Source organism: Propithecus coquereli, unplaced genomic scaffold (assembly GCF_000956105.1).
Source record: "Propithecus coquereli isolate 6110/MARCELLA unplaced genomic scaffold, Pcoq_1.0 Scaffold325, whole genome shotgun sequence".
In the NCBI taxonomy this organism is placed as follows: domain Eukaryota; kingdom Metazoa; phylum Chordata; class Mammalia; order Primates; family Indriidae; genus Propithecus; species Propithecus coquereli.
In genome coordinates, this window is record NW_012148897.1 from 1,431,965 (window position 1) to 1,503,958 (window position 71,994).

At 37.3% G+C, this 71,994-nt stretch overlaps 1 protein-coding gene across 1 annotated transcript; it reads left to right on the forward strand.

Moving 5' to 3' along the window:
- The first annotated feature begins 44,244 nt into the window (after nt 1-44,244).
- Nucleotides 44,245-53,239, forward strand: OTOL1 (otolin 1). Its single transcript, XM_012650432.1, has 4 exons — nt 44,245-44,608; nt 48,387-48,467; nt 51,262-51,333; nt 52,341-53,239. Exons 1-4 carry the CDS (start codon nt 44,245-44,247, stop codon nt 53,237-53,239), a joined length of 1,416 nt encoding a protein of 471 aa, XP_012505886.1.
- Nucleotides 53,240-71,994: the final 18,755 nt, after the last annotated feature.

The window sequence follows — 71,994 nt, forward strand, 5'->3', positions numbered from 1 at the left end:
TCTCTTTCTTCTAAAATTCGTCTTTTTTGCAGAGACCTTCTGACTGGCGGCTTGTCTCATCCGCCATCTTGGCTCCTCTAGGTTTCTCATTTCTGAGCAGTCATCAAGTTAATTTTCATTTCATGGGAGCAATTTTAATTTATTTCAACTTTTTTGGGAAGTTGCTGTTAATTTCTATGAGAAAGAAAAGAGAGAAAGTGTACCACTCAGCACTGACAAAGCAGAAAAGGATCTTATTGAAAGAATGTGGGATTGCTCCCAGAGTTTCCAGGAGGGCTGGTGAACAAGACTGGTGGAGCCAGCAGAACAAAACGGCAGGCTAGGCAGGCAGAGCCATGGCCAAGATGGCACCACAGGCCAACCCCAGGGAAGCACATTGCTGCCTTTACAGGGCGTGGGGCAACTTGGTGTTGCTACTGCCACCAAAGGCATTGAACACGGGACCTAGCTGCTGCTTCCCTTCCTCCACAGCCTGTAGTGGATTCTTTACTGTTTCTGCTTTTTTGTCCAAATTCACAATGTGAGGCTGCTGCATTTTATTAAATGTGTCAGCAGCCCTTCCCTTAACTGCCAGGGTGCTGGGGAATAAGCACCAGGGTCTCAGGGCTCCCGTGCTGGGAAGGAGGCCTGCATAGTGAATGGAGGATAATAGGGATAATGGGCCAGGAAGTCAAAAGAAAAATAGAAATTACGATCATCTAAAATATTGAAAGAAATGGTTTTTTTTTTTTTTATAAAAAGTGGTTTTTCTTCTATGTTGCCAATGCGAAAGCAATAAACATTCAAACATTTCTGAGCAGTTATCAAGTTAAAGTGATAATGTGAATTGTATATAAAAATGGACATGGGCAGTTATAGACTTACTTGTAGTGATTTATTAGTTTGCTAGGGTGTCATAGCAAAATACTACATATTGGGTGGATTAAACAACAGAAATTTAATGTCTGATAGTTCTGGATGTTAGAAGCCCAAAAGGTGTCAGTAGGCTTGATTTCTTCTGAGGGCCTCTCTCCTTGCCATATAGATGCCATCTTCTCCCTGTGCCGTCACGTGGTCTTTCCTCTGTGCATCTGTGGGTCCTAATCTCTTCCCGTAAGGATAGTGGTCATATTGCATTAGAGCCCACTCTAAATGACCTCATCTTAATTAATTACCTTTTTATAGGTACTATCTCCCAATATAGTCACATTATGGGGTACTGGGGGCTGGGACTTTGACATATGAATTTTAGGGGACACAATTAAGCCAATAACAATGAGTTTTATAAACTTCATTAGAAGTCGGTGTCTTCTCATCCTTTCCCCAATGCCAAATTTTCTTTCTCATTCTATGACATCAAAAGAATTTGAATGCATCAAACTCAAAGCTCAAAACGACCCTTAGACATTTTTAAATAAAAAAAAATGTTCAAACTCTCTCACAGAAAAACACAAATTTAAACCATGGTAAGATACCATTTATTACCAACAAGATTGACAAAACCCAAAAGTTTGAAAACATACTCTCTGTTAGTGAAATGCTAGGAAACAGGCTCTTTCTTACATTGCTAATGGAAATGCAAAATTGACCACTGTGGATGAAACTTTGGCAATATACAGAAAAATCAGTCATGCATAATACTTCTTCTATGAATCTATCCCAAAGTATATTGGCAAAAATATAAAATAACATATGCACAGGGCTCCTCATTGTAGCATTATTTGTATCCCAAATGTAGGAGGCAGAATTCTAAGATGGACCCAAGATTCTTGTCCCCTGGCGTATGCCATGTATAACCTCTTCTTTAGCCCAAGCAGAATCTGTGGATATGATGAGATATCACTCTCAGAATTAGGTGACATTATGTGATAAAAGTAAAGAAAATTTTCAGATGTAATTAAGGTCCCAATCAACTGTCCTGATGTAATGAAAAAGGAGATTATACTGGGTAGGCTTGACCTAATCAGTGAGCTCTTAAAAGAAAGATTCTCTTGATGGCCTTGGAGAAGTAAACTATCATTTTTGAGAGGGTCTCTGGATGGGGTCCTGTGGTAAGGACCTGAAGGGGGCCAAGAGTGGTAGGAGACCCAATTTACCGGAAATACTAAGGAGTTTTTCTGCATGAAAGCAAGTGATTCCAGACCTTAATTCAAATGCCCCTCCCCCAAAACAAATAGTACTGGTAAAGGTAATTATGTAACTATAAAAGATAGCAAAAATAGAATATTTCCTTTTATTTCTTCTCGTAACTCTGTTTTAAAAACAATTGTGTAAAATAACATATACATACAGGAGCTCTTTGAACAGCATGGGTTCGAATTGTGCAGGTCCACTTATATGCAGATGTCTCTCCATAAATATATTGGAAACTTTTTTGGAGATTGTGACAATTTGAAAAGACCGCAGATGAATCACATAGTCTAGAAATATCAAAAAAATTAAGAAAAAGGTATGTCATTCATGCATAAAATATATGTGGATACTAGTCTATTGTTTCATTTACTACCATAAAACATACACAAATCTATTATAAAAAGTTAATATTTATCAAAACTTATAGACACAAACATTTATAGACCATACATGATGCCATTTGAGAGAACTGTAAACAAATGTAAAGGTGCACTATTAAATCACAACTGCATAAAATTAACTGTAGTGTATACTGTACTATTGTAATAGTTTTGTAGCCACCTCCTGTTGTTACTGTGATGAGCTCGAGTGTTGTAAATATCTTCTTAAAATGCAGTGGGACACTAATCATCTCTGTGTGAGCAGTTCATTTCTCCAGTAAATTCCGTATTGCAGTAAAAAGTGATCTCTCATGGTTCTCACATATTTTTCATCTGTATAGTGCAATACTGTAGACTTTGAATAACACCATGGGACCCATACAAAGTGCCACTAGTGATACTAGAAGTGCTCCCAAGACACAGAGAAAAGTCATGATGTTATAAGAAAAAGTTGAATTACCTGATATCTACAGTAGATTGAGGTCTGCAGCTGCTGTTGCTCACCATTTCAGACAGACAATTAATCTTGTAAACAGATGACACAAACTTACTGTATTGATAAATACAGTACTATAAATATATTTTCTCTTCCTTATGATTTTCTCACTATTTTCTCTTGCTTTATATAGTAAGAATACAGTATATAATACATACAACATACAAAAATATGTGTTAATCTACCACTTATGTTATTAGTAAGGCTTCCAGTTAACAGTAGACTATTAGTAGTTGTTTTTGGGGAGTCACAAGTTATATGTGGATTTTTGACTCCGTACAGGGGGTTGGCACTCCTAACCCCTGTGTTGTTCAAGTGTCAACTGTAATTGAAGTTTCGTTGGTTCTATAACATATAGAAAGGCAATATATTTAACAAAAACAGCACAAACGTGGTGAGTGGGAGCAAAGCTGTATTGGAAAAAGAAAATGACACCAGATGGTAACTTGAATCTATAGGAACAAAGAAAGAGAATCAAATATGGTAAGTGAGGAGATTAATATAACAAACTTTATAGATATATACTTTAGATGTAATTCCTATAACAAAGCACAAAAAGGAAAAGAGGTCATAGAGTTATGTGGGAGTACTATTCTATATTTGTTCTATATTTTAATGGAATTAAGTTAGTATAAATCTGAAGTAGGTTATGATAAGTTAAGATGTATATGATAAACTCTAAAGCAACCACTGAGAAAATAACTTAAAAAACATCGTGAAAAATTATTAAATGAATTAAAATATTACACTAGAAAATACTTAATGCAAAAGAAAGCAGTGAAAGAGAAATAGAAGGAAAAAGCCATGAGACATAGATACACAACAAAAAGTAAAATAGCAAACATAAATCCAGCTGTGATCATGCATCACATAACAGTGTTTTAGTCAACAGTGAGCCACATATATGACAGTGGTCCCATGAGGTTATAAAGTCCCAGCCACTCAGGAGGCTGAGGTAGGATCAATTGAGGAGGATCAATTGAGTCCAGGAGTTCAAGTCCAGCCTGGGCAACATAAAGGGACCTTGTCTCTATAAAAATGTATAGAAGTTGACAGGCACTTAGATTGATTCTATATCTCTGCAATTGTGTATTGTGCTGCCATAAACATACAAGTACAGCTATCTTTTGAATAAAATGACTTCTTTTCCTTTGGTAGTGGGATTGATGGATAAAATGCTAGAGCTACTTTAGTTCTTTGAGAAATCTCCATACTGTTTTCCGTGGGGGTTGTACTAATTCACATTCCTACCAACAGACTATAAGTGTTCCTTTTTTACCACATCTGCAACAGCACCTATTGTTTTTTGAGTTTTTAATAATGGCCGTTCTAAGAGAGGTAAAGTGGTTTTAATTTGCATTTCCCTGATGATTAGTGATGTTGATCATTTTTTCATATGTTTGTTGGCCATTTGTTTCTCTTCTTTTGAAAAGTATTCATTCATGTCTTTTGTCCACTTTTTAATGTTTTTTTCTTGCTGATTTGTTTGAGTTTCTTGCATATTCTGGATATTAGTCCTTTGTTGGATGTATAGCTTGTGAATATTTTCTTCCATTCCATAGGTTGTCTATTTACTCTGCTGAATATTTCTTTTGCTGTGAAAAAACTTTTTAGTTTAACTAAATCCCATTTGTTTATTTTTCTCTTTGCTGTATTTGCTTTTGGGATCTTAGTTGAAAATCTTTACCTAGGACAATGTTGAGGATGGTTTTTCTTACGTTTTCTTCTAATACCTTTGTGGTTTCACTTCTTACATTTGAATGTTTAGTCCATCTTGAATTAATTTTTGTATATCGTGAGAGATAGGGATCCAGTTTCATTCTCCAGCATGGGGCTATCCAATTTTTCAAGCACTATTTATTGAATAGGGTATTCTTTCCCTAGTGTATGTTTTTGTCTGCTTAAGATCACATCATTGTCCGAAATAATTTGACTTTCTTTTTTTACAATTTGGATGCCTTTTATTTCTTTCTCTTGACTGATTGCTTTGGCTAGTATTTCCAGTACTATGTTGAATAGAAGTCATGACAGTGGGCATCCTTGTCTAGTTCCAGTTCTTAGGGGGAATACCTTCAACTTTTACTCATTCCATATTATGTTGGCTGTGGGTTTGTTATATATGGCCTTTATTATTTTGAGGTACATTCTTTCTATGCTTAGTTTGTTGAGGATTTTTATCATGAAGGAATTTTGAATTTTTTGAATTCTTTTTTTTACATCTATTGAGCTGATTATATGGTTTTTATTTCGAATTTTGTTTATGTGGTGAATAACATTTATTGATTTGTGACTGTTGAGCCATCCTTGCATTCCTGGGATGAAACCCACTTGATCATGGTGAATTATCTTTTTGATGTGCTTTGGTTTCAGTTTGCTAATATTTTGTTGAGGACTTTTGTACCTATGTTCATCAAAGATACTGTTTTGTAGTTTTCTTTTCATATGTGTCCTTTCCTGGCTTTGGCATCAGGATGGTACTGGCTTGGTAGAACGAATTATGGAAGATTCTCTCCTTTTCAATCTTTTCAATGGTTCAGTAGGATTGGTAGATCTGGTAGAATTTGCCTGTGAATCCATCTGATCCTTGTCTGTTTTATTACTGATTCAATCTCACTACTTATTATTGGTCCATTCAGGATTTCTATTTCTTCAGGATTCAAGCTTGGAGGGTTGTATGTTTCCAGGAATTTTTCCATTTCCTCTAGGTTTTCTAGTTTGTGTGCATAGAGGTGTTCATAGTAGTCTCAGATGATGGTTTGTATTTCTGTGGTATCAGTTATAATTTCTCCTTTTTCATTTCTGATTGAGCCAATTTGAGTCCTCTCTCTTCTTTCCATGGTTAGTCTAGCTCATGGTCTATTGATTTTGCTTATTTTCTCAAAGAACCAACTCTTCATTTCATTGATCTTTTATTTACTTTTTATTTTTGGTTTCAATTTCATTTAATTCTGCTCTGATCTTTGAAATTTCTTGTCTTATGCTGGCATTGCATTTGGTTTGTTTGTTTTTCTAGTTCCATGAGGTGCGACATTAGGTTGTTAATTTGTGATCTTCCTGTCTTTTTGATGTAGGCATTTAGTGCTATGAACTTTCCGCTTAGCATTGCTTTTTCTGTATCCCTGAGATTTTTGATAGTTTGTGCCATTATTAACATTTATTTTGAAAAATAGTCACTCTGTCAGTGGGGAGTATCTGCTTCCAAGTGCCCTGGCTTGATAGTCCCCTATGGGATCCTCACTGGCCCTGAACAGAAACAGCCACTACTACCACAGTGGCAGTGGGCAGGGGAGGGAAGGATGAAGAGTAGTCCCAAAATGGGAGGGATCTGGTGCTTTGGTCCTCTCTGTCCTAAGGGCTCTGTGCCATGCTGCACTCTCAGCTGGAAATGGCCTGCCCTGAATGCCCAGGCTCCAGGAGACCCACAGTTCCCCTGGTACCCACCAGTCCCCTAAGGCTGCTGTAGTCTATGTGGGTTCTGGGGGATGCTGGCTGTGGGCCCAGCAATGTAGAGACTCAAGGGCTGAGATTCCCTGGTTGTGAGAGCTGTAAAAATGCTGCTTATCTGTGAATGGACGGAAATGTGCTACACCCTCAGTGCAAAACCCAGGCTTAGTGAGCAGATTATTATTGGGAGTGTACCCCCTGAAAGCACAGAACTGGCTATCCTGTGGCACACCCACACCAAAAGCTCATGCTTGGGAGCAGAGAGAGATAGTTATGTCTACAGCACTGACTGGGTGAAGAAGGGGAGGTCTCCATGTCCATGTTCCTTCCTTGGCTCTGGTGCTGCTTCTACTCTCTTACCCTACAGAGTCCACTCTGCACCTGTAAGTCCACTGGGAGGAGTGCAGACAACTTTAGATCACAAGCCAGGGGTTCTCAGGTGCAAGGCAGTGTGTATTCTGCTTTCCCTGACCTAAAACACCTCTCTGCTCCCTTGGGGCAGCCTGCCTTACAGGTCAGAACTCCAGGAACACTGCTGCTGTCCTGTGTCTCTCTGCCACTTTGTGCTTGTCACAGTCCAAGCAGGTGCTGGGGAGTGTTTATGTGGGATCCAGTGACAAGGAGACCAAAGGGCTGTGAATTTGTAGGCAGGATAGAGGCATCCGGCAGGTGCATAAGCAATATGGCAACCGATGCCTCAGCTCAGGTCTGTGGTGGGTGAAAGTGACCCTGTTAGGGTTTTTAGCCTAGTGCTCTGTTCTTAAGAATTACTCAGTTTGCTGATGGCAGCAGTACTTGGACATGTGGGTAGAAGGTAGAAGAATAATAGAAAAAAAATCAAGAAAAGAAAAAATTAGTTCTTTGAAAAGGGCAACAAAGTTGATAAAATTTTAACTAGATTGATGAAGAAAAACAGAGATGAATCAAATTACTAAAATCAGACATAAAAGAGGGGGCATTACTCCTGACTTTACAGACATAAAAAGAATTGTAAGGGAATACTATGAACAACTGTATACAACACATAAGATAACTTAGATGAAATGGAGAAATTCTTAGATGAAATTACTGAAACTGACACAAGAGAAAATAGAAAATCTGTATAGATCTTTAACAAATGAAGACATCAAATTAGTAACGAAAAAACTATTCACAAAGAAAAGGGCAGACCCGGATGTCTTCACTGGTAAAGTCTATGAAACATTTAGAGATGAATTAATACTAATTTTTCAGAAATGTCTCAGAAAGTAGAAGCAGAAGGAATACTTATCAACTCATTCTATGAGATTAATATTACATCGATACCAAAAACCAGGCAGAAATATCACAAGAAAACTATATCCCAGTATTTCTTATGAATATAGATGTAAAAATCATCAACAAATTACTGGGTCATTAAATATGAACTGTCAGATTTTGAATCAAAAGTGTAGTTTATTGTATCTCAAACAAGAAGCAGTACAATCAATCAAAGTATGAGCCTGAACCATTGACACAGTTTTGCCATCTTAATTAATGGTAGCTTGTTTATGCCAGCAGCAATGAAGCCTGGAGAATGAGTGGTAATGAAATCACAAAAGGCATTCTCCACAGCTTGTTAAGAATTGAATATTTTTCCTTGCAAAAAGTGGTCCAAACCCTGGAAGAAGTGGTAGTCAGCTGGTGCAACGTCTGGTGAATATGGTGGATGACAGAGTTTCCAAGTCCGGCCTCTGTAGTTGGAGCAGTGTTGTTTGTGCGACATGTGGAGCATTGTCTTGCAAGAGGCATGGCCTATCTCTGTTGACCAATCTAGGCTGCTTAATTGGAGGCATTCTCATGATTTTGTCCAATTGGTTGCAGTAGACATTTGCTATAATTGATTAACCAGGTCTCGTGAAGCTGTAGTGGATAATACCAGTGCTAGACAACCAGACAGACATTATTAACTTTTTTTGATGAATATTTGGTTTTAGACTGTGTTTTGCTACTTCATCTTTATCCAACCATTGTGCCAAATGCTTGCGATTGTCAAAAGTATCCATTTTTCATCACATGTAACAATACAGTATAGAAATGGCCTGTGTTTTATGTCATGACAGCAAAGAAAAGCAAGGAATTTCTCTTCTGATGCTCATTTAATTCATACGGAACCCATCTATCCAGCTTCTTTACCTTGCTGATTTGTTTCAAATGGTTCAATATTGTTGGAATAGTAATGTCAAACCTTGTTGCTAATTCACGCACAGGTTGAGATAGATTCTCTTCCACTGTAGCTTTCAGTTCACCATTATCCACCTTGGTCTCAGGTCACCCACGTGGCTCATTTTCAAAATTAAAATCACCAGAATGGAACTTCTGAAACCATTGATGTACTGTGCGTTCATTAGCCACTTCCTTCCCAAACACTTAGTTGATATTTCAAGCTGTCTGCTCTGCATTTGTTACATGATGGAATTCATATTTGAAAATAACATGAATTTTTGACTTATCCATGGTTTCACAAAAATTGCTCTAAAAATTTTGAAAGATAATCATGAGCCAAGGCATGCATTTGAAAGACTGAGGATGTACCTTCACAATAAAAATAAAACAAGAAGTATCAAAGTGAAATGTCAGAGATGTCAAACTTAGTACTGAAGAAAATCGGACATTTCATACTTAATAACCTAATACTAGCAAACTGACTACATCAACATATAAAAAGGATTACATGCCATGACCAATTATCTCAGGATTTATCTCAGGAATGCCAGATGGGTTTAATATCAAAAATCAATTACATAATGCACCATATTCACAGAATAAAAAACAAAACTATACAATTGTCTCAATAGATGCAGAAAAAGCATTTGACAAAATCCAACACCCCTTCATGATAATAATACTTAACAAACTAGGGATAAGAGGTGACTTCTTTAAGTCCTTGATGAGGGACCTCTGAAAAACCCACAGATAAAGAAAAAAGGTAAAAGATTGAATGCCTTCCTCCTAAGATGAAGAAGAATACATTATTGTCTACTCTTGCCTCTTCTATTCAACACTGTACTGCAAGTTCTAGCCAGGAAAATTAGGCAAGAAAAAGAAAAACCAAAGCTACCCAGATTGTGAAAGAATAAGTCAAAAAATCTCTATTCACAGATGATATGATCTTGTATATAGAAAATACTAATGAATCCACTAAAAAACTATTAGACCTAATTAATGAGTTCAGCAAAGTTGCAGAACATAAGATCAATATAAAAAATCAGTTGTATTTTATACAATGGCAATGATAAAATCAAAAATGAAATTAAGAAAACAATTCCATTTATAATAGTACCAAAAAGAATACTTAGGAATAAATTTAACAAAAAAGTGAAAACTTATACTCTGAAAACTGTAAAACATTGTGAAAGAAATGAAAGAAGAGATAAATAAGTGGGAAAACATTCACATTCATGGATTGAAAGATAATATTATCAAAATTGCAGTATTTTTCAATTGGTTTATACTTTTTTTTAAATTTTTTTATTTCAGCATATTACAGGGGTACAAATGTTTGGGTTATGCATATTGCCCTTCCCCACCTGAGTCAGAGCTTCAAGCGTGTCCATCCCCCAGATGGTGCACACTGCACCCATTAGGTGTGTATATACTCATCCCCTCCTCTGGTTTATACTTTAAAATTGGCAAGCTGATACTAAAATCCATGTATTAATATAAATGCAAAGGATCCAGTATGGACAAACCAATCTTGAAAAAGAAAAAAAAGTCATAGAACTTATCCTTCCTGATTTCAAAAGTTACTACAAAGCTACAATAACCAAGACAATGTGGTACTGTAATTAGATATATAGATCAGTGGAATAGAATCAAGAGTCCAGAAATAAGCCCTTATATTTATAGACAATTGATTATTGACAAGGGTTCCAAGACAATTGGGGGAAAGAATCATTTAACAAATATGATGGGGAAACTGGATATATACACAAAAAAGACAAAATTTGGACCCCTGTGTCACACTATCTACAAAAATTAATTCAAAATGGAGAAGAGATCTACACTTTAAGAGTTAAAATTTTAAAAGTCCTAGAAGAAAACATAGGCATAAGTCTGTGACATTGGCCTAGGTAATGGTTTTTCAGACATAATGCCCAAACCACAAGCAACCAAATAAAAAATATAATTAGATTACATGAAAATTAGAAACATGTTTTCTTCAAAGGACACAATCAAGGAAATGAAAGACAACCAACAGCATGAGAGAAAATATTTGCAAATCAAATATCTGACAAGGACTTATCCAGAATGCATAATGAATTCTTATAACTCAATAATAAAAAAGCCCAATTAAAAATGGGAAAAGGATCTAAGTAGATGTTTCTTCAAAGAAGATATAAAAATGGCCCATAAACACATTAAAAAAACGGCCAACATCATTAGTCATCAGAAAAATGCAAATCAAAACTGCAATGAGATAATACCTTACACAAAATATAATCAAAGATTATAGAAATTGGAACCCTCATACACTGCTGGTATATGTATGGAGTGTAAAATGGTGCAGCCCTTCTGGAAAACAGTCTAGTAGTTCCTCAAAAGATTAAAATAGAACTAGAATATGACCCAGCAATTCTCTTCCTAGTTACATACTCAAGAGAATTGAAAACATGCCCATATAAAAACTTGTACAAGATTGTTCATAACACCATTATTAATAATAGTCCCAAATTGGAATCAATTGAAATGTTCATCAACTGATAAATGGACAAAGAAAATGTGGCATATTTATACATTAGAATATTATTCAGCCATTAAAAGGAAGGAAGTACTGATATGTGCTACTATAGGAATGAACCATGAAAACATCATGTTAAGGGAAAGAAGGAAGACCCAAAAAATCACATATTGAACGTTTCCATTTATATGAAATGCCCATCATAGAAAAATCTATAGAATCAGAAAGTAGATTAGTGGTTGTGTGAGAGAAATGTGGAGTTGCTTTTGATAGTTATGGGATTTTCCTTTGGGGTGACAAAAATGTTCTAAAATATATTATGGTGAGGGTCACACACTTCTGTGAATATACTAAAAACAATTGAATTGTGTGCTTTAAATGGATGAATTATATGGTATGTGACTCATATCTTAATGAAGCTGTTATAAAAAACAAGTTTAATGAGGTCATGACGAAGGTGCATAGGAGCCAACTAGAAAGAAGCTCCCAGTGGATGAGACAATGTGATCATCAAAAGGAAAGACTGCATTGAATTGAAACACAGCACATGTATAAAGATCAGTAGGTTTGTAATGATATCAAATCAAAGTAAACAAAATATCTCACCATTCACCACTGGAGGTTGCCAGAGCACCGATCATTTCTCAGAGAAACTAAAAAAGGAAAAGAATCAAGCTCATTCTGCCTTACCTGTATGAGTTGTATGTTTATGTAATCAAATAGTTGATGAAGGAAAATTCTTTATAGAGGAATTACACCTAACAGATGCAGGAAGAATGGTGGAATTAGAAATTCACTATTTTGCAACTTCTAACGAAATAATGCTTCTAGGCAACAGTCATATATAAAATATAAAAGCATGAGGTAACGTGTTGGTGGGGAAATTTTATAATGAAGGGGTCAGGCTGATACAACCTGAGCTGTCTGATTTCATCTTTTTAAATTTTTATTTTTTTTAAAATAATAGCTTTAATGTGAAATAATTCACATACAATAAAATTCCCCCTTTAAAGTGTACAATTCAGGGGCTTTTAGTATAGTCACAGAGTTGAGTAACCATTATTCTGTCAAAAGACAAAATTACAAAAAAATTAGTGGAGAGACCTTAATTGGCTTTCAGTTGTGATTCTAGAGTCAGGCAACAGCTAATTCTATGAAATAGAGTTAGTGTTCTGATGAACTGAGCAAAGGATATTGGCTTTATAGACAAAAAAGGACCAAAGAAAGCAGAAACAGATAACAAATAGCAGATGGGTCATTTTCAAGTTACTTTCCCTGTACAGGTTAAAGCAGAGAGGACTTCCTTACCATGCTGGCTAAAACTGGCCTGTTTGGGGATTTGGCTATTATCTCTCTCTTGATTTCTTAGACGGTCAGATAAACAAATTAGTTTTGGTTTGGTGATGTGGAACTTCAGCTGGAGTAACTCTATTTTGGTTTGGTCTGTTGGGTCTAGTGCAGGAGCTCCATCCAAACCAATGGCTTCTTATAAATTTTATTTAACAACTACCTAATTCTAGAATATTTTTCATCCCTCCATAAACAGACCCCATACTTATTAGCAGTAATCCTCTATTCCTCCCTCTCACGAGTCTTTGGCAACTACTAATCAACTTCATCACTCTGTGAATTTGCTTATTGTGAATATTTCATGTGAATGGAATAATAAAATGTGGGTTCTTTTCACTCACCATCATGTTTTAATAGTCATTAGTGTTGTAGTATGTATCAATGCTCCATTCCTTTTAATGGTTAAATAACATCCCACTGTATGGATGTAACATGTTTTGTTTATCTAATCATTGGCTGATGACATTTGAGTTGTTTCAATTTCTGGTTACTGTGAATAGGCTGCTAAGAGCATTTATGCACATGTTTTTGTGTGGATATGTGTTTTCAATTCTGACGGTTATATACCAAGGAGTGGAATTGCTGGGTCATACAGTAGCTTATATTTAACTCTTTTAGATAATTTCATCTTTATATCACTAAAAGTGGCGTTAACCCTAAAAAGGAGGAATCAACAGGTCAGAAGCAAATACGGTTAATCATGAATGGAGGTTGCAACCTGTGCAGGCAGCAGCCAGAGACTTTACCACCAGAGTGATACAAGAGGGTTTACATTTATAGGAACTTATTTAGATTACATAAATTGTTTGTCAGATTATTTCTTAACTTGATTAAACAAAGAAGTCTTTAATCATTAGTGGAACAGTGCATTTGCTTCAGTTAGTCAGGAAAAGCTATACACAGTACGTCCTTAAAGATTGGGACTAGTTTCCTTGTATTGTATAATATATTGTTGAGAGCACAGATGTTTGTTAAGGAATTTTTTTTACAGTTCCTTTGTGGGTTTCAAAGTTCATCATCAGTTCAAAGTGGAGTCAGTAGCCCAAGATGGGGTCACTAATGTCAAGCCTGGAACATTGCTAAGCTCACAGTGGGAAAATCAAGTATTGATTGCATAATATGATGCAAAAAATCACACAGCATACATATAAATTATTCTGGCCTGTACAATTGAACCAAATGTAATCAAGCATCTAGATCAGGAATCCACAAACTTCTTTTTGTAAAGGGCCAGGCAGTAAATATTTTAGCCTTTCTGACCCATGCAATTTCCATTGCAACTGCTCAACTCTGCTGTTGTAGCACAAAAGGAGCTATAGACAATGTGTAAATAAATGGCTTGGCTTTGCCCCAATAAAGCTTTATTTACAACACATGAATATTGGCCCATGGGCCATAATGTGCCAATGAGTTTGAGATCTCATAATCATTTCATAGGAAACCTGGGGGATATAGAAATACATTAAATCATCCAAACCCAGGGAGTGAGACAAATGACTTGGTTTTTCCAAAAAAAGGTCAATGGCATGAAAAAGGCTTACATTCTGCTTCTTCCATAAACACTCTTTTTTTGATCTCATACTACACATTTCTTGATTGGGAAATAGAGAGGAAACCTAAGTGTACTGGGAAAAGCAAACGGGCTTACAATTATCTTTCAGTGGCCTTACTGTGCTGCCCCTACTCATAGTGGCAAAAGGATCCCTCTGTTTGGACCAGTTATAGTTCATCCCCCTGGCTATAGTAATCTGTCTAAGATGTGAACATTTGATCTAAGGCAGACCAATCAGAATTTTTCTCTTAGATTTTTTTTTTTTTAAGTGAAGCAGGAAGAGAAAAGCTATCTTTTCTCTCTGGTTGTTGAGAGTATGTTAGAATATACAAGCTCTGAAACTCATCAGTTTCAGGTTTGAGTGGCCACTGATTTTGAAAGAATAAAGCTAACCTGAAAAGAAAAGGAGAAAGAGGTGTGTGTGTGTGTGTGTGTGTGTGTGTGTGTGTGTGTGTGAGAGAGAGAGAGAGAGAGAGAGAGAGAGAGAGATTGAGAAACAGATAGAGGCAGAGACACACAGAGAGAAAGGCAGAGACAGAGACACAGAGAATGGGAAGAGAGGGGAAAGGGAGGGATGTTATTTGCAGCCAGAGTTCTGTTTAATTTTTCCCTCCCAGGTAATTTTTGAGAGGATTAGACACAATATGTATAAAATTCCTGGCATAGTAGACTTTTAATAAATGGCATCATTTTGTACTAAATCATAAATTGTAACTATACCTCATCTATTATTTAATTGTCTTAGGTTTATATGCCTTGACTGCCAGCTCCATGAAGGCAGGAAACTTCCTTGCTTTCAAGAATGTTCAACAAGCTAAATTAAGTTCTATGAAAAAGATACTCTTTGTTGTTAAATAAGAATATGTATTATTTGATTAGCACCAAAATGATTTTTAATATGTTCCAATGAAGGTAGAGTTGTTTTCTGTGAATTTATTTCAAGTTACAAGTGGCATTTTAATGAAGGACTCTTTTCAAGAGTATTATTATTTTTTTATTAAGTGGAAGAAGTATGGTTAGTCAGCTAAATTCTAAAGAAAGTTTTTCTTAGAAGTTCATGGATGAAATGTTAGCTCATGTAATTTAGGTTCTAATGGTGAATATTTATGGGGCATTTTTAGCTTAATTGCTGGAAAGCAATATAAGCACAAGTTTTAAAATATGGGAAGACTTAAAATTATAGTGAACATGTCATTTGGAATAATTAGCATTCTAAACAAAGTCTGAAAGAAATCATTAGAGGTATTCGAAGCAATTAGCTGATGGTTCTTAAAAGCCCCATACAAGTTGAATTTATTTACTTTATACACTTAAAGGCTTTAAATATATAATACTGAAATTGTTGCTCTAGTTTTTAAATAAGTAACTGAAACTCTTTTATTCTTTTCTGAAAACCAAATTGCTTAGAACCCTAAACATACCTATTACTGCTCTGAATATAATGCTTACTTACTTACCAAATTTGATGTTGGACTCACATTTAAAAATTTCTAAGCAAATATGAGTACACCCTAGTTATCATAGCTAGGTGAGGTATACCCTATAGCTTCCTCTTTATAGTTAATGCTTGCTTTTTATGTTCTTTAAAATTTTCTTGTGCATCAATTTACCTTTTTAAAAATCATTTTTTATTTTTAATTGACACATAATGACTGTGCATATTTCTGGGGTGCATTATGATGTTTTGATATGAGTATACATTGTGTAATCATCATTCTGTAATTAGCATATTCATCACCTCAAACATTTATCATTTCTTTTTGGTGGAACATTCAAAATCCTCTGTTCTAGCTATTTTAAAATATATTAATACAATACCTTTTTGTTAACTATGGTCACCCTACTGTGCAATAGAACACCAGAACGTATTCTTCCATTCTAATTGTAACTTTGTACCCCTTAGCCAATCTTTCCCTATCCTTCCCAATCTGCCAACGCTCATTTTCTCATTCTCAGGGAATATTACAATGAAATAAAAATTTGTCATCTAAATAATAGATATTTTCTAATTTATATTTACACATAAAATTTATTTTTAAAAATGCCATTCTAAGGATATATTTTTTCTTGTGATTCATGTATTTATGAGCATACTTCAATTTATATGTTGTAGGAAGACAAGTAAATTGTGATGCTTGTGCTTGAGTTTAAATCAATTAAATTAATTTTATGTAAATAAATATTTAAAAAATTATATTTTGACTTTCATTTCTATTCATGATATATTAACAGGGACAAGATTTATCTTAAATGACTAAATAACGAGACAAAGTATGTAAGACAATGATTTTCTGATAGTGGAAAACAGGCAGTACAGGAATGATTTCTGAGAAAACAAAACAAATAAGGTGAGCTCTACAATTGTTCTGGTTACAAGATAAAGAGAGTTTCTAGGTTTTAACACAGGGAAGGGGAGCCCAAACAGAATGTAGCAGTCTCCCTTAGTTGAGGAGGCATCACGCATAGTTCACAAAGCCCAACATATTTATAACAGAAGGGGCAGAGTACTGGGGAGGAGAGAGCTGCACAGTGAGGAGTTCTGAAAATCTGGCTCTCAAACGCTTATCCAGAAAGGATCAGCCAAAACAGTACATAGAGCTCACACAGTGCGAGAAATAGTCTGTGTTTCTACCAATCAGGGTGGAAAGACCTCTTAACTCCCAGGATATCAAGTATAGAATTGAATTAGCCCTAGACCCTAGGGAAGGATAAACTATGGCATGCAGATAAAATATGACCCATTTTTTTGGTACATGCCATAAACTAAGAATAGTTTTTACATTTTAAGAGGATTGTTGCTGGGAATTCATGACGCTCCCAGCAAAACAGGTCTCAGGCAGGATCATCGCAAGAGATTTGGAAATAATAGAGACAGAGACAAAGTGTAGTTTAAAGTGATGGGGAAGCCAGGGGTCCTCCAGCATTCCTGTGAGCCAGGATGCCCAGAGTGAAGTCCCACATCAGTATTTATTAGTACAGCAAGCAGTTGTCCTTGGTCATAGAATTATGTGTACAGATCATTCATTTAGGTTTCAAGGCTCCCGAGAGATTTCAAGGGACCTTTACCTAATTCTATCTACAAGAGTAAATGGTTACAAATTTTTTCCAAGATAAACATTTTAAGCCCTAAGTTAAGAATAGACCTAGCTGAGCATACAAGTTAAAGATAAAAATGCATAAAGCAGGAACACTGAGCCTTCATACTAATCTAATCTATTTCTCTATGTACCGAGACATGTGGTCAGGAGTGAAACAGGGATAGCCTTGAAGTTTATGATAGTTCCAGCTGCAAGTTGTCTGCTGGGCTGACATCTTTCCATCAGTCCCTTAGCCATGGGCCCCATGCCGAGCTCTGCCTTGCACAAGCTCCTGGCCTGTAGGCCTTGAGACCTGGTGCCGCCTTGCAGTCGCCCCTGATCAGTAGAATGCCCCCCTTGTTGCTAAGCAGCTTCTGGTCTGTGACCTAACGTGCCCACAGATTCTTTCAAGGCAAAGCCCTGCAAGACTCCTGAAAGTTTCCATGTCTCTTAGCTCTATTTCCCAACAGATTATTGAAAATAAATTAGACTGCGTACATGACAGATTATGTGTAGCCCACAAAACCTAACTGTTAACTATGTGGTCCTTTACAAAAAATGTCTACTGAGCCCTATGCTAGACTAATTGCTAAGCCCTTCCCTAAATTAAAGCCTGTTCTAAACCTGCCTAATAAATCTTAAAAGCAAATTTCAAAAGTATGAAACTGTTTCCAAGTAAATTAACCACATCCTAGAGCAAAGCCTAAAAATATTTAAAGGAAAAAAAATCTAGTATACATATTCAAGAAACTTAACTGCATCTCTGAGCAATGTCCAAAATTACTTAAAAGAATATAAAGTGTCCAGTATCCAACACCATAAAAATTAGACTGTTTTGCATCTAATAAATTATCAGACACCACAAGAGGCAGTAAAATGAGGAGAAAAATCAACTATTAGAAAAAGAAATTACGTTGATGATAGAATTAGCAGAAAAGGACATTAAATCAGGTATACTAAATATACTACCTATGTTGAAGAAGGTAGAGAAAAGTATGAGCACAATGAAGAAAGAAATAGAAGATATAAATAAGACCTAAACTGAACTTCTAGATATGAAAAAAATACAATGTATGAGACAAAGAATACACCAAATGGAATTAACAAGAGATTAGGCACTATAGAAAGATATGTAGTGAACTTGAGGACATAGTAATCAAAGCTATACTAATTGAAGCACTGAGAAATAAAAAACTGAAAAAGATGTGCAGAGCACCAGGGAACTGGGTTTCAAGCCGTCTCACTTGTCATAGGAGTCACATACATGTCATAGGAGTTACAGAGAGAGAGGAGAGAGATGGGAGGAAGGGAAGAAAAAAACGTGAAAAAATAATAGCTGAAATATTACCAAATTTGATAAAAACTGAGAACCCCATAGATTTAAGAAGATCAACAAACTCCAATCAGAAGACACATGAAAGAAAAAAAAAAACTTCGAACACAAAGCAGATGGAATCAAATTGCTTAAAACCAGGAATAAAGAGAAAATAAATAAGTAAAAGAAAAAAGACATATTACACATAGAGACACAAAGATGACAAAGAAAGAATATGAACCAGAAAATAGTTGGGAACATATATAAAGTACTGGAAGAAAAAAAAAACCAATATTCTAGAAATCTATGCCCAGTTAAAATATGTTTACAAAATGAAGGTGAAAAAAGTATTTCTTACACATACAAAAGCTGATAGAATTTATCACCAGCACAGCAGCATTACAGGAAATGTCATAGAAATCCTTAAACAAAAAGGAAAATGATGGCAGATAAAAATTTAAATTCTACTCAAAGGAATGAAGAGAACCAGAAATAATAAATATGTAGATAAATATAAAATAGTTATTTTCTTATTTTAAAATCTTTTTAAAGAGTAACTATTTAAAACAAAATAATAACAATGTATTGTATGGTTTATAACATATGTAGAAATAAACTGTATAACAACAGTAGCACAAGTCCTGAATTGGGGAAAGTGGAAATAGCGTTACAGGTTCTTATACTATGTATAAAGTAGTATAATATTAGTTGAAGGTAGAATATAATAAGTTAAATATGTATATTGTAATCCTAGAGCAAGGACCAGCAAACTTACAGATATTAAAAGAACATATATTATGAATATATGATGAATAGCTTTAGGGTAACTAATTCAGCAATTTAAATGAACAGAAAATTCTTTGGTAGATACTAAGCTCTATAGCTCAAGAAGAATAGGCGACTTCAGACCTAGATCTATTACATAAATTGAATTTATAGTTAAAAATCTTACCACAAAGAAAATTCTAGACCCAGATGATTTTATGGTGAATTCTACCACATATTTGAAAAACAGATAGTACAAATTCTATGCAATTTTTTTCCCAGAAATATAGAACATTCTACAACTAATTTTATGAGACCAGCATAATCTTAATACGAAAACCAAAGATATTGCAATATTTAAATAGACACCTTACCAAAGGAGATATACAGATAGATGGTCAATAAGCCTGTGAAAAGATGCTCAATATCATTAGTCATTAGAAAAGGCAAAAAACTATGATGATACATCACTACATACCCATTAGATGGTTAAAATCACAATGTAAACTGTATTAAGTATTGACAAGGATGTGGAGCAACTGGAATGCTCATACTCTCTACTCATGAAAATGTAATATGGTACAATTACTTTGGAAAATATGTTTGTAGTTTATTAAAAAGTTAAGCATGGATACCTACCATATGACTAAACCAACCTAATATTATTTGTTACCTAAGAGAAATAATAATATATGTCCACATAAAGTCTTATATATGAATATTTATAATAGATTTTTTATAGCTCCAAACTGCAGCCAATGCTAATGTCCATCAATAGGTGAATGAATAAATAAATTGTGGTATATACATGTAGTAGTATACTATTCAGCAAAAAAAGTAAAGGAGTATTGATATAGACATCATCATGAATAAATTTCAAAAGATATGCTAGTGAAAGAAACCAGACAAGAAAATAGTACATTATGAACTATTTCATTTAAGTATAATTCTAGAAAATGGAAATGTTTCTATACTGACATAATGCAAATCAGTGGTTTCTTGGTAATGGGGGTAGAGGGGGGAAAGGGTTGCAAATGGACACACTGAAACTTTTGGGGAATGTTCATTATTTCGATTGTGGTGATAGTTTTACAGATATATCTACATGTTAAAATTGCTTAAATAGTGCACTTATATATTTGCAGTCTACTGCATGTCAGTTATATTTCAATAAGCTGTATAAAAAAAGAAAATAATAAACAATAAGAACAAAAAACCCCAAAGAATTTATATTCTCTTGGGTAAGGTACTTTTTAAAATTTGGTATTACAAGCATTATTTAATTATTTATTACATGTGAATTTGCATAATAGTTTATTTCATCTTGAAAATTTTGTTACACGAATATATGTTAAAAATATTTAGAGTTACCAGTAATTTCTAATTTATTATAAAACACACCATAATTAAATATACATTATACCAACTTCTGGGTAGCAAAATGGATTAGTTCAAATCAGAAAATAATACAATGGAAAAATCTTTAGCTTAACATCTTTTAATATCCTTAAATATTGTCTAATTTTACAACAGAGAATTTTTGCATTTTTGAGTTCCAGCCTAATTAGTTTCTCCCTTCATCCCTTCGTGAAAGGAGAGAATTGAAAGCCCCAGGCAGGCTGGCTATGGACAGAGAAGCCAGTCTACTTTATGCAAAGGAAACCAGGACCCCATGGCTTTAGTACTCTGACTCTTTAGCTAAACCCCAATTATGGAGGTAAAAGACCAATACAGATAATAGGAGATAACCAGCATCAGAAATGGACACAATAACCACTATTGGTAAAAAATAAAATAAAAAGATAAACCAACTATGGCAATAGAAAAAATAGCTAACACTTGTCTTTCTACAGTTTATAAAATTTCTTCACATACATTATCTGCTTTAACGGATGCCTGTTATGGCTCCTGGAACAAAGTAGGTATTCAGTAAAAGCTTGCTGAATGAAGGAAGTAGACTTCTTACCAATGTCCAGCACATTATAGGCACTCCATGGTTGGAGACAATTCTCCATTTGTCTCTCACATATCTGCACATCTTGTGCAGCGGAATTGACTGCCTTTGTTATGAGCTATCTTTTCAAGGATCTTTGTGCAGTAAACAGCATTGAAAGATACAGTATGTCCCTCTAGAGGAATGAGCAGACTTGGTTACTATTCAGTATAATAAAGATGTCTTTTTTAGGAGCAAAGGTCAGACAAGTTTACGTGCTATTATAAAAGATTTGGGATTCTTGTGCTGGGGATTCCTCTCCTGCAGTACACTATACTGCATGAGCAGTTATCATTTGGCCATCTTGATATCACCTTATAGTAACTGAGACTTGGGGAACTAGCACAAATGTTGATGCTTTGGTATTGCTATTGCTCTGAGCAATAAACTGTTCTTTGTCTCTGACCCAGGAGTCTCATTTTTCCTACCAGGATCCATGAAACTGTGGGAGGCTAATGTGTTAGTTTGCAAGTAGGTTAAAATCTCAGACCCTTCACAGTTCTTGATTCTCTATACATGCTTTTTGCACTAAACTGCGTAATCTTAGGAAAGCTTAAAAGAATCATAATAAGTAACCAAATATTGGATAAAGAAAACAAATAAATAAACAAAATCTAACTAAAAACACAACTTTCTTACATTGCAGAACAAAGCTACCTTTGCAGAAACCACCTTGCAGTAGGGAAGACTAAGATAAGTGAAAGAGCCTAACTGATGGTAAGGTAGAAGGCCAAAACAATTATAGGTGTCAGAAGAAAATACAGAAATTAGAAGGCAATAAAATCCAAACATGGGGTAAGTTAATCTTAAAGAGTAGCAGTGATTCAGGAAGCTTACAAAGAAGTATTATGCCATTATGTGGGCATTGATTCTTTCCCAATCTCTGGAAAAAATCACAAAATACAACTGAGAGTGGTTGTTTCTGAGAAGGAGAACAGAACGGGAGAGAGATCTACTTTGTATATTCTGAATTTTATACTACTGGAAAGTAGTATTTATTAAAAATAAATATATACAATTTAATAACAAAACATTTAAATGATTTTTAAAGTAAAAAAAAAACACTAGCTGCCTTTTAGACTAAAAAATAACTACTTACATAGCAGGAATACTACTTTTTAAAAGATTTACTGAGGACAGTGTTCTTTTCAGGATTGCTGGCAGTTTGGTTTTATGGAGGTAAAGATGTCTTTACCTTAGGAACTGACTACATTTGTTAAGAAAATTCTTTAGAATAGGCTCTTTCATTCTAGGTATGTAAGATAAGTAAATGACCACCCATTGCTCTTGGATAAAAGTATGAAGTTACCTTTAATCAGAATGCATGCATTGTGTTCTATTTAGTAATGTCAATTAGATGTATACATTTTACTTCTAAAAGAGGGGACTGAATGAAAAAGTTTTCCTAAAAGATATTCAATCAGGACTGCTAGTATCCTTTACATGGGTTTGTTTAATGTCAAATAATTAAGAATTTGAGATGGTCTTGTCAGTATAGCACTTGCTTTTAGTTGTGCTTTTTGAGAAGTCGAAATAGTATAGTTTGGCCAGGCTTGCAGCAATTCATAGGGGAGGCAGGTCCTGGGCACAGAGTGTGCCTTATGTTTGAGCTTCTCTGACCCAGCACAGAGAGAACTGCAATAGCATATTTGTCTGGATGGCTCCCACTGCCATTGGCAGAAACCACAGGGATTGTTGGACTGTCTGAGGACATTTCAGATGGTAATAACCAGGAATTAACTCTTTACATTAAGTAAACTATGCTGGAGGTTCTGAGGAGTACCTCAGAAGGAGAGCCATGCGAGAAAGATGGAGCCTTTTAGCAATTGTGGAAAGAGGCCTGGAATTATGCTACTAATGAAAAGACATTTTTTGGTATCCCAAAATATTCAAATTGAACATTATGATTATTTATTTAAACATGTTTAGATTTGTTTAAACATGCTCATCCTGTAGTAATTTAACCATTTAAGATATCGATAAAGTATGGACCCCAGCTAGAGTCTAAGCGGGATTTGAACATGACTAGAATGAAAATGTAGGTTGGGCCTACAAGATGCCTATTTGCAGGAGGCTAGAGGAATCTTACAGGGGGAAGAATGGGCCAGTTTTGGTGAAAACATCCAGTGAAAAAAACTTAGTTATCAATCAGGATGGCATACTCAGAATAGAGTGTGGTTCCTATTGGACTCATCTTCGAGTTCCATGTCATTCAGAAAAGTTGAGGAAAAGCTTAAGAAAAGCTGTTTCAGGGAAAGCTTTGTAAAACACTGAGGCTACCCTAGGAGTGCTTTGGAATCCTGCTAACAAAGGCAAACGCTAAGGAGAGACTGTCTCCTTCCCACTATGCCATAGACCTTTCCATAGATTAAGTCTCTGAGGAGGTCAGACAGTTCTGCTGTAGGCATCACCAACATGATGGATTGCACGCAGAGTCTTCTTGCTCAAGTTAATTACTTCCAGATAGAAGTTTCACTTGGGTATACTTTATTGGTAGAGCTTAAGTCACTTGCTTGAGTCCTAGCTTCAAGGGAGGCTGAGTTTCCTGGGTTGTACCCTGAGAATGGAGGACCCTTAAGTGCAGAAATTGGCCAAAGAAAAAGAGAAAAGCTTGTCACTCAGGAAACCTACAAATGTCTACAATAACATGTACCTCTGAAGTTAAGCTACAAAGAGTTTGAAGCTCCTATTTTAATATGGAAATATAAATAGTTTTGAAAATGTGTTAGTTATATCTACATGTTACTTTAGATGCAGGTAATTACCTGGAACAGGGGTCTTAAATCTAAATGGGATCCAGATATTTCTAAGGTTATTATTTTGTAGGGAAGAAAAAATAATTTTCTCTCTACCTTCCATAGTCCCTAGTTGATACAGATCCCTGTCTTGAAAAACAGATTAACAAGAGAAAAACAAAAACAAAAAAGTTTAATAATAGGTTTTCTTAGTCTGTTTGGGTTGATATAACAAAAATGCCTTAGATTGGTAATTTATAAACAACAGAAATTTATTTCTCATAGTTCTGGAGGCTGGAAAGTCCAAGATCAAGGTGCCAATGGATTTGGTGTCTGGTGAGGGCCTATTTCCCCTGGGTGGCACCTTTCTTGTCTGTTCACTTGGTGGAAAGGGCAAATGCTGTGTCCCCACATGGCGGAAGGAGGAAACATTCTCCTTTCAGTCTCTTTTATAAGGGTATTATTGCCATTCATGAGGTCCCACTTCTTAATATCAGCATAATGGGGGCTTAGGTTTCAGTAAGAATTTTGGAGGGACACAAACATTCAGACCATAGCACATGCATACCTGCTATATACAGGAGAGAGAATTCAGATAAATTAGTGAATCTCTAAAGTAGATCTCAATCGGGTAGTTAAACTTCAGGCTTAAATACCATCATTGTCTGAAATAAAGAAAGAAGTGTGGAGAAATGCCTAGTTAAGATGAGATGGCCTGGAAATAAACAAAGCTAAGGTTTGTTATGCAGGTTTAAGTCAATGTCTTCTCCAGTGATTAGTCACCATTTTCCTGGTACAGAGAAGGAGACATCCTTACAAATGGAGGTTTTCTTATTAGATGTAAATTTCTCTTATAAAAGGGCAACTGTTCAGAGCTATTCCTGTGTCTGCAGTTTCTCAAAATAATCCTTATGTCAGACAGTCATATATTGGGGTGGCATATTCTGGTCTACTACAGTGATACTTTGGGGTGGTGTGTCCTGTGCCCCATTATGTAGAAAATAGTGTGTTAGCATTAAGCAAAGGGAAGCTGAGAGGCTAAAAACTAAGAACCATCGTGGGAGAGGAATTCACTCTTAGGATGTAAGTTGCCACCTAGAAAGGGTAATTCTAATATAACATGTCCATGTTATTTAGATTTATCCCCCAGTCTGGCCCTTCTTGGACACATGTTTGAGTTCTGTGTGGAGCAAGAGAGAGAAACAGAAAATATTTTTTACTTTGTTAAAAGAAAAACTTTAGACAAATTAAATTTAACGGTTTAATTGAGCAAAGAATGATTTGCAAATTAAGCAGCTCTCAGAACAAGAATAGGTTTGGAGCAACTCCATGTTGCCACATGGTTGGATAACATTTATGGACAGAAAAAGGAAAAGTGATGTACAGAAAATGGAAGTGAGGAACAGAAACAGCTGGATTGGTTACAGCTGGGCCTTGTCTGTATTTGAATCCAGTTTGAATAGCTGCCTGTGGTTGACTGAAGTTTGGATGCTGTGATTGGCTGAGACTTGGCTACTTGTCACAGGAGTAGGTTATAGTCCGTTTACACATCAAGTTGGGTTACAGTTCATTATGTGTGGAGGAACCCAAAGGCCAAAATTAAAGTATGTGAGGTGGCAGCTTCAGGCTAAACTTAATTTAGCAATTTAAATCTCTCTACGACATCACAAGAATAAGCAGTTTACATTCAAGCTCCTTCAAGAGTGTCTAACACAAGGGAAAACAGTATCTCCCCAGCTTTACAATGCACCACCATCTTCCACTGCTGGAGGAGCAGAGATGGCATCCAAGAGAAACTCTGGGAGAGATGGGGCACAGAGGCTATGTGGGGCCCATGGGGCCATCTGCCATGACACTCACCTGGAATCCTAGATGTGGTTGGGGGAGGGTCTTAGGACATAGATGTAAAGGCAAGTATAATTTAAGTAATTACTCTTAAGGTGACCTAGAACCTGGAAAAAAATCAGTTTATACATATATATATATATATTTTTAATCCACCATTATATTATTGGGGTTATTTTGCTGCTAAATAGGACTATTTTCATATGTACAGAGTCATTACTCTGATTTAATTCAAATAACTGAAAAAGGTTTTCATTTTAATTGGCACCTTACCATGTATTCAAAACAAACAGATACCAATGTATATTAGTGTTGGATGCATATTAGCAAATATTAATTGGCTTTACAGAGGGAAAGTGTAAATCTGTCAGACCTTAAGAAAATGTATGATATAAAAGAAACTATTTTTAGTGTTTAAATTGAATTGCTGATATACTGCAATATTTCAAAGGCCCCTGGTGGGAGATTTGCCTATATTCCGGAACTCTACTTTATTGAAAAAACCCTCAATGTTATAAAACTTGAAAATTTTCAGGAAGCAAAAAGCATTTTCAAATATAAGTTGTTCAAGGAACATTAGGTCTCTTATTGCTTGAATCAATGGGAAAAAAGCTAAATGGTTTTAAAAAAAGGTTTGAAGCAACTAAAAAGATAATCTTTCTTTTCTTCTGGCAGTCAACTTGAATGATAAACAAGTATAGTGAAATGTATAGTTGTTAAATTTTGACTTTATTTACACATTAAAAGGAAGGAAGCTCTCTGCCATTTAAATTTTCCACTGTAAGGCTTATAATTTTACAAGAGCTGAAAACAAATGAATATTTTTGCAATAAGATTTTCAATAAGAAGGAAGATGAAACAAAACTTCATAGCAATTAAAATCTTATAAAGTATAAAATTAATTTCAAACTGCTTGGAACTTTCAGAACTCCATTTTACCAATGGAACTTTAATTTTTAAATAGGTAAGTTTAAGAAAAAATTATATTCTTAAAAACAAAAGGCTCTGAAATACAAAAATTCCTCTTTTGTGTTTGATAAAAGTAGTCAGGGTCAAGTGTGTAGAACTGTTACATGAGATACACATCTGGGGAGTAGAGGTTAGTGAGAGATAAAGTGAGCTAAAGTAGAGAGGCTTTTTGAACTGAAGCCTAACAGGACCGATTTACTTGGAAAGAAAGAAAGCTGACAAACTCCTTCGGTGCAGGGTCAGGGGGTCAGGAATATAATCTGCTTGGTGATGTAGTTGTGTTATAAAAGGAGCTTTATTCTCGGCCTTCATTGTTTTCCTCTTAATAAACTAGTTTGAGTCCAAATGCTAGCCTGAAGAGGAACATAAAACATTTTATGGAGTCATTTTGGAAATATATATGTGTGTGTGTGTGTGTGTGTGTGTGTGTGTGTGTGTGTGTATAAAATTTAATAAATGGAATGACTTCTTCGAATGATCATTGTGATCGCCATTGAAGTAAAGGTAGTATTTAGAGACTGTATTAGCGCAAAATTGCCAATTTTCAGGTTCGGATGCCCCGTCATAGGAAGAGTGCGGTTTATCACAAAGTGAGTCAGAAGTCAGAGGCACAGATCAGAATTGAATTTTATCCCAGATTTCCTGGTGGGCATCTGATTACTGGGATGGTGAATCAGGACAGCTGCCTTCGGCCCCATGTTCTCTGGGAACTTGAGTGTCTGGAACCCTGGTGGTATTCAAAGAAGTAAGATCACTTACCTCACTAAACATGTCCCATCACTAAATCAAATGAATAAGAATGTTTACATACCTTTATGCCTCTGTCAGATTGTGCCATTTAACACAATTTCTTCAGTGAGGCTTCCTTTGATTTTTTAAAAACTGAATTAAAAAAAAAAACAAAAAACTCTTGTGTTTTATATAAATGTTCTCTTCCTCTTCCTCTAATGTTTGTCCCCATTCATCCTTTTGATTTTTAAGAAATGTTTTCCCTGACATAGATTGTATTATTTGTCAACAATTTTTCCTTTTCTCCCCACACTTGCTATGTTTCACTGTGGGTATAATATAATTCCAAGACCTATGGATGTTGGGCTTGGCCATGTGTCTGGCTTTGGCTAATGGAATATAGGAAATAATGACTATACTAATTTTAATCTAAAACATGGTATGTTTTTCTTATTCTCTCGTACTCTGCCATCTTCTATAAGTTGCACACACACTGGGTAGCTGCTGGTCCCAGTATGAGAGACATAAAACAAAAATAAACTTGACATACAGCTTGAAGTAGAGCTACCTAGCCAACTTGTAAACTTGTGAGTGAGAAATAAATGAATACTTTTTGTTGTAAGCCAGTAAGTTTTAGGAATATTTGTTATACAGCAATATCAGAGCATAATCTGACTAATACACTCCCCAATTTTTATATTTCCAAATCTGAAATCTATAGAAAAGTGAAAGAAAAGTAGAATGAATACCTGTATGCCCTCCACTTAAATTAAACCATTGTTAACATTATACCATTTTTTTTTTCTCTCTCTCTTTCTCTAATTTTTTTGAGGGACATTGAAAATAAGTTGTAGGTATCTGATGTTTCACTCATAAATATTTTAGCTTATAGGTCTAAGAATAAGAACTGTCTTAGTTCCAGATTCTATAACAAAAATACCATAAAGTTGGTGGCTTAAACAACAGAAATTTATTTCTTACTGTTCTGGGGGTTGGGAAGTCACACATCAAGGTGGTGGCCAATTTCTCCTCACATAGTGGAGAAAGACAGAGCATATCTCTTGTGTCTTTTCTTATACGGGCTCTAATCCCATTCAAAAGGGACCTTATTACCCACAAAGATCCCATTCTAACACCATCACATTGGGAATTAGGATTTTAACATATGAATTTTGGGGGGACACAAACACTTGGTCCACAGCAAGAATATTCTCCCATTTCCATTTAGTTCCTCTAAATTTGAACTATCTTATGAATGATAAAAAATTTCTTTTAATTTTACTTTAGAAGAAATGCATAAAAATCACCCAAAGTACTCTACTATTATGGAAGAGGTAATAATAATGTAGGAGTATGGTGCATAAGGAGCAACCACAAACAGTTCATAGTGAGTTGAAATGTCCAACAACTTCTTAGAAAACATTATTTTCAATTTTATTAAATGTAAGTAAAGATAATGATTTATAAGTGCGGCTACATATATTTTATCAGCATTCCTGAGGGCTCAGGCAGTGAGGTGTTTTAAGCTATCTAAGTTTAGTGGTACATAAATCCATCCAGTGCCAGCACGCTAGGGAGTGTGAAGAATTATAGGCTGGCATGAATTCCTAATGTGACTCAGCGTAATGTGTGATGCCTGCTGAACACTTTCAGATGAATTGATGAAGATCTCCATGGGCCACACTCCTTTAAACTTCATGCTCAAGGTTGTTTCTTGTACTTCAGCAATAAAGACCTTCATAAATACTCAGAAGGGAGGAAGGATAAGAATTACAGATGTGTGGTTTAGAGATGTAAAGTAGTATAAAGCAGGCTTATGAGCTGGGCTTTGCATCAGACAGACCTGCGTTTGAATGCTGGTCTGTCCTCCCATGGCTTGTTGTCTTGGGCAAATTTTTGAACTTCTCTGTGCTCAGTTTTCTTATCCTAAAATGATATAATAGTACCTACCTCATAAGGTTTCATTTACTAGTAAATTTTTAATTAAGTACAATTATTAATGTATTCATATTTACAGCTTCCTCTGTAACCCTTCTGGTCTACAATAGACATAGACTCTTGCTCATTTAGCTTCTCTTCCTTTCCCCTTCTCTAAGGACAAAGGCTGTTCTGGGAGATTTTGTAATAACAGAGGAAAAATATAAAAAAAGGAAAGCCAGAGTGTCAGAGCAGCAAGCCAGCCACACTCCTGCAGGGGGCAGCATGCGTTAGGGGGATGGAACTCAGCAGGAGCATGCCCAGGAAGAGAGCTGTGAGGGAAGGAGGGAGGACGATCACATGGCTGGGACATGGGGGTTAAAGAGACTCTTCTGGGGGCACAGCTTACTTGGGAGTGGAGCACTATGTCCATGGGCTCTTGTGTATCTCAGTAGCCATAAGTCTGGATTGGAATCCAAGTTTAATTGTAACTCAGCTCTGTTTCTGGACTATGAAAATTTTAGTTCAAGAGGAAATACGTGCAAAGCTCTTAATGCAGTGTCTTGCACATGGAAGTGGTTGGTAAATGGGCATTTTAGTACATTTTTAGAGATAGTAGGCACCTAGAGTCACCTTGTCCAGTGGTTCTCCAACTGTAACTGTGAAAACACCTAAGATGCTTGTATTAGAAGTAGCTTCTGGCTCCCACATGCATGGATTTTGGTTCAGAAGGTCTGAGGTGGGACCAAGGAAGCTGCCTTTTTCTTCATTCTTATTTCCTTCTTACTTTATTTTTAATGAACACTTGTATAATTCTGATTCTGGTAGTCTACATATGGTCTACAGCTTGAGCCTAGACTCAGACAATTTCATCTGGTAGTTCCCCTTTCTGGAGCTATTCTAAAGTAACTCTCTTTGGTGTGCAAAATGAAGAATATAGTTATAGTTATTGCAACATTTTTTGAGGTTAAAATTTGGAAAGAGTCTAAATTGCTCTCAATTGGTGGATAGCTAACAGAAGTGTAGTGTATTTGTATAACGGAATGCTATGCAACAATTAAAGAGACTAAGGGAGATCTACATGTTTGGATGTGGGAAAACTCCAAGACATGTTGTTTAGTGAAAGCAAGTTACAGAATAAGGTGTACAACGTGTAACAATTTATTAAACACAGAGTGAACAATAGCACCTATTTTTATAGGTAGGTAGATAGAAGTATGTAGACATATGATATAAATCCTTAAAAAGGTTTGAAAGTATTCATATGTGATAACAATGCAGCAGGAGCAGGAGACAGCAATTGGAGTGTTGTTCTCTATAATATTTTATGTGTTTACAGGGAGAATGTATTTATATACTACCTGTGTAATTAAAACTCTATGCAAAAAAGACCTAGCCAAACTTCTCCACTTGAAAGATAAGGAAACTGGCATTTGTCTGCCATGGATCTCAGACAGTGTGGTAAACTCAAAGGTAGACCTCCTGGGCATGATTTCTTGTCCCGGAGCAGAAGTTTTCTTTATGCTCAGCTGAGCGAATCAGGCCTTTTAGATGAGGATGCAGTAGCCATATCCTCAGTGTCAGGAGAAGGCAGTAACTGCCAAGAATAAGCCAGCTGGGCCTGGGCAGGATATGATAGGTAGTGGCTTGATTAAACTTGAACTTGTTAGTGTCCAGCAGTGATCAGATCCCCAGAAACACTACAGTGAATAGGAGACAGCTAGCTTCTAGAATGCTCATTAATTTACAATGAGAAATTTACATGGGTTGCTATAGTTATATCGACATGACCACAGCATCCTCTCCAAGTGGACAGCTACAGAGAAAGCCAAATGATAACTAGAAACTCACTTCTTTGTATTATGATTTACCACGAACAATCACTATACCAAATTATTTGAAGTCGTGGTCAGCACATTCTTTCAGAAGGCAGAATCAGAAAGCACTTGGTGAGTGTGGAATGAGGAGAGGATTTACATTAATCAAGTATTTTATGGCATCTGGTTAAACTATCAGCTACATCCAGCTCATAGTGGGGATCAGCTTACTAATGGGACTGAAATATTTAAGTCTCATTGGCTCAGACTCCTTGGGACTGTCTGGATGGGTGGTAATTCTGTTTGTGCCTTACACCCTCCTTTTTCTATGTTTTGATGGCTGACCAGCCCTCTTCTATAGGCTGCATATTAGATATGTTAATGTGTTCAATCAGATCACCATATTGCTGGTCTGGAATTTAATTTGGTTTTCTTTGTATCTTTGCTCTGATTCATTTCGTGTTGCTCTTACAGTCCAATGCCTGTTGCCATCTCAGGATCTCCACAGCTGGGATGCCTTTCCCCCTCTGATTTCCTCTGCCTTGCTCGTTCCTTTGTCATTCATTAATAGACTGCAGCAGTTTAAAGGTAAGCTTGTTAAAAAGGCCTTCTTTGAGCACCCAGTCTATAAAAGCTGCTGTCATTCCCTATTACTTCACTTTATTTTAGTTTGTGCATAATGTTTATTGGCTTCTTTTACTGTTTATGTGTTCATGTTTTAATTTTTGGTTGTATTTCCCATTAGGATATAAACTCCATGAAAGTAGGGTCCTTGTCAATCTTTTCCCTGGTCTATGCTCAGCACCTAGAACAGAGTCTGGCACTTGGCATGTTCTCATGAATGCTGTTGAATGAATGAATGAATGAATGATCTATCAAGAGGCCAGTAGCACTTTTATAATTTATAAGTTCTTGGGAACATCTCATTGTAGCCCCCCAATAATAACAAAGATATCTCCTTAGAAATGAACCTGGCCAAGAATCTATAAGTTTTGGTCAATTCTCAGTGGGCAGCAGGCTCATTCAGTAATGGGGAGGTTGGGGTGGGGTGTCCAGAAATGTCTTCTACATGGCTGTTCTCCTGCAGTGCGCTCTCCCTCAACAATAGAAGCAGATGCCTCTGAATACCCAAATGCTGTCCAAATAACAGATTATAGTGGGCATACTTTAGAAAACTATAGTATTTACTAAACAGGAAAATTGTTTGACATTATGGTGCCATGACCTTAAAGTATTAGGATGAAAGATAGTCCTGTAAACCAAGGGGAGTGGTAGACAAAGTCAGGCCAGTGAAAAGCTAAGACTTCAACATTCCCAAGGCATTTGCGTTTCATCAGATTTCAGAGCTTTTCTTTAGAGTCTGAAAAAGTTACCACTCCCCTCATCACAGGGCACTCACCTCTCATTGGGTAGGGGAAAATCTTGAAAGAAATCAAACAGACCCCTGTCTAATGGTAAATGAGATTGAATTTTCCAATGTATCATCCAGGAGAGGGATTGCCGATAAGGAAACAGCCATAAGGTAGGAGATGATTACAAACATTGATTTATTTTATCTTCCATCAGGTTTTTTTGCAATAAGATCCCAGGCTGAAAAAGGTCCTGTTGATATAATTTGCCTCAAGGAAGTAAGAATATGAATAGAAATGATAAAAGTATGCAATTGATAAAAGGCAGTCTTTTCTCCCTGGTATTAAATCTATTTTTTGTATTGATTTTTAAAATGTGGAAATTTATGGCATGGAATATAGAATCATTCTTAATTTTACAGTTACTAAATTTGTGAATATCTGTAAGATGAATAGAATAAATAAATTCTACAGGGAGATCGTAACATATTGGCATTACTGAGGTAAAACTACATATTTTTGGTACCATGCAATAATTAATACCTTCCAGAGATGATGTGCAATAAAGCTCTTAAAAATAAGGTTTTTGTTTAGATTATAATAGTGTTGTATATCTTCAGTTAAGAGGACATAGATAGTTGCATAAAAATATAGTTTCTCTCATAACAATTATCTGGTAAGGAGAAAAGATATTTTGCTTTTAAAAATATGTTATGCCTATGGTATTTTACAGAACAATTATTAATAACAATAAAAATTTAAAATGCATTTAGCTTTCTGTGATAGAATTAGTGGAACATTACATTTCTATATCTATTGGTCATTTTATTTTCATTCCCTCCTGTAAAAGATTTATAATTCATGAATAAAAATTAACTGCTGGCTTAAACTTGACTTGAGGGTTTTTAGAACAGAAACTAATGTTTATATATTATGTTCTTTCTAACAGTATTCAGAGCAAATCTTTATGGTCATCTATTTAGATGCTAAATGCTATTTGCATTTTGAAATTTCATAAAGAGTGCTATCATTTATTTTCCATTTTGAAGAAATCAGTTTTTCTAATAATATATCTGCACTAAAGGAAAAAAAAGAAAATGCTATGCTTCTATGAGATGAAGGCAGGCAAGCCATTAAATAGAAGAATCTCATCTAAAGATCTTTCTAAGAAACAATTTTCCTTCTGGAATTCACATTTTATCCATTCCTATTCTCTTCTTCTTAAATCCATTGGCAGAAATCCAAAATAAAATGAAGAGATATATTTTTGAATCTTTAAAAAAAATAACTAGAGATATACAAAGTTTTACTTAATGAGGCCAAAGGTAGGAGAAAAGATATTCAATTCAAACATGACATTCTTTATCTCATTTCCTCTATTGTTGAATAAAGACTAGACACTTGGCTGCTTTTTTCAATTTCTGGGATTCATGAGATATTAAGCAAGAGTCCATATTAGAAAAGAAACTTTATTTTCATTTATGTGATACCTACTGTAGTAATATGACATTCACTATAATTTAGTCTTACTGGTAGCTTAAAAGATTTGAAATCTAAGTGCTTTGCATAATCTCCTTCCAAGTGTTTTAATTGACATTCTGCCATAATGAACCCCACAGACCATTACCTGGCTAATTGCTTGAGTTACAGTGCTTATACAATGCCATTCTTTGTCCTTGGTCTTTTGGGGTATTAAATAGCAAGGCTGTCCTGAAAGAGGAAGTTACTGCTGTTTTTCATGTGATGCATTAACCTCTTGGTAGCTTTTTCAGGGACAGGCTCCCTTCTGTTCTTCTCTGGGCTGATACCAAACCAGATGCTTATCAGAGATATCTGTTATTCTGGGATTCTCAACTCTCTCTAGGAGAGCCCTTGACCTCTAAGGGTCTTCTAGAGCCACTGCCACAGGCAGAGCTTTCCATGAGCCGACTCTGAAGTCCTGGGATAGGTCCTGGACCAATTGACAAAATGAGGATGGAACAATATTTAATTCTCCACGGCTGACTCTGATTAGCCAGAATTCATTGGGGAAAGAATTTTAATATTTTTGAACTAGAAAAGAGTTTAGAGCCGGCTCATCTAGTCCAAACTTACTTTAATATAGGACATTGAGCCCTAATGGTGAAGGGACTTACCCCAGGTTTATGCAGCAGTTAGTGATCCAGGCTCAGGGCGCCCTTTTACGAACTGAGATCCCTGATGAAGTCTTGGAGCCTGATGTCAAATTAAGGAGCCAGAGCCAAGCAGGAAAGGGCTAAGATCAGCATGCCAGCACACCCCAGAAAACTGCTGTGTGGCCTATATCCTCTCATGTTTTCTGCCTATTTTTGATGATGATATGGGTCAGTGATAATGACTTTATGAGTGGCGAGGAGTAATTAGGAGTTTTTCAAGGTCTTTTTGAGAACTAGAGACAGATTAAGAACCAACTCTGGTACTTATTGGCCTAGATTGGCAACTTCTGATTAAAATGTAGCAGGGCCTGCTCTTATCTTGATCCATGAAGCTAAATAGCTCTGAAACTAGTTCAGATTCCAATGGACAGGAGACCGGTATCTTTTGGGAGATACGTAATGTCTCTTGACATCCCCAAACATCTGATTTTCCTGATGTTTGTTTATAAGATATTTCTGAGCCAGGGAATAGGTTTAGAACTCTCTGGATTGAAAAAAGAAGGATCTTAAAACATTGCAGAAATGAAAGACGAATGGAAGTTTGGTAACTGAAAATATTTTTATAATAAAGCATTTATTTCATGCCATATCTTTAGTAACCTATGAGCATACAAGTAGGCTGAAAAAAGGATTAACACAGGCTTCCAACACCAAGAAGCCAGGCTATCAACAGAAGGAAAGCTGATAGTCATGAACATTACATATCTATCACCTCATCTGAAAACATCTATTATTTCAAAGACAAATTCTTTTTCTTTAAAGCTCATCCATTTGTTAGAGTCTGTATCCTGAAGCTTCCTCAGAATCTCCCCTTTAGGGAACCTCTGGCTAATTTCTGGATGGACTGGAGGGAGCAGAAGTGAGCTCACTCCTATTTGTTTTCCATAATAATTCCCTACTGAGGAACACCCCACCATAGTCATTCCGCTTGGTCTCCAAAAAGGTGAAGAGGTTTGCTCCGTTTGGTTATACTTATTTTAATGGCTGAGCAAATACTTCATATCAAAGAAGTAGAAAAGTCTCCGTAAAATCTCTCCTTCGTGGAGAAAGTTTCTAACATGTAACTCAGTTTGACACCATCATGGATTTTTGTTAACCTGCCAACACTTGACAAAAATGTATTATGGACATATATGTAAGTTTCAAATTTAGGTTTGCAGTTCAACTTTGCTAGAGTATTAACTGCTACCAGGACCAACTAATAAACAAATAAGTGAACAAATCAATGTGTTTGGACCCCATTGCTTTCTCTTTTTTTAAATTAATGGACTTTACTTTTAAGAGCAGTTTTAGATTTACTGAAAAGTAGAAATAATAGAGAGTTCCCATATACTCCTCTCCCTTGCTCTTCGCACTCCGCTCCCCATTGCTTTTTTATTTTCAGTGGAATATATCAGCCTGCAACATTTACTTTAGGTTCATTATCCAGTTGCATACCCATAGATTCATACTGTCCCTTTTCTCCACCTCCTTTAGTTCTCTCTATTCCTAAAACAAAAAAAATCCACTACAGCAGACATTCTCAGAATCACTGTGAGGGAAATAAAAAAGATAAAACTAAGTAATAATAATTTTGATTTTGCCTTTGCCTAATTCTATTCTTAAAGGTTTTATTTTTTGTTTTTAATTTGGAGATGTGGAGCCAGAGCTTATTTTTGTGTCTAAATTTAATCTCTAATTTCACCTGTTTACTCATCCATGCAGGTGACTTCACTTTTCCATCAAACAGTCTCCTGACTTATTGCTCAGTCCTGCCCTAGCTTGATTGCTCTCCTAAGTGCAGTTTCTTCTCTGTAACCAACGCTATGCCATGGGTCTCGACTGGCACTTCCTGTCCTACAGCTTTGATTTAAGGCAGGTTTGGACGAGAAGAGGAGGAACTGAAAAAGTTGTGGTGTCCATAGAGGGGAAAAAAGGGTATCTACATTTGCAGCTGGACTCTTTTTATGGTGTTATATTCTGAGCCAAAGACAATCCCTTTCCATCTGACAGAAAAATGCTGAGAATGTTTTTATTTTACTGCATACTTGTTAAATAGAAGAAGCATTTAACTTGGTAGAATGCAATGTTTTATTCAATATGCTTAATAAAATTGTAATGGATTCACTTATTTAGACATTCTGGAAGAAATAGCTTCCTATTGGACAATAGACATTTATATGCTTTTGCTGCATCTATCAACACAAAGGGATGAGCACAGTCTATCAGATCTGATTACAATCAGCTGGAGCAGCTCTTAAAACATTAAGTGGGAAATAGAAATCTGTAGTTACAGTGGGAAATAGGAATGTATAGTTACAAAGTTTCTCCTTCTTCCTTTTGATGTGGTACATATATATTTGATGTGAATGAACTCAAGATTTGAGCTCTAGAGGGCCTACCTGTCTGAGTTTACTAGAAGAAACTGGGCAGGGGGAAATGGCTTAGAAATTCTCCCTAATTCATCCCTATGGTTGCATAGCATTGAGGGTGCAACATCAGGTACCTTAAAAAGGAAAAGAGGATTATTTAATGGGTGTAGCTCTCAGAAGGAAGGGGATGGAAGTAGTGGCAACAACTGCCCCAATTCCCCCATTTTCCTGCTCCTGACGTCCTTGTGGAATATGTTCTTGTCTGAACAGTCTTCCCTTGCCGCTCTTCATAAAATATTCCTATTTATTTCCCCCATAGCACTTATTACAGTTTGCAATCTTTATCTGTTTACTATCTGATATTCATTACTCTCATTGAATGCGAGCTCTCTGAAAGCAGATATCTTGTTCTATAACTCCTTTATATGATATGGTGTCTGACACAGAGTAGGTTTTAATAAACATTTGTTGACTGGATAAAAGGAAGAAAGAAAGAGAAGCATGGGTATGAGAAGAAACATAGCATGAAATGTTGCTTTAAATGAAATGTTGTGAGAAGTTAAAAATAGCTATTCAAATAGTAAAGGAATGCTTTCATCTTACAATTCTACGGAACTATACAGGGTCAGAGGGGAATAATGCTCTACATAAGGGCAAAAAGTTCATTGCTGTTGCAGCCCATGCAACATATGCATACATATCCATTTGCCTAAAATGGTTTCAAAGTCTTTAGTTTTTATATTAGCATTAGCATTCAAGAATACAACTTGAATACAATACTGGTATGTATGATATGTTTGAAGGCTCAGAAATTGTGGGAATGCTATGGTATGAATGTGTCCCCCAAATTTCATATGTTGAAAACTTAATCCCCAGTGCAGTGGTGTTGAGAGATGGAAACTTTAAGAGGTAATGGGTTAATAACATTATTGCTGTAGTGAGTTTTTATGATAGTGAGTTTGGCCTTCTCTTGCTCTCTGTGCTCTCTTGCCCTTCTGCCTCCTAACATGGGATGATGCAGCAAGAAGGCCTTCACCAGATGCAGGTACCTTGATATTGGACTTCCCAGCCTCCAGAACTGTGAGAAATAAATTTCTTTTCTTTATAAATTACCCAGTCTGTGGTATTCTATTTTAGCAACATCAAGTAGACTAAGAGAGGAAGAATATTTTGACAAAATTTTTTTAGGGTATAGTTGGATCCAGCTAGTTTCTAATAGATAAAGATGTTGTGGCTAGATGAGGAGTTAAGAAAAAAGAGAATATAGAATTGACTATAAGGCATGACAAGGCAGGCACGCTGGGAGTAAGAGAGGTGGAGGTAAAATTAGATGGAGAAGATATGATAACAGAATTTGGTCTGGAACCATGGTAGGTGTGTCTGGCAGAAAGGGATTTAATATGGGTAATTACAAGGGGGAAGCTGCAAAGGGCAAGGAGGGCTGTTACTAGCTGTCAGGTTTGTCTCCAGCCTTCAGAGAATCCGGACATTGCTACTGTGGCCAAGGGCAGGACTGTAGGTTGCTGTTGCCAATAGCCACAGCCACTCACAGAACCATGGCAGGAATTCAGGTCGGTGTGCCAGAGGCCACTTCAAAACTTCACATTTGCCAAAGCCCATGCATTTGCTGGCTGCTGCCTGTAGAAGAATAATGGCTTCCACTTTCTTTCTGTCTTACACATCCCATGTGAGTATCTTTTATTGGCAGAAACTAAATTGGAACCCTGATGGCAAGAGATTCTAGGAAATGTATTAATAATTCCCAGGCTTTGGAGCCCCTCAGATCTGTGGGAGCAGATAAAAGGAAATGGGGATGGTGCCAATGCCCAAATGCAATCTGGCACAATATGAGAATAGGAAAAACTGGTGACTGCTTTAAAATATTATTTCTGGCTAGTTTATTTCATTATATCTAATACTCACTAAAAAACATAGCCAACAGTTACTGAAGACCCTGTGCTAAGAGCTTTTCATGCATTATCTCATTAAGTTTCACAACCACACAAGATGAAGCTACTATTATCTCCATTTTAGAAATGAGGAACTGAGACTTAGAGAGGTATAGTAACTTGCCACGAATCAAACAACTAGTAAGTGGAAGATCTGAAACTTGAACTCAGGACTGACTCCCTACAAAACTAATGGTTTTTAGTCTTTAAACTACACTACTTGACAGTCAATTGTTAAATTTATTTATAATGCATGAGCCTAGCCTCAACATAATACTTGTTAGTCATCTTACAATATTCACTGTTAGGTCAGTGGAAACACTTTCCTTCTACTGGGAAAAGAACTAATAAATATTTAAAGAATATTCTCCCAATCTTGGGCACCTTCTTCTTAATGAAAAGGAAGAGTACATCATTAGAAGAAATATAATGCCCCCTGCATTTATATGACATTTTTATGGAATTAGCTAATTTTCACGTATTAATAGAGTGCCTACTGTTATAAAACAACACCATAGATTTCAAGGTTAGAAGGGACATTCAACATCAAAGAATATTTGAGATCTCCCCTAGCAGAATTTCAATGAGGGGTGGCCCAACTTCTGCTTGAACACTTTCTGTGGGTGAGATTTCCAGGGGTCTGGGGTTGATGGATGATGAGGAGGAGCTCAAAGGATGTCTGCTGTTGGGGTAAATGTAAGATGGCACTACTTGGAGGCTGCTTAGTCAGTTTTGTCTCAATGGTAGCAAAAATAGTGTTAGACTAGAGGCTGGAACTATTGGTATCAGCTATTGTTTACTGCCTAATCTTGCTAAAACTCTGTGGCTTACAAATTATAACATGTGTGTCTATGGTAGATTCAAGATGGCCAGAAATTATTTGACATTTCTTGCATTGAGAAGTGGGGTCTATGCCCCTTCCATTTGAGTATAGCTGGCCTCTGTGAGTGCTTTGACTAATAGAATCCAATGGAAGGGTTACTGTGGCAGTTTTCAACTATAGCCTTAATAGATTAGCAGCTTCCATGTTCCTGGAACACTCTCTTTGGGAGCCCTGAGCCATGTTGGAAGAAGTTTGAGTATCTTGAGACTGGCATGCTGGAGAGACTGTATGATTGGTAGTCCCAGCTGAGCCCAGCTATTTTCCATTTATATCAAGGCACCATACTTGTTAAGCCTCTCCAGATAAGCTCACCCACCAGCTAATCAAGTTTGAGTGAACTTAGTTGATGTCTCATGAAGCAGAAGAATCCCCTAGTGGACCTTGGCCTGAATTTCCGACCCATGAAATTGTTAGCTATAATAAAATGGTGGTTTTAATCTACTGAGTTTGGGGTATTTTGTTACACAACAATAGATACCTGGAATGTATCTGTGGGATTGGTGAGGGTTCTCTAAACTTGGTTGGCCTCAGCTGGTCTTACCTAGGCTCACTCACGTGTCTTTAGGTTACCTGAGGACTCTGATCTAGGTTGTATTTGGCTAGGGCAGCTTTTCCATGTTTCTCTCATCCTCTTCCTGTGACCAGTGAGCTAGGTAATTCATATCCTTCTGATGGTTATCCAAAGATGCAAGAGGAGAACTGGAAATACACAAGGGTCCTTGAGACCTAGGCTTGGCACTGGTACCCTGTCACTTCTATCAAGTTCCATTGGCCAAAGTCATGTGGCTGAACTCAGAGTCAAGGAACTGGAGTAGAGACCCCATTTCTTTTGTGTAGGACACCACAAAATTCATATAGCAAAGGGTGTGAGAACATGTGACTCTAGGGAGGAGTGAAAAATTGGGGACAATAATGCAATCTACTACATTTATTCATTTCAGTTCAGCAAACATTTATGGGACACTTAATATTTGCCAAATATTATGCTAGGTGCTGAGAACATAGAAACAAAAGAGACTTAACTATCTTCTCTTGAAATGCTTACAGTCTAGGCAAACTCAGGATAAGAGAAAGGTTTATTGTATATAGATTCTCTGATTTGGGACCTCAAACTCCTATTTTGATCTTTACTCTTAACCTCTTTGCTAAGATTTATACCACTTTAAACTTCAGGCTTAGCATGTAAGTTATGTCTTACTGTTTTAGTGATTTAAAATTTGACCAGAAGCCCTTACTTGCTTGACTAATTGTGGAAATTTTGTTTGGCTATTTTTTTATGTTTTTACACAAACATGAAAAATTCTACTTATAAAGAAATGACACATCTGCCTTGTCAGTCAAGTTACTACCAACTTTTGCTCCACTGTCTTTTGAAGGGCTTCACGTTTTCCTCATCTCTAAATTCCTATTTATTTATTTATTTCGGCATATTACGGGGGTACAAATATTTAGGTTACATAAATCTTTGCTCTACCAGCTCAGCTCATCTCCAAATTCTTAAGGAGCCTTATCAGAGTCTTAAAGTGCGGCCAACATTACCCTTTAACATCTGCATTTAAACTGGGAAGCAGGGATCCACCATGCAAGAGAAACATATATGAGGACAATTCATGCCCTCAAATAGGGACACTGAGCCCTTTCCTTATGCTGATGAGCTCTTTTCATTCCTATCTGTAGCCCTTGGGCCCTTGTGCTTGGTCCCCCCTGTAACTTTGTTTACCCACACCAATGTGCTCCACTGTCAGAGCCAGACTTCTCATCTCTACCCTTCCTTGTCTCTCTCATTAAGTTCCCATTTCTTGTCTGTGGGAAGTCACTTCTTCTACTGAAAGGTCCAGAGCTGAGTTCCCTGAAGGGTCCAGCTTCATTCCTTTCTGCAGTATCTCTGATCACTCATGAATTCCCGGGCAGCATGGCACAGTGGGAAGTGCATGGCTGATTTTGGAGTCAAATGGACCTAGATTTTAATCTCAGTCCCACTACTTACTAACATTGTGATCTTGTGAAGGCTGTTTAACCTCTCTATGCCTCAGTTTAATAATCCATTCTTTGGGCACAATAAATCTTACCTTGCATGGTTCCTGTGTGGTATATTATAATTGAAATAACAATTATGTGTGCCTAGGACAATGCCTGCTATGCTCTCAATGTTGGTTCCCTTCCCCTCCCCTGTTCCACCAGCTATCTCTTTCTTACCTCCTCAGGATTGGTTTACCAAGATACTACCACAACATGCTTGCAGGGTCAAAAATGCTTTATTCATATGGAAGACTAATGCAGGTATATTTTAGTATGGAAAGAGAAGGGTTATTTTCCCATGGGATCTCACTTGTCTATGAGACCATAAGAAATATCTTAGAGCATTAGCACTCAGCATTCTGGAAACCCTAATTCTTCTTAAAGTGGTGAGGGAATTAAAAGCCACCAATATTTCAATATTTCATTTGGGCCTTCTGCCAGACCTCTGATTTCTCTTTAGCCTGAAGATGTGGGCCTGGTTATTTTTGAATATTTACTGCAGAAAAGATCCTTAGGGATGGGGCTGGTTTTTACTTGTCTTTATATTTTAGGACCCCACACAGACTTCTCAGATGCTCGAATAAACGTTTGCTGAACAAATGAATATTTTATTGAATGCAATTGTATGAACCAATGAAAGTTCAATTATTTTATTTCCAAACAGAATATTTCTGTTGTTTACCTTTTGCTGGGGTTGGATTTAGCTGAATGATGCACAGTAATCATGTTTTATATGCTCACTCTTGGGGTTGAAGCGTGTGTGTGTATGTGGAGGCGAGTCCATATTTGGGGAGATGTGGAGTTATCAGGGCCCTTCATGCTTTCCTTTCTTTCCTTTGTTGTCTCTTGTCTCTCCTTACTAGACTGTAAACTCCCTGAGGACGAGGCCATGGCTTATGTTTGGTGTCACCACGTAAGTGCTCGTGACATTGTTGATATTCAGTAAATATTGGTCGAATGGAAGAATACAGTAGCAAAGACGACTGGAAAGAAAGTTAGCATTTTTGGATTTTTATATGATTTTTCGGAATGAAACACACCATCTTTCTCCCTTCTCATCTGCACTGATTTATATCTATCTTTTCCATTGCTCTGTTCCACTGAGCTATGTTTGGATTTATTGTTCTTTCACCTCATCCTTATAAATGCCGCATGATTTGTGGAAAAGGGTTTAGGCTCTGAAATTAAGCAGACCTGGATTCAAGTCTCAAATCTGTAACTTACTGGTGTGTGTCCCTGGGCAAGGCAAGCTTCTTGTGCCTGTTTCTCCGTCTGTGAAGGTGCTCTGAGACCGGATGGGACTGATGAATGTAAGGCACCTGTGCAGAGTAGGGTCTCCATAAAATAGCAGGTGTTTTTACTATCCTTATTTCCACTCCCTTTATGTTCTCACCATTTATCGTAATTACTCCTTCCTTCTGTCAGAAAACGTGCATTTCTAACCTGGGCTATCTTAGCAGCCGCTGGACTGCTGGGAGTTAATGGGAAATGGAATATTGTGAACTATCAAAATTTCACCTCATTGGGAATTTTATATCATATCACTTTGGACATTGATAAAGGCCTTTTAAGAACAACCACACTTTGTCCAATTAAAATAATATAAAGATAAATGTGAGCTTATAAAAAACTCCTCAAATTATTAAAGCAAAGAGTTGGAGAGTTAAATGGTATGTGAAGAAACTAAGGATATAGCATATATTTAAATTTACGATGTTTTTTGTCTCTCTCCATTTATTACAATAGATTTAAAAAAATTGTTCTCACAACCCGAGCATTATGCCTAGTAGATTTAAAGACTATTTCGCCAGTATTTTTTCTTGAAATAATTGAGTTTGCTGGAATAAACTATTCCGCTCAATATTTTTCATCTCCCTCTAATACAAATGTATTTGATTCCTATAAATCTGAGTGAGATCAGTCAGGAAATTGTACATATTTATTTTCCACAGGGTATATGAGCTATTAAGTCATGTTGCACTTATTATAGATCATGTTTGTTATTTGGCAAGATAATTTGAATGATTGAGAACCACATTTTAGAACATTCGATATTGAGGAAACAATCAGAAAGGACAGTTGAAGCAAAGTGTTTTTTATAATAAATACCTCAAGTAAATAAAATATTCTGTTGTGATTCAAGCACAAATTTACATATAAAATGTATCAAAAATATATCATTTTATATTTTGTTTACTATTCATTCTTATGATTCATATGTGTATTTCTCTTATTCAAGTACATATTTATATCAATTAATCTTTTCATTTGGACCTCATGTAATATGTGTATATTTTCTTATTATCTTCCTTCTAGCCTCAAATATGTGGATGTTTTCTTGGCTTTGTGCCATTTTAATTATGTTGGCTATTGCTGGTATGAACACAATAGCAAAGACCACACCATATACCAAATTTACGAAGAAATCTGAGGGAAAAGAGGTGCCAAAGGGTCTAAAGCCGTCCAGTGGTCCTGCTCCGGAAGAAGAAGAAACCCCCTTCACAGAAGTGGCTGAAATGGCAGCACCAACCAACAAACCTTCGGCCCTAGACTCTGCCTTTGGCACTGCCACTCTCTTTCCCTTTGAAAACTTCACTCTTGACCCGGCTGATTTCTTTTTGAATTGTTGTGATTGTTGTTCACCTGTCCCAGGGCAGAAAGGAGAACCTGGAGCGACTGGAAAGCCAGGTATTTGAAAATGTAGGAAGCCATGTTTCCTACCTGTACTTCCTTAGAGTTGAGAGGTGGCTGGAGGGGGGACATTGCCTCAAAGGTTTTCACATTGTCATGCAAATGGTGGCAGGCTTAGGTTTACCACTGTGACAAATGCAAATAGGTGCCGTGTTGCCCAATGTGGTAGCCACTAGCCTGCCCAATGTGGTTATTAATAAATATTAAAATTAAAATTAAAATTAAATAAAATAAAAAATTCAGTTCATTAGTCACGCTAGCCACATTTCAAGTGTTCAAGCTGCATGTAGCCAGTGCTGTCATATTGAGCAGTGCAAATATGGAACATTTCCATCTTTGTAGAAAATTCTGTTGAACAGTGCTGGTTAGAGAAAGTCATGGACCACCAACCCCAGCACTGGTGCTGTGGTTCTTCAAGTCACACAAGTTGATAACCAATACCATCTTTTCATTAGTGGCTGATTTGAAAAAGGTAAATGAAACTTACCGTGCCTGGTAAGAGTGTGCTGACTGATGGATTTTCAGAATGCTATTTGTGGTTAAGATTAGAGAGGAAATGCCTGTGAGGTAGAGAATAAAGCTCAGGATTCAGTTTGCTTCTCATTGAAATTCTGAGGCAACACCATTGCCTGTGTCCTTGCCCAGCAATTTTCTCCATTGAACTCTATGGTTATATATTTCAAAATTTCAGCTGCCTTTAATATATACCAAATGAATATACTCTCAGTTTTATTCTGATACATTTGGCTTTTACATGTCATACAGCAGAGAATTCAAGGTAAAATTAAGATCAGAATGTCAATTTCAAATTCATTATTCCTTGAAAAAAATATAAATATTTGTTATGTCTTGCCTGAAGAATTTAAAGTTATAAAATCAATAACTATGCATCTTCACTAAACTTTTCACTCATTTCATCCCATTGCGTAGGGATCTTTTGGTCAATGTGTTCAATATGCAGAGCTGGATTAAGGGGTAAAGGAGATGGCCAGTGGCCTAGGGCACCAAGATTTCAAGGTTGCTAAAACATTACTGGAAATGTAACGAGACTGAGAAAATTATATTTACCAGAACTCTTAGTATCCTATCTGGCTGGTAAGCAGCTTGGGGGTGAAAACCTCAAGGGCATGGTCAAGTAGACACAGCTGGTTGCTAAACTGTTCGCTAATACTGTGACATCTGTAACATCAGGGCTTTTGTTTTAACGAGTAGTGGATTTAGCCGGGCTATTCTTAGAGTTCAGCCTCTCCTCTAAATACATGTGACAGATATTTTCAAGGTGTGCCAAGTTATTACCCTGCCTGCCGGGCTCATATGTCTTAGTCTAACTGGTTCTGTCACAGATCACAGTGCTTAAGAGCTCAGAATGTTGAATCTATCATGGTCCTACCTTAGGGAAGCTTCATTCTCTAAGTCTCAGTTTCCAAGACATAAAAATGGGATAAGAATTATGCTAACTTCATGGAATTGTCAAGAGAACTGAACGAACTAATGCATGTAAGTACTCAATGTGGTTCCTGGAATAGAATAAATGCTCAATAAACTATTAATATTTTTATTTTCCCAGTTAGCTGTGGTAGGAATTTGGTTCTCCCTTGTGGAATACTCCGAGCCTGATATGAAAGAATTCTGTTTTTGAGATTCAGAGAGAGATATTTGTTCTGGTTTTACTAGTGTTTTCAAGAACACTGCTTTTTTTCTATCTTTTAAAAATGAGAACTCTAGTATAAGAGCAACACTGAACAAACTTGAAAAAGGAAAATAAACCTACTCTATTCCAACTACTTTAATTTTTCTTCATTATTTTTCAGTTCTAGGTCATATGAACACATATACACATGCACATTGCATATGTCGCATTTTGCATTATTTACTTTGAAAAGTCATGAGTCTAACTTATAGAGTTTCCGCATGAAAATGTTTTAAAGTATTCAGATATACCTAATAGACAGCAAAGGTAAAATTCCATTGAAAATTTTATCTTCTGCTTCTCTCATTAGTTCAGATACAATAATAGGTACCTACAATGTGTCAGGAGTGGTTAGGCATTTTATATTATCTCTAATCTTTGTAAAAATGTTAAAAATATTATTACATTTCAACTGATTTAATTACATTTCATAGAATTTTTGGTAACTCTAGAGGTTAGACTACCTGCAAGGGCAGAACCTGGAGTCTGAGTAGATTTGTGCTCCTTTAAGCCCCAGCTCTTCCCATTATGTTCAGCCTTATGGTATTTATACTAATAAGCTTAGATGTACATCTCACCTAGATGTAAGAGGCAGCCTTCCCACCCCTGGTACCCATGTATCTGTAGTTGCTGTGAGCTCCCTGTGCCAACCTGAGCATAGCCCTCGAAATTTCCCTCAATAGTATAACCACAGCAAGCATTTTGAGGCAGAGGGAGGGGACACATTGCATGGTGAAATGTAATTGGTCATCTTGTTTGCTTCCACCTCCTTTGCTTATTCTCTCTCTATTCCTCTCCCTGCAATCCTTTCTTTTCTAGGCAGGGGAGCTTAATCACCACCTTTGGTTATTTGAACCTGCCTTCAGCCTTAACCTCCACTGCAAGCCATTTATTAAAGTTTTTCTTTCCAACAAATAAAATATTCTTTCAAAGAGAAATTCTATTGAATATAATTTTCTCCATTTCATCAGTCATAATTACAATAATTAAGGGAAAATTAATTAAGATGAAATATAACTTCATTGTGTGTACTTACCTATATGGTTAACTTTCAAAGAAACTGGCCATAACTTATTCCAATTTGGGATTATTGCAGTGATTGGGAAACAATTCCTATGGCTTGGACAGGGATGGGTTACAGGAAGGATAATTATCCCAGGCATAGGTTCCCTGTTTGCCCAGGTACATGGAAGGGACCTGGACTTCCTGGATGGGCTAGGACACTCAACGAGGCTTGAGCCCTCAGTGATCTGACCCTAGCCTGCCTCTCAGCCTCCTCCCATCCTTGATCGCTACCTTCATCCACAGTGCTCTTCTTTCAATTTCTTAAAAATACCATGTTTTTTTCTATTCTTGTTTTTCCTGAAATATCTTTCTAAATTTTTTTTTTTTTTTGCTTTGGGAAATCTTAGTCCATTCTTTGAGTCTTAGCTTCATGCCATTTTCTCAGGGTAGTCTCCTCTGATCTCATAAATTAAGTCCTTTTACTATAACCTACAATAGGACCTTCCTATTTTTCTTTATAGCATTAACTAGACTGTGGCAATTTCCATGTAATTGCATGGCTATTTGTTCAATGTTTATCTTTCAAAGACTCCTCACTACAGGAGAGTAGAAACTACTGGACTGTTGATGGCTGCATTCCTAACACCTAGCAGGGTGCTTGGTGTGTAGGAGGGCTCAGAAATAGTTCATGAATGAATAAATAAGTGAACGAGCAGAAAATCCAAAAGTGCTAAGTATTGTGTTTTTCAATCTGAAAATGTGGTCCACATGAGGTCAAGTGTCAGATAATCATTTTGTTCTTGTTGTTTGATATAGTGCTGCTCTCCAGAATCATTTGATCACTGCCATGAATACAGTGACAAGTACTAATGGGCTCAATTTATCTATTTAGGTAGTACAAAATTGCAAATCAGACAAAAATATTGCCCTTAGAACTCTGTGATAGTTTATTCTCACCCGGATTTTATCATTAGGACATTGACAGTGGTGTCAATAAAATGACTGCTCTTTCCCCCCCTTGACTGATGAATTTCAAAAGAAAAATTTTCTACCCTGCTGGGTTTAAAATCCTATTTCCAGGTCCTAAAGGAGAGGCTGGGATCCCAGGGTCACCAGGAGTTGTTGGGCCCCAAGGCCCAAAAGGCCTCAAAGGAGAGAAAGGTAGGTAATTCATTTCATTTCATGTCAAAATTCAAGGGACGTTCTGCAGCGTTTTTCAGGGCAGCAATTTGCTAAGTAAATACTAGATTCTTGAAGGTGAATAGCCTGCCTGCTAAGAAGAATTCAAAATATTTGATTTATCAATGGTAGGAACAGAATTTAATTAAAATTGAAGTAATGAAGAGTAAAAAGTGATGTTGGACCAGTCACCTTACTTCACCTGGAAATTGAGGGCAATGGACTAGATATTTATTTATACCCTGTTTACTATGAAAGAAGATTTGTAGTTATGAGTGCTTTCATAGGCCTTTTTTTTGAGACAGAGTCTCACTGTGTTGCCCGGGCTAGAGTGCCGTGGCTACATCCTAGCTCACAGCAACCTCAAACCCCCGGGCTCAAGCGATCCTCCTGCCTCAGCCTCCCGAGTAGCTGGGACTACAGGCATGTGCCACCATGCCCAGCTAATTTTTTCTATATATTTTTAGTTGTCCAATTAATTTCTTTCTATTTTTAGTAGAGACGGGGTCTTGCTCTTCAGGCTGGTTTCGAACTCCTGAGCTCACACAATCCACCCGCCTCGGCCTCCCAGAGAGCTAGGTTTACAGGCGTGAGCCACCGCGCCGGGCCTCCATAGGCCTTTTCCAGCTCAGAAATTCTGTAATTCCACAGGTGCATCAGTAAAGAATGCTTTCTGCCCCAGGAAATCCCTGGTCCTGTAAGTGCTTAAAGGTATTGAAGGAAGGTTACAGATTCACTGGGACATTTAGAAATTCCTCGGTGAATACCAGCAGCCTGTAGAAATACCACCTATCCATCAAGTTAAATGTTTTAGCCTCAGTGTCACATGTCAAAAGACCTAATATCATCTATACATTACCCTCCACATGGCTCCGGAACTGCCTAACTCATTTCTGGTAGAACATTCAGCGAAGTAGTTACTCAAAAAATATGCTAAGGGAAGAGAGAGCTCCTTCACACTTGTCAGTTATGTGGTTTTCATTCTTGGAAACATTTAATCCTTTTGTGCTTGAATTATGTTAGCAGAAAACCCTGTGAAATAAAGATGAGTGATGAACTTCCCCAGTGATTCATACGTTTTGGAAGCTACCCTTCTGGAAATAAAAGAAAAAATAAGGGAAGTACCATAAAATAAGGTTCTTAAGAATATTCTTTGATGAAAGATCAAAAGTAAAAATTCATTCAGCCAGTCTCTATAAAGTGGCAACTCTACTTTTCTTCTACTTCCAGACTTATCTTGGACTCTTGGTTAAGATTGAAAGTTAAAAAAAATGAGTAGAATCACTGCATCCTTCTTAATCATTACTTGACTGAGTAAATTTAACATAAGCAACTAAACTCCTTAAATGAACTTGAGAGCCAGAATAACTCTGTATGGTGAAGGTTAGTATTTGAGTACTGGCAAGGACTGGGAATAGGATCGGTTCTTCCCTTCCATTTAGGGTTAGGTTCTCTCAGATTGCATCCAGATATTTTCCTGATGTCCTATGGGTTAATTTCCAAATTTTTTATTTTATGTGGAGTCGTAACGGAGGAACTAGCAACTTAGAAAACTCCACTGCGTGATCTATGGTGAGATTTCTCTAGTTGGTCTTGTGAAATCAGGAGGAGGCTATTCTCATTACATTTAATTTCCTTAGGGTTTCTTTTTCCATGACAAAAATGAAACAGAAAATGTGAGTTATACCATAGATAATATTGATGCTAGAAAATTGATGCCAACCAATGTTGTATGAGGTCATGTTTGACTTTGTACAAATTTTTAAATTTTTTCATACCTCAGTTTCTTCTGTGATAAAATGGTGACAAAGATTCTACTCTACCTTTCTTGAAGGGGAGGTGCTATAAACTTCTATAAATTAAAAATTGTTACAGTTGATGAAATGTGCTCTGTTATATGAGCTTCTGTGTTATATAAGAGGCTGCATTAATACCAAATAAAATTATATTAAATAAAAGACTGATTAAGTAAAAAAAAAATAATGGTAAGAGCTTGGAACAATACCTGGTACGAAGAAAATTCTCAATAAGAATGAGATATTATTAATACTATTATTATTGCTATAATCATTTACAGTTGAAAACAATCTGGTATGACTTCACTGTAATAGGATGAGCTTTTAGTGAGGTCCAATATAAAAATGTATTTTATGGTAATATGGTAAATATCTGAAAACCCAGCTCTTTGGATTTTTTCAAACATGAATTCTCACAGTTCTATAATTTTTCCAAAAAGTGTATAAAAATATCCAAAGACAAAATGGAAATTGGCTTTTCCTTAATGGTCTATGTCAAGGACAATTTTTTTTTCCAGATGGGTTTTTATTTGGCTAGTTTTAGCCGATTTCAGAATGTGTCCTGTGTTTAAACTTGTATGGTATTATTTCTGAGGCAAGGTGGGCATATATTAGTAAAGAAGACATTTCAACTGTCATTCAAAATTCATTATAGGAAAAATCTAAACACATACATATATAATACAAGCGGGATGTTGTGAGTTTTTGAGAGGTTTGAAGTGCCATGGGGACACAGAGGACAAAGATGAATTGTGTTTGAAGGGATTGGCACTATCTCCAGATCTCCTTTAAATGGTTTACCCATAATGAGGATTAAATACTGTATTCCTAAGGACCCTAATAAATTCTTTTTCTACACTATTTTACCTTTAAACCATTTGGTTAAAGAAAACACTGGGATGTGACATGGTTATGAAAGGAATGTTAGGTATATTGTAAGTAATATAGTTGGTAAAAAGTTAATCTTGGTATCATTTTAGGACTTAAAGGAGAACGTGGAGACCAAGGAATAGGTGGAGTTCCAGGATACCCAGGAAAACCTGGAGAGCAAGGTAGAGTATAAAATACATTTATTTTGTACAGGAATATGTGTAGTATAGTCCTTCATTCTCTTCCTGTTTGTATTTAAAGTTATCAGAGAGGTACGAATTACCGTTATTGTAATAATTCAGTGTACCTAACTGGATGAAGTGTTACCACTGGTCTAGGAGTTGGGAGACTGGGTCAAAGTATCTGAGTTCTGCTCCTGTCTCTAGTTGTAAAATGGAAAATAAAAATCCCTAAATCTTTCTGGGTTTTGGTTTCTTTGCCTGTAAGATTTTGGGTTTGGAGGGACAATCTGGAGATTTAGGAGAACACTTTGTTGGGACAAAATGAAAAAGGTAATGGAATACAATGGGCAGCTATAGTTCCTATATTCTTTATTATTTTAAAAGTAAAAAAAAAAAAGAACTAGATATACGAGGTCTGAATACAAACTATTATTTCCGGAAAGCATTAATTTCTCCCCTTCTGAGAGCGTGGCGTGATATAAAGTGCTCATTTTAAGAGCCTCCTAGGCACAGCCATTGCCAAGGCAAGAGCTGGATTTCCAGGTCCCAGTCAGCAGGTTTTATGTCTAGTTTTTTTTGTTTGTTTGTTTTTGTTTTTTTTTTTAAAGACAGAGTCTCACTGTGTTGCCCGGGCTAGAGTGCCCTGGCGTCAGCCTAGCTCACAGCAACGTCAAACTCCTGGGCTCAAGCGATCCTCCTGCCTCAGCCTCCCGAGTAGCTGGGACTGCAGGCATGCGCCACCATGCCCAGCTAATTTTTTCTATATATTTTTAGTTGTCCAATTAATTTCTTTCTATTTTTAGTAGAGGCGGGGTCCTGCTCTTGCTCAGGCTGGTCTCGAACTCCTGAGCTCAAACAATCCACCCCCCTCGGCCTCCCAGAGAGCTAGGATTACAGGCGTGAGCCACCACACCTGGCCTTTATGTCTAGTTTTTGAGCTCTGTGGTAATAGCATGCTGTTGATAGCCCTCGTGGTCCTTAAACATTGTTTGAACTTTCCGTTGCAGGCGGACTTGGCCCTAAGGGGGACAAAGGAGACACTGGCCTGGCCGGAGTGAAAGGACAAAAAGGCTCACAGGGGGACGCGTGTGAGAATGGCACCAAAGGGGACAAAGGAGACCGAGGGGCAGCGGGCCTGCAGGGCTTGAATGGAAGGCCTGGGGCCAAGGGCGAGAAGGGGGAGCTGGGGGAGAAGGGCTGCTGCGGAGAGTCCGGGGAGAGGGGAGGAAAAGGACAGAAAGGGGAGTGGGGCACGAAAGGAGAGAAAGGGAGCAAAGGAGACGCAGGAACGGAAGGCAAAAGAGGCCCTGACGGTCTGCCTGGGGCCAAAGGGGATCCAGGGGCTAAAGGAGAGAAGGGAGAGCTGGGGCCTCCGGGTCGCATGGGACCTGCTGGGCCGAAGGGCGAGCTCGGGAGCAAAGGGGTCCGAGGCCCTGCCGGGAAGAAGGGCTCCCGGGGCTTCAAAGGCTCCAAGGGGGAGCGGGCCGGCGTCCCGCAGTCGGCGTTCAGCGCTGCTTTGTCAAAGCCTTTCCCTCCTCCCAACGCCCCCATCAGGTTTGACAGGGTTCTCTACAATGACCAAGGGAACTACAGCCCCGTCACCGGGAAGTTTAACTGCACCCTTCCCGGAACATATGTTTTTTCCTACCACGTTACCGTGAGGGGCCGACCTGCTCGCATCAGCCTGGTGGCCCGGAGTAAGAAGCAGTTCAGGTCCAGAGAAACTCTCTACGGTCAGGAAGTGGACCAGGCCTCTCTCCTCATCATCTTGAAGCTGGGTGCAGGAGACCAGGTCTGGCTCGAAGTGTCCAAAGATTGGAATGGGGTGTACGCCAGCCCTGAGGATGACAGCATTTTTACTGGATTCCTTTTGTACCCGGAGGAAACTCCTGGAATTTCACCGTAAATTTGTGTCTTGAACATTGTAGTTTGAGTTTAGTGGAATAAGTCAGTTAACACAGAGTCATGCTATTAAAAAAGTAACTTCCATTTTTTCATGATTATAAAATGAATATAGAAAAAATTTTTTAAAATTATGTCACCTAGAGTTAATTACTATTCCTATTTTAAGACATACTCTTTAAAAATATTTCTATGTATTTGAAAGCATATTTCGATTAACTTTGTGGTTAGCTTTTTTCTCATTTAGCATTATAATGGCATTACTCAAGCCATTTAAATAATCAATATTTGTATACAAGAATATGAATTGTAATTAATAAATGTATTCTTTTTTTTAATTTCAGCATATTATGGGGGTACAGATGTTTAGGTTACGTATGTTGCCCTTGCCCCCCCCAAGTCCAAGTTTCAAGTGTGTCCATCCCTCAGATGGTACGCATTACACTCTTTGTGTATGCATATACCCGTCCCCTCCTCCCTGCCTGACATCCAATAAATGTGTTCTTATTAGATATCTTCTGTATCTCATATAAATGTGTGTCACTTCCTTCTGTGTGAATGTGAGGCTAATAGCTGATATAGTATGATGGCAGGTCTTTCTTAAAGTTTCTGGTTCTCTTGGGAGGGTTACTTTCCAACAAAATGAAATTATTCTCATGTTAGTTTAATTCAGGGAGACTACATAGAAAGAGTGGTAAAAACTAGCTAAAATATCTTTAAAATTTATCTATGTGTAAGGATTTGCTCATAAAATCTGTATTATATGGACTTGTGTGTTGGGTAAAATCTAAAAAGAAAGTCAATAAAGATATTGCTCAATTGTAGTAAAGATGCTATCATTCATCAAATTATTTTGCTTAGAAGAACTGAATGTCCTCAAAAGATTCAAGAATAAAATTAAATCATCATCGATCTAAATTTGGCCTTTTCTTCATGGTAGAACATTTAATTAGGATTAATTCTTTGGCATCATTATTATCATCTCTATAATAATTAATTCTAGTTATTCAGTGATAACCTTGCTGGAGCGGGTAGGGGCTTGGGAATTCATTTGCAATGTGAATGTTTAATAACTGAGAATATTTAATAATTCAGTGGTTTCATTTTTTAAAAAGTAAATTTATTGAATCCAAATTGAATTTGGTTCTATGAAAGTATATTTATGCAGATTTTTAAATCTTGGTGCATCAAACCAGGGAGTAGGTGATGAGAACTTTATGGTCTTGCTCAGCCAACTTTGGCAAACATCATTCACTTTTGAGATTCTCATTAATATATATATAAAATATTAGAACAGTGTTCAGAGGAATGCTATTTCTGGAAGTTGTTATTATGAACCAGTGGAAAAAGAGTGGGTTCCGTATCAAATATTGGAAGTGCTATATTCTGTATCTCCCACTTGAAGATTTATAAAGCACATTGGTGTAGTCTCTGATATTCCTACAGAAAACAAATTTGTTTAATTTTGTTTTATCTAATGCTTTCAAGTTTATTTTGGGGATGGAACTCATCAAGTAACAACCCGTGGAACCACGTTCTGTAGGCTATCAATTTTGGAAGTGTTGCATTGGTTTCTTCTCCAAGTATTACCCAGCAACCTGGACCAAAGTTCACTCCTGATGGTTCTCCCTTTCTTCTGCAGTTCTCCTTTTAGATTGTAATATTGCTTTAGTTGTGACTGTGCTTGTATTTGTCAGAAGGAGAGTAAGATAATTTGAAAGTGCTTAAAAAGTGATACACTTAAAAATTTCTTTCTTTTCCAATTTGAGAATTAGATAGTGAAGAGATTCAGGAACTTAGAGTTTTGTCTCTTGTTTGTATGTTCTTATGTTTGTTTTTTTCTTTGTGTAATCTCCATTATTAGGTTGGAGTGATTTGGAGGGCTGAGAGCCAACTAACCTAAGAAGGTAGAAGGAAAAGTCCACATCAAAGGATTTGATGTAAAAGACAGCCAGGCAGAGGGTGCAACAGTCCACATGTAGGATTTATGATATCCGACAGTGTCTTATACTTATGTTTCTGGTAGTCATTTTATAGGAAGTCTGGAGTTACAAGTTCAGGGTTAAGATCCAGGATTGGTGGCTGATTATTAGCTTTTTCCAGGGCATCCAAACCAAAGAAGTTGCTATCCTCTGGGAATGGTTTTGGGAGATTCTGAGTTCTTCATGCCACTTTCTGCTTTGAGGGTGGAGAGGTGGCACAACAAAGTGCCCCCTTCCTTCAGCTACATCACGTCTCCCATCTTGTTAAAAACAGAAAAATCAAGAGCGGGTCTCTCCCATCCCAAGGATTTGAATATAATCCCAACCCTGCTCCTACCCTAATGACTACCAAATATACATATCTGAATGCCAGCCCTGAGTATTAAACTGCTGGGAGTTAAATGAACATCCCAAGCTTAACATGAAAAAAATCAATTCTGAAATTCCCCTCAAGCAGCTCTCCTACATCCTTCCTTAACACCTATAATGACAACTTCTGTCCTGTTGCTCAGGTAAAAAGTCTCGTGTGAAAAAACAATGGTGATCTAGCACCTCTTGCATTACGCTGGATAGAGCTGGAGCCCATTCTATTAAGTGAAGTATCACAAGACTGAAAAAACAAGCACCTTTCTTGATTATATTTTCTGATGTACAAAAGTTTTTAATTTTGATGAAGTCCAATTTATCTATTTTTAATTTAATGTAAGGTAGGGGTCCCAATTCATTCTTCTTTTTTTATTTCAGCATATTATGTGGGTACATGTTTAGATTAAATATATTGTTAGATTACGTATGTTTAGATTACATATATTGCCTTTGCCCCACCCCAGTCAGAGCTTCAGGCGTGTCCATCCCCCAGACAGTGTGCACCGCACCCATTAGGTGTGTATATACCCATCCCCTCCTCCCACCTCCCATCTGCTCGACACCCAATGGGGGATAAGTGAGTGTACTAAATACTAATAAAACCATTGAATTATTAAAAAAGAGAGAGAGAAAAACAAGCACCACATGTACTCACCATCAAATTGGTATTAGGTGATCAACACTTAAGTGCACATACTATATGTGCACATTCATTGGGTAACATTCATCGAGTATCGGGCAGACGGGAGGGGATGGGTATATACACACCTAATGGGTGTGGTGTGTACCGTCTGGGTGATGGACACACTTGAAGCTCTGATTCAGGTGTAGCAAAGACAATATATGTAACCTAAACATTTGTGCCCTTGTGATATGCTGAAATAAAAAAATTAAAAAAAACCTCGTGTGATTTGATTTTTCTCTTTTACACTTAAATCCAATCTGTCAGTGATCCTTTTGGCAGTTCCTTCAGAATATATAAAGAGTTTGATGACTTCTCACATCTCTACTGCCACAACCCTGGTCGAGCTACTGCCATTTATCCACTTAGATTATTGTAATAATCCCTTAACTGGAGTCCCCTAACATACAAAAGCTCCAGGGCCAAAATACAAATGGGGTCCCACATACTCCTTGTCGAGATATTTAAAACTTGTATCTCAAGTTGGCAAACAGTTATTTAAAACATGTTCTATCCTCTTACTGTGAAAGATATGCCTCTTTGTTGAAAAAAATAAAAATAAAGCTATGGTTTTTTTATATGGCTGACGGTAAACAAAATATCAAAGATGACTGAATTGCTGTTGTGCATGTTTGGTATCCTATTAATGGGCAGGCAATGTGTGAATGAGTAAGAAGATAAAGACATTAATTCATGAATTACTATATATTTATCCCAAAGATATTGTTTTTAAAACTAAATTTCAGTAAAATATGATGTTTTGTAATTAAGCCTTCCACACAATCCATGTTCTATTGACAGTTTTGTCAAATTAGACCAACTTCGTTGAATCATTGTATTTCCTAGTAATTTTTAAAAATTAATCTCTATTTGGAGTAAGAAAATTTGCTCAGCTAAATTGGCAATAAGGTTTGGAAATGAACGAGTGATGTTATAAATCATGTTCAAATATGATTAACTATAATGAGGGTTCCATAAGATGCATTGTCATTATTGTAGAAAATATTGCAAAATATTTAAATTTTATCATATAAGCCAATGATCACTTATATTGCCATTTTACCATCTCTTAAAACAATAGTCTAGAACCTAGATCCATCGTGGGTTTTCTGTCTGGACCTGTATAAATATAAGTTTAGTGATATGAATTGTTTAATATTGAATAATATTCTTTAGCCCTTAAATGTTCAACTTTTACAAATGTCATGCAATTCAAGAGTATCTCAAGAATGTTGAAGTGGAGCACAAAGAGAAACAAGAAAATGGACGGCCAGGGCAACTCAGATAGAATACTGTGTTGTCTGTGGCATTTGTGCTCTCCAAGAGGAAGTACTTGATACATTAAAGGAATTTCTCTTAATTAAGCACACCCGTTGCTCAACTCTTTCCACCCTCCAAAGCAGTGGCCATACCCAACAGTACAGCAGTACAGCCCATTAACCTTGATGGCATTTGGAGGCAGCTCCCTTTTTTCTGATGCACGTTGGACAAGAAACATGGAGAAGAGTTTCCCTGGGGCTCCTGAAAGGTGGTGGTGTTGCACCAGAAGGTGGTTGTGCTGCAGTAGAATTGAACCCCATCTCTAATAAAGGTGCTCTGAGTACTATGATAAGTTTATGTATTGTATGCTTGTTTTATGTAGGACCCTCTAAGCGTGGGTCCAGGGCAGAGGCCCCTCCGGCTTGGCTCTAAAGGTAGTGCAGTCTATTTCTGCTTTTTTTTTTCTAAGTAGAGACGAGGTCTTGTCACGGATGGGTTCATAGCACACTGCAGTCTCAAATTCCTGGTCTCAAGTGATCCTTCTGCCTCAGCCTCCTGAGTAGTTGGGACTATAGGTTCACTCCCCTGTGCCTGGCTTATTTTTGCGTTTGATCCCTGTAAACAAAGCAATCCTGTTACACAGGAAGTTGGCTCATCTTACCCTCTGCTCAAAGCCTCTTGAAGCTCGCATCTCATTCAAAGTAGATGCTGCCAAAGCCTTACTATAACCAGAGAGATCATGTGTGATCTGGCTCCCTGTGTCCCCTCTGTCTTGATCTCCTGCTGTCTCTTCCACCTTCACTCTGGACATTGCCGTCAGTCCTCAAATTCACCAGCATCTTTCCACTCAGTATTTTGCACATGCTGTTCTATCTAGATGGCTCTGACCCCAGGGAAATGCATGGCTGGCCCCTTCCTCTCTCTCAAACCTTTATTCAAGTATCATCTTTTCAATTAGGCCTTCTTGGATCATTCCATTTTAAACTTAAGTCCCCCTGCCCTGATCGTCGTCCCTGCTTTATTTTTCTCTATAGCATTGATCACCATCTAATATGTTATGTATTTCACATAGTGATCTTGTTTATTTTCTGTCTTCCCCTTAGAAAGTAAGCTCCACCTGGCCAGGGAGTTTTGCCTGTTTATTGCTGTCTCCCCAGGGTCAGCATATTACATACATGGTCAATGAATGCAGATTGATAGGGTCCAGACGGATGTGACAGTTGTAGATCTCTCCACAAGGTGGTGCTCACAGATTATCTTTGCTTTCGGTTTATATGTTCGTTAAAAAAACAAATACGCCCCCACCCTCGAACCCTAGTCTGTTGCAAAGTAAATAAAATGGTGTCTTAGATTTCAAAAGTAAGAGCCTGATTTAATGAAATACTGTGTTATATATTTCATTGTGTTTCAGAGAGCTACACATTTTTTTTTTCCTTGTGGGACATAGGACTATTGGGCAGCTCTATGGGGTTGCAGTGAGAAACTTACAACTACGGAAGGGGAACATGTCTCCTATTGTCTGAATATGATACTTCTAAGTGGAGGCTCAGTCCATTTTTATCTCCCCCAACCTAAAATGGGGAGTCCTGGGTCCTGGAATATAATATATTCTATACCTATAAACCCACTTGCAAAAAGATTTTAAAATGGGACAAGAAAGCTAGCATTTAAGCAAGCTGTAATGCTTGGAAGAGGGACTCAGGGAGAAGGAAAAATTGAGAGCAATACACCTCTCAATGATGGAGGTGGGTGGGGCAGACAGGAGAGAGGCATTGGGGATTATGGGGCAATAATAACTTATTTCCTGCATCCTAACAATGTGTCAGGCACAGGGGCTGTGTGTGTCTGAGGTGCCACAAGTGATCTGTACCACACGAGGAGACCGAAGTATGGAGTGGTTCAGCAATGTGCCAAGGACATGCATCTGGGAAGTGGGGAGCCAGGGATGCAGCAATCTGAATCTAGAGCTCACTCTCTCAACCAACAAAGTAGGGCAGAGTTGACTCAAAAGCTTGACTGATAAAAGACTGGTATAATGGGAAAAGGGATGGTAGCAGCCCAGTTTCTCATAGCTAGCACCCAAGTGGGAAGGGGAATGAGAAAAGGGACAAGAATTCACTGATATCTCAGCAGGGATGCAGGGGTGGGACTCATATAAAACTGCAAATGAAACCAATGGGCTTTGCCTATAAGGGAGACTGTAGGTGGGTTCTCTGATTAGCCTAGTGTATGATCCCTGTGAATTTGGTGGAAAAATTTAGGAGTACTTGATTGTTTCAGGAACTAAAATGAAAGCATAATTATTGTTGTTTGAATTATAAGAATTGCGTCTGGTTTAATAGAGATGGCATGAGAGATTTACATGTTCATAGTCCTTTCTTCTGAGATAGGAAATGGATTGGAAGGTGCCTCTCTTGTCCTGAGCTGTGGAAGGAGCTGAGGAGGCTCACTCTCTGCTCTGCATATTCACTCGTCTGTTTGGAGTTACTGTGTGCCGGGCTCTTCTCTTGGTACTGAGGGTAAATCTCTGAGCAAAGTAGGGGGAAATCCCATCTGTGTTCAGAGGGCTTACGAAGAGAGAGAATAAAACACATATACGTTGTTAATTGTGTAGCGTGTTAGAAAGTGATGAATGCAAAGGAGAAAAGCTGGGAGTGAGGGGAGGATTGACAGTAAGGGGAAGTGAGAGAGTTTAAAATGAGGGTCGGAAAAACCCCACTGAGCATGTGGTATTTAAGCCAAGATGTGAAGAAAGCAGAAGAGCATGCCAAGCGGATAGCTGAGAAAACAGAGGGAGCAGAACAAGGTAGGAGGAGCTTGCCTGGTAAGGAGGCCAGTGTGTCTGTGGCGGTGTGAGCAAGGACACAGCAAGGGCTGAGAGGGCCAAGAGAGAAGGGGTTAGATTGTGCAGGGCTTTGGGGCTAGTGTGAAGACTTGCACTTTTACTCTGAGTTTGGTAGACATGGAGATGGTTTTATTCCTCTCCAGTAAAGACTCGATGCCCCACTGCGGCATCAGCTCCTTCAGGGTCTGCCTCAGCTGCAGAGCTGCCTCTTTCGAGGTTATGCCCTTTCCAGGGCCGTCCAAATCTGGAAACTGAGCAAGTTGGGTATATAAGGTCTGGCCATTTCAGCCCTTCAAGGTCACTTTGCCAGGCCATGTTTGTTCCAAAGCTCTCTGCTGGCTGACCAAGGCTTTGTCAGTTCTTGCAGCTCAGCTTCTTCCCTGCCTTATTCTGATTCCTCTTCCTTCCCTCCCCAGGGGTTTATTCCTAATGAACATTTTCCATTTCAAACTCTATCTCCACATCTGCTTCTAGAGATCCAGCAGTGACAGACAATAAGATGTAAAATACGACAGAAAGTGGTAGAGGGTACAATCTTATGGACCACATGTTCATTGCCCCCCTCCTTTGGTCTGGGCCAGAGATGAAAGAATTAATGAATGAACTAATTGATGTTGTTGGGATCCTACTGGAAGATGGCCTGACATTTAGGTCCAAGGAACCTCTGTTGTCTGAGTGTAGTGGCTAAGAGTACAGACTCAGGAACCAGATGTACTGGGTTAGAATTTCATTTACTAGTGATATGACTTGGGCAAGACACTGAACCTATCTATGCCTTAGTTTCCTCATTTATAAAATGAAGTAAAATGAGATTTTACTTCAATAAATGAGTTTATATTTCCAAAACTCTTAGAAACTGTGTCTGGCACATAGTAAGTGCTAGATAGGTGTTTTTAAATAAATAAGAACGCCAGCTGTATTCAAGTCAAATGTGAGAAAGTATTCATTTTGCATATGGGTCAGACTCGTTTTCACAGTCAGGTATGAGTGAGGTTTTCACTGATGGGCTTCTGAGTGGGAGGGGGAGGTAAAATCAGGATTGACTTGGGCTCAGTGTAGGATCAGAGGTGATAGTGTCGGTTGTGTTGGTTGAATTGGAGATATGCATTTATGCAAGGCCTTCCCATAGAACATCTGAATTATATAGGCATAAAATTGTGTGGTTTATAAAGGATACATAAAAATAAAGTGTTACTCCTTTGAATTGAGATTGAGCTTTACTTGTTCCTCAAAGTCACTATTAATAGAGTTAATATACCAAAGTTCATGGATTCACCTTCATAATTAGGCACCCAGGGTCACTATCTTGAATTGCCACCCTGATCATGTGCTTCTTATATACCTAAAAAAGGCACTGAAGGAGGGCTCACCTAAAGATGGATGTTTTGCTGATCCGAAAGGTAATGACAGTGACAAATGAGACCTCCCAGTGGACCACAGCGAGGGTTAGCGACAGGAAATTGCATCGGCTCAGTGATTAAGGCAACATCAGCAGTAAGAAGACAGCAGCAGGGCAGGTGGCCTTGGTCTTACTGCTGCCTCATCTGATCCATCTCACAGGGTGATGAGTTTGAGATGTGTCTGCCTGGCCTGCAAACACGATCCTCCCCTGCTTCTCTCTTTTTTTTTCCCCTGAAAATAAATGAGCAGCAAGAAATTTGGAACATCCAGATTATTCAATGTCAGAGCTATTGCCAAGGCAGCACGCCCACTCTCCTTGGATGTTGAATGCAAGTTAAAATTGCCTCTGGCAAAAGGTTTCATGAAGTCCTTACTCATTTATTTTAGTTCAAGAAAAATTAATGAGCATCTACTATGTACCAGGCACTAGGCTCGATGCCAGGAATACAAAGATGAATGAGATAATTTCTTGTCTTCAAGGAAGTCACAGTCAAATGGAAGAGGCAACTAAGTAAAGGCAATGGCTGTTCCATCTTTTTTTTGTCTCAGGGATGGATGAGGACCCAAATGCCATGGCAATTATCGGAGAAATTGAGAAAACATTTAATCCAGCAAGTTGGTTGATTGATGTTCTTATTTAGCTACCCTAAAGAGTACTAGGTGAGAATTTATTTGAAAAGGTTCAGACTCAGCAGAAGAAAAACGTTAAAAAAAAAAATCCAGGAACAACATTTTTACAATTGGGTGTTACCATGTGGGACCCTAAATCTTGTTTCTAAGACCTTGAATAGATAAGGAAAGAGAAGACTAAAGAACTCCATGGGGAAATCAGAAGGTGAGACCTGGCTGAGTCAAGGACCAAAGGAATCAAAGGCATTATTGTAGCTCTTAACTGACCCTGGAGATATCCCAATAATCACCTCACCAGCTCCTTTTGAGAAAAGAGAATCCAAAGCCTGGATTCTGTAACTCAAAATGTGTGGTCCAAGGACCTGCAGATCATGTCACTCAAAGACATTTCAATCAAAGACTCCTTATTTTAAAAATAAAATAAAATTTTGGGGATATAATATATCTACAGAAAAATACACAGATGTTAAATGTACAGTTTGATGACCTTAAACATATGATTACAACCATGAAGCCATGACCACATCATTATATGGGAATTTTCCAGTACCCGGAAGGCTTCTTGTGTACACTTCCAGTCAAATCTCCTCATCCCACAAACATAGCCACTGTTTCTGATTTCAGATTAATTTTTCAAGTTCCTGAACTTCTTATAAATGGAATCATGCAGTGTTACTCTTTTATGTCTAGCTTCTTTCCTCAACATGTTGTCTGAGAGACCATTCACGTTGTTGTGTGTATCAACAGTGCTTAAGATACTGAACATCTGACTGGCCGTGCTGACTGGTCGTTTGCACATCTTCTATTGTGAAGCAGCCACTCAATATTTTTGCCCAATTTGGTTGGATTTTCTTTTCTTTCTTACTGACTAATAGGAGTTCATTGGATTGTCTGCATGAGCTTCAGTCCGTTTCCCTGTTTTTCTCCAAGCAGGTCAAGTTTGTTTTCTGAGCCACCTCCTCCCTTTCATGCATTTCCCTCAGCTTTCCAAAACTCTCAAACTTAGGTCCCCTGCTGCCTCTCTGTCTTTGTAGGACCAAAATTTGCTTCCAGAAAGGTGAATTGGATGTAAGTGACTGAAAATCCTTTGTTACTTTATCCCCCAGATATTTATCTTTTACAAAGACATGAAGCCAACAGATAGAATGATAGAATGTTGGTGGAATTTCAGGAATTAGAAAACTGATGGGGATTTTTAAAGGAAGATTAGGGAACAAGAATGGCCAGTGAAAGGTACATTTTTATACCTCTGAATTTCAACTATTCTGTTGTTTCTTAACATTTTTTTTTAAATTTTGGATAATTATCTTTAAGAGATGTTGGACAAAGGAAGAAAAAAATTTATTCATCAACAAATGATTGTGTCATTAAAAAAGAGAAAAGATTAAGGGTTACTGGACTATACCTGGATCACTGGTTCAGAACTATTGCAAATGATTGACTATTAGTGGTTTACTGCCAGTTTGAGAATCTTATGGTACAATGTTGTAGGAAGGTTCGTCATCTTAGAAATGGGTGCTAATATTGCAATAATGATTTTCTAGGAAATTACAAAGTATGCTTAAGAATCTAGTGAGTAATATTAAATTGGGAAATGGAGTCCAATATTTTTAAGGCAGGAGAATGATTTATGATACTCTTGAAAATGAGGGGGAAAAGAAAACAGAAAAAATACAGAGAAACCTCTGAAGGCAATTTATGTCATCAGAAGGAGAGATCAAAATTAGTGAAGAAAGTGAGGGAGGTGTGCCCAGCCAGATCCAGGCAAGATCTGCCCATCTTTAAGTTCAGACTGTGCTTGAAAAGACAACATGGTTCTGTGATGTCCAACCTAAGCAAACTGGACTGTTTATTCCTTACTCTAACATCAGCTCTCAGATTTGTGAATCCCAATCTGTTTCTGTCATAAATATTTCACTCCTCCAATATTTATTGGTCACTTGCTAGTTGTCAGGGACTGTGACAGATAATTGTCATACAATTATGTAAATTCTTCAATTGAAGTTAATATTAATTATGATAAGGCAGGGGTGGGGAACTGTGGCCTTCTAGGTCCTTAAGAGTGGCCTTTTGACTGAATCCAAATTTTACGAACAGATTCTTTTATTTTTATTAATACATTTTTGTTTGCCTTTTATATTTTCATTTTATTTTTAAAATGAATGTATTTAAAATACTAAAGAATAAAATAATTTTCAATGAGATAATCCTCCTAGATTGGCACAGTTAGGACATTAGTAAATCATAAGAACTAAATTGATGGCTGCTATGCTCATGATTCAGTTCTAACTTCTCCTGCCTGACTGGTGTCACTAGTGCATAAGGCTGATTGGCAAGAGTTTATGGGGGTTGAGTACACCAGGCTGTTACCAGCTTTTGACAGTGGTGCCCTGTGTTTCTGTTTGAAGTGGAATTTGTGAATAGTTGCACAGCTCGATAGTATTTTTTAATTTTGTCTGCTTAGCAGCCCATCATGTCAAAGAAGACCAAGAAAATGCTGAAGGAAAAAAACAGATTTTTAAATGAGGATTAGGAATTGCCATATTACCTTGTTTCTGCTAAAGATGATTTGCTTGCTTTGTGATACTGCAATATCAACATTAAAGAAATTCAGTGCTCATCAGCATTATAACATTCATAAGTACCACAAATATTTTAAATTAGAGGGAGAGGTATGAAAGGTTGTCTTGCAGAAATAAAAAGATGAAAAGCAAAAGTAAAGACAGTTCTTTCATGCAGCAATAATACCTGGAAATAATGCCACTGAAGCTACTTATAAAGTAGCTTATATACTTGGGAAAAAAGGGAAGCCATTCAGTGATGTAGAGATTATGAAAGAATGCATTCTCGAAGTTGTAGGATGCTTAGACCCCAATAATATTTTGAAGTACAAACAGCTGCCTCTTTCAAGGAGAACCATAACTGATTGGCAGCATGAATTGTCCTTCAACTTAACAGAACAACTTCATGTAATACTTCAAAAGGAAAATTATACATTATTCAATTGCTTTGGATGAATCAACTGATACTACTGACTCTGCAAAGGTTTTAATGCTTCATTTGGGTCATAACAGATTTTCTTTGCTACAAAGAGTTACTCGCTTTGGGCACACTTGCAAACAGAACACGGGGAATAGATATCTTCAACAACTTTCAGGATAAATGTCTTGAAGTTGGACTGAATGTGGTAAATTCAGTGAGTGTATGTATAGATGGTGTGCCTTCCATGACAGGAAAACGTGAAGGGTTTATTGTACAGATAAAAAAAGTATTAACTGATCCACATGCTTTCTTTTCATTGATCTTTAATCGGCAAAATCTCTATGCTAAAGCTACTATTTTAAGTGCCACTTTGCAACAAGTTATAAGTATTGCTAACTATATTCGTACAAAGTCAACACGGTATTGTCAGTTTTGTAACATGTAAAGTTGAATGATGAGGTATTCAATGTGGATTTGCCTTCTCACTCTAAAGTGCATTGGCTCTTATAGGGACAGGTGTTAGCCAAAATTTTATCTCTGTGAGAACAGATAGTTAAATTTTATTAAGAACATAATCAGGAATTTGAATTGAAAGATTTCTATAAGAATGCAGCATTTCTGTGTGATATCATGGCAAATCAAAATGACTTGAATATTTCTTTGTAAGGTGAAACTAAGTCTGTATATGACATGTGGCAAAAAAATCCAAGCATTTCAGGAAAAGCTGTCTTTTTCCAAAACACTTCTTCCAAAGGAAATTTTAGATGAATGTTTTTCTAAGTTAGTAAAGGTCATTGATGAGCAGGATGATATATGTGAATCATTTGAAGAATATGCAGCTGTGATAGACCTATTAATTGGAGAATACAATGAAAGGTTCACTGACTTCGAGAACCATGACATCACACTCAAATTAGCGTTTCAGCCATCACCTAGTTGATATCACCAAGGCACCTAAGGAAATACAGATGGAATTGATTGAGCTCTCAGTACATTTTGAGCTCTCAGTGACATTTTAAAGTCATTGTTTGATGCTGAGAAAGATCCAATTGAAATATGGAAAAGTGCAGTAGGATACCCATGCCTTCAGCAACATGCCTGAAAAATGCTTTCTTGTTTTTCAACCACTTATTGCTGCAAATCTACATTCTCCTACTGAACCCAAATCAAGATGCCCTTAAGGGCACAAATTACCGATACCCATCTAAAGGATCAACTGAAACTGCAGACCTCCATGCTGCAACCAAATATTCAAATGCTTTCCAAGAAAAAGCAGACATAACAAGTCATTAAAAGTTTAATTAATTTTAAAAATAACAAATAGTTTTCATTTTTTGAAATTATTAAGTACATAGAAATTACATTTTTACAAAATAATGTACATTTCTAATTATATCTCATTGAAGTTTCTTGAATGTGGCCTTATTTGATTACAGCTAAATTAATACAGCCTTCCAATATGAAAAGTTTCCCCATCCCTGTGATAAGAGAACAGAAGGGAGGTTGAATGCAGTCTGAGAGGATTGGGGGAGATTTTGCATTATTTACCCACACATGAAATATTTATTGGGCACCTACCTCAAGCTGGGCATCATGCTAGATGCTGAGGATATAGCTTTGAACAGGAAAGATGTGTCTTTGTCTTCATGGAGCTGGCCGTTTAGTGGGAAAGAGGGAAGATGAAATTAAACTGTGTTTTGAAGGATCCATTAAATACTTGTCACATGAAAAAGTGAGGAAGGCCATTCCTAGCAGAGGCTTCTATAGGTAGGATTAATAATTTGGAAAGCAGTTGGTAAATTTGGAAAACTATATACCTATCTAATCTATCCATCTATCTGTGCATAGTACTGATAAATATTGGAGGAATTTATATGGAGATGAACATGACAGGGTGTCTAGCCTTAAAGGTGCTTATAATAGAATGTAGGAATATCATACCCAAATGACATTAAGGTTAGAGAAGCTGAGAGATGCATTAAAATGGAAGGAGCTAGTTCGACATTCAGTTTGGTTCCATGACATCATTAAGATAGGATCTTGAAATTTTTAATAGGGATTTCCCATCTCTTACCTTCAAGTGTTCAAAGACTTGTGTAGCAGTTTTGGGCTGTTCAGTTCTACCAGGAAATGTCAGAGAAGACAAAAGATAAGCTTATTAAAATGTTAAGAATAAAATGACTCTTTGGGTTTCCAATTGATTGTTTTCTGGTCAAATAAATTTTAATTGTCAGGTTCAAAAGGGCTAATTTAGAGTTACATTTATTATATCCTCTTATATGTCTCAACCAAATCCAAACTTCACAGAACAAATCCCTTTATTAAAAGGATTTGTTCTGTAAAATTTGGATTTAGTCAAAAGGCCCACTCAAGGATCCAGAGGGCCACATGTGGCCCAAGGTCACAGGTCCCCCACCCCTGCATGATTAGGTATATATTATTCAGCTTTTTCTGTAGTAATAAGAAACCCCAAATGTCTGCTGTCAACAGCAGACATTTATTTCTTACTCATGTGTTTACGGGTTGGTTGTAGTTTTGCTCAGCTCTGCTTGGCTCTGCTGGACTGGGCTCCAGGATGTGAAGTGGGTGAAGTGGGGACAGGTCTGTTCCATGTATCCATCCATTCTGGGACATAGGTGGTATGAATAGCCATTATCTAGAAACATTTTCTTCATGGTGGAAGGCTGAAGCTCAAGCTAATGGCAGAAGCTTGTATGGCCTCTAAAAGTTTCTGCTCGGACATTATATAAGTCATACTCACTCAAATACAACCAAACTCATGATTGAGCTGAGAAGTATACTTCTCAAGGAGCAAGGGTAGGAGAAAGTAGCATGAATATTTGCCAATAAATATGATTTACAAGGAAGTATGTACGTATTTATGCACTTGTTTATAAAATAACTTCTACAGATAAGCTGAAATATCTCTTAGAAGCGTTGTGATCAGGAGCTATTAGAGAACACTACATTTCAAAGGAAATGTTCTAAGATTTTCTTTCATATTCCACTGGGAGAGTTGATATTAGAAGTGGTTACATAGTAATGATCTGAAATACTTGACTTGGGGTAAGACAGTTATGGGAAAAAATTCCAATGCAGGCTATGATAATTTAGGGGTATCCATTTGTGAGAATTATTTGTGTAGTTATGCATTAATTTAGAGCTGATGTAATAATATTAGTCACTCAGGCAGGATTAGAGTGGCTCATGGATATTTAAACATGAGAACATACTTTTTTTGTGGGGGGAGTCGAGTGGTTTGGGGAGAGAGTGAATGTTTTATAGTGTAGATACATATAATTGTTATGTTACCGACACAATCTTTATGTTTTGTTTGGCTGAACAATGTGTGTTTCTTACAAGTGATTTTCCCCTGCAAATCCAGGTGGTATATTGCTGTGATTTCTACTCCAACGAGTAACAGAAGTAGTCATTTTCCCTGTGTGTGGGTAAAGTGTAAATCAGTCTTTCCAATGGGACTGTAAATATTGCTCTGTCTGAGGTATGAATTTGTGAGTTAAATTTGGTTATAGAATTATGAGCTAAACTTAGAACAATTTAAATGCAATGTATTTTGTGTGGATATTTAAGTAGCTGTAGGACATTACATAGCACGATGAAAACATCACATTTTCCATTCCTTCTTGTACTTTTATGCTTTATGCTGATATTAGGTGTTCTTAGTTTGCAATGATTATTTTACATTACTATTCACACTTCTGCAGCTTCAGTGAACTCTACTTAAAACCGAGCCATTGAACAATTTCAATAGACTTAGAGATCACAATGGGACTCTCTAATTAAGAAGTATCTTTGTGTTACAATGCCTAGAGAGACCTGCGATTCAGCACAAAGCAAGCCCATCCTGTTGTGTGCCTTAGATTAATTCTGTTTTTAAATACAGATGATGTAAAACATTCCTGTAGAAAACTACTCATCAGTATTCTTGGAACCGCTAAGAATTTATTGAGGGGATAGAGTAAAAAAAAAAAAATGACTTTAATCTATCTAATGAGAGAAAGTAAAGCCTTTATCAAGAAATTATTATGAGGTCATTGGAGTCCAGTTGTTTCTCTCCTTCCATCTTCCTCTTGTTTGGGTTTCGGCTTTTGCAGAGTTAGGGTCCTTTCAGCTGCAATTACTGAGAAGCATAATTCAGCCAAGAAGGGAATTTATTATGTCCCATAACAGATGGTCGAGAGGTAGGGTGGCCCCAGTCATGAGGATATCAGGACTACAGTTCGATTTCTTTGCTATTCTGTTGGTTCTTTCCTCATCTCTGCATCATCTTTATTCTAAGGCTGACTTCTGTCATTGTATTAATATGGCTGCCAGCAACATCCAAGGAAATATGCTTCCTTGATCGTGTCCAGAAGAAAATAATTCTTTCCCTGACATTTCAGAGGTATTTGTTGTTACTCAGTATCAATTCTTCCTTGTTACATACTAATTGAAGATTTATCTGGAAGCGTGGCTTTCCAGCTGGAGATGACATTTTCTAGCTTCCATTGTATTTGGATGTAGTCAGGAGCTTCAAGTTCTTCCTAATGGGAGGTGATGAAATCAATGAGTTCAACTTCCAGTCATATCCTGAAAGGGAAGGAGAAAGAGTACCCTCCCCTCTTTCCTTCCCTTTGGATGTAATGAAGGTCTGTTGGTGGGCTTAGTTCTTGAGATGGAAATCTGGTATGGAAAAGGGCATATGTGATGTCAGGAGCTGGGACATTAGACAGCTTTCTGGAGCAGAGCTTGAATTTTATATGAGAGAGTAACAAACTATACGTTTTAATTTCAGATTTTTGTAAATTTTCTGAACTGATATCCTTACCAATAGGAGTAGAATAAAGTCTACTCTTCACGCTTTCTTTATTACTTTAGGTCATGTGCTCATCCCTGGGTCACAAATAGTCTCCAAGGGAATCCATGGAGTATATTGGTTGTCTTAAGCTTGGATTCCTGAGCCAATCACTGGAAGGAGGGTTTCTGAACCAATCACTGGAAATACAATGATTGGTTAAGATTAACTTCCTGGATCAGGGACCTATTGGAGTCAGTAGGAGGTGGATCGTGGTAAGGGTTCTATTAGTAGGAAATGAGGAATGTTTGATCTAAAAGTATTCATTAGAAGCATGTCTGTCCTCATTGGCATAGATAATAAACTGTGGGTTGAGAAAATAAAACTCAACCAATCCAGTCAACCCTGCTTCTCAGATTGTCTAGGTTGGAAGGTGTAGTCCAAATGGTGGGTATTATTTCAGATTTAGTACATTTTATTTTCATTTATTCACATGTATGAGTGAATGTATGTTTGCATGTGGGTTTTGAGGGAGTGATCCATGCTGCCATGGGTGGGATAGGCAAGGTTCTCTTTCCTCTAGGTATTGTCACTTGAGAAGGGTTTGTTAGCTAAGGACTAGTTATAATTGTTTCCACCAGACTTTAGGAATATAAAACAAATCATCTCCAACAGTTCATCAGTCCAATGACAGCATAAATAGAGCCCAATAACTGCTCAACTCCTCACTAGCACTCTTACATAGTACTTCTATTTGGGAGTCAGATGGAGAAGGGTATTATCTAGATGGAGAGAAGAGGGATGTATTTGCAATTTTACCTGGTGTCAGTACCATCTATGCTGTTGGAAACCATCTTGATCAACTCTCCTGGGTGTTTCATTCCCCTGGCCAAGACCTTAAAATTTGCATAACTTATGAAAGACATCACCGAAAAATTAGGTAGATTATTGACTGCATATGTAGTCTTTAAAGAAGAAGAATACACAGAAAATGGGCTAGGAATTCTGCATTAAGTTGTTTGGGTATCTAGATGCTACTTTCACAGAGGTGAAGAGATTGTGCTCTAGGATCCAACTGATGGTGTCAAAATTCTGCTTTCTCCACTGACTAGTTGTGTGAATTTGGACATTACTTTATCTCTCTACATCTCACTTTTCTCCTTGCTAAAAAAGCAATGGTAATCATACCTACCTTGTGGGTGACTGGGAGTTTAAATGAGAATACATGTAAGGTATTTAGCCTGTTAACACAGGAGAGCTATCATCACAAAAGTCAAGGCAGGTCACATGGGTCCCCCGCTTCATTTTCAGCAGTTTCTTCAATTTGGAGAAAATTCAAGGATTCCATCCTCTAGCAACACTGACTGGAAACTTTTCTTGTCCCAGATTCCATTCGTAAAGAAGTTAAACACACATGTGCATGTACATGGGCATATGCAAACACACACACATACACACACACACTCCTTTAAAAGGAATCAATACTTGGGCCATTAGAAACAATGATCGAGAGGAGCCAAGATGGCGGATGAGACAAGCCGCCAGTCAGAAGGTCTCTGCAAAAAAGACGAATTTTAGAAGAAAGAGAGAAAAAATAAACGAGCAGAGAAACATAGATCGGGTGAGGGTCGGAAGGAAGGGTGCCTGAAACTACAGGAGACTCCACGGGAAGACATTGCGGAGGAGAACTGGAAGGAGAGAGGTCCCGAGAGGCTTGGAGATCAGCAACAAGGGTAGGTGGAGCGGTTAACTTCCCCTCCCTTGCATCTCGGACTGCGGGTGGCTCCTGAGCGGCCGGAGAGACCTGCTGACACCA

Bases quoted from the DNA above. Each gene is read 5' to 3' on its own strand.
- OTOL1 (XM_012650432.1), top strand. From the start codon at position 44,245: ATGTGGATGTTTTCTTGGCTTTGTGCCATTTTAATTATGTTGGCTATT. The intron at 44,609-48,386 runs GTATTTGAAAAT...TCCTATTTCCAG, and splicing joins TGGAGCGACTGGAAAGCCAG to GTCCTAAAGGAGAGGCTGGG. The intron at 48,468-51,261 runs GTAGGTAATTCA...GTATCATTTTAG, and splicing joins AGGCCTCAAAGGAGAGAAAG to GACTTAAAGGAGAACGTGGA.